Below are 72089 nucleotides of genomic sequence, written 5' to 3' on the forward strand. Positions count from 1 at the left end.
CAGACGTTGGATGAATGCTGCACTCAGACGTTGGATGGATGCAGCACTCAGACCTTGGATGGATGCAGCACTCAGATGTTGGATGGATGCTGCACTCCGATGATGGATGGATGCAGCACTCAGTTGTTGGATGGATGCTGCATTCAGACGTTGGATGGATGCAGCATTCAGATGTTGGATGGATGCTGCACTCAGACGTTGGATGGATGCTGCATTCAGATGTTGGATGGATGCAGCACTCAGATGTTGGATGGATGCTGCACTCAGACGTTGGATGATGCAGCACTCAGACGTTGGATGGATGCAGCACTCAGACGTTGGATGGATGCAGCACTCAGATGGTGGATGGATGCAGCACTCAGATGTTGGATGGATGCAGCACTCAGATGTTGGATGGATACAGCACTCACATGTTGGATGGATGCTGCACTCAAACGTTGGATGGATGCTGCACTCAGATGTTGAATGGATGCTGCTCTCAGATGTTGGATGGATGCCGCACTCAGATGTTGGATGGATGCTGCACTCAGATGCTGGATGGATGCAGCACTCAGACGTTGGATGGATGCTGCACTCAGATGTTGAATGGATGCTGCACTCAGATGTTGGATGGATGCCGCACTCAGATGTTGGATGGATGCTGCACTCAGATGCTGGATGGATGCAGCACTCAGACGTTGGATGGATGCTGCATTCAGACGTTGGATGGATGCAGCACTCAGATGTTGGATGGATGCAGCACTCAGATGTTGGATGGATGCTGCACTCAGATGTTGGATGGATGCAGCACTCAGACGTTGGATGGATGCTGCATTCAGACGTTGGATGGATGCAGCACTCAGACGTTGGATGGATGCAGCACTCAGATTTTGGATGGATGCCGCACTCAGATGTTGGATGGATGCTGCACTCAGATGCTGGATGGATGCAGCACTCAGACGTTGGATGGATGCTGCATTCAGACGTTGGATGGATGCAGCACTCAGATGTTGGATGGATGCATCACTCAGATGTTGGATGGATGCTGCACTCAGATGTTGGATGGATGCAGCACTCAGACGTTGGATGGATGCAGCACTCAGATGTTGGATGGATGCAGCACTCAGATGTTGGATGGATGCAGCACTCAGACGTTGGATGGATGCAGCACTCAGACTTTGGATGGATGCCACATTCAGACGTTGGATGGATGCAGCACTCAGACGTTGGATGGATGCAGCACCCAGATGTTGGATGGATGCAGCACTCAGACGTTGGATGGATGGAGTACTCAGACGTTGGATGGATGCAGCACTCAGACGTTGGATTGATGCTGCACTCAGATGTTGGATGGATGCTGCACTCAGATGGTGGATGGATGCAGCACTCAGACGTTGGATGGATGCAGCACTCAGACATTGGACGGATGCAGCACTCAGACGTTGGATGGATGCTGCACTCAGACGTTGGATGGATACAGCACTCAGACGTTGGATGGATGCAGCACTCAGACGTTGGATGGATGCTGCACTCAGACGTTGGATGGATGCTGCACTCAGACTTTGGATGGATGCAGCACTCAGACGTTGGATGGATGCAGCACTCAGACGTTGGATGAATGCTGCACTCAGACGTTGGATGGATGCAGCACTCAGACCTTGGATGGATGCAGCACTCAGATGTTGGATGGATGCTGCACTCAGATGTTGGATGGATGCAGCATTCAGATGTTGGATGGATGCAGCACTCAGATGTTGGATGGATGCTGCACTCAGATGCTGGTTGGATGCAGCACTCAGACGTTGGATGGATGCTGCACTCAGAAGTTGGATGGATGCAGCATTCAGACGTTGGATGGATGCAGTACTCAGACGTTGGATGGATGCAGCACTCAAATGTAGGATGGATGCTGCACTCAGATGTTGAATGGATGCTGCACTCAGATGTTGGATGGATGCCGCACTCAGATGTTTGATGGATGCTGCACTGAGATGCTGGATGGATGCAGCACTCAGACGTTGGATGGATGCAGCACTCAGATGTTGGATGGATGCTGCACTCCGATGATGGATGGATGCAGCACTCAGTTGTTGGATGGATGCTGCATTCAGACGTTGGATGGATGCAGCATTCAGATGTTGGATGGATGCTGCACTCAGACGTTGGATGGATGCTGCACTCAGATGTTGGATGGATGCAGCACTCAGATGTTGGATGGATGCTGCACTCAGACGTTGGATGATGCAGCACTCGGACGTTGGATGGATGCAGCACTCAGACGTTGGATGGATGCAGCACTCAGATGGTGGATGGATGCAGCACTCAGATGTTGGATGGATGCTGCACTCAAACGTTGGATGGATGCTGCACTCAGATGTTGAATGGATGCTGCACTCAGATGTTGGATGGATGCCGCACTCAGATGTTGGATGCATGCTGCACTCAGATGCTGGATGGATGCAGCACTCAGACGTTGGATGGATGCTGCACTCAGATGTTGAATGGATGCTGCACTCAGATGTTGGATGGATGCCGCACTCAGATGTTGGATGGATGCTGCACTCAGATGCTGGATGGATGCAGCACTCAGACGTTCGATGGATGCTGCATTCAGACGTTGGATGGATGCAGCACTCAGATGTTGGATGGATGCAGCACTCAGATGTTGGATGGATGCTGCACTCAGATGTTGGATGGATGCAGCACTCAGACGTTGGATGGATGCTGCATTCAGACGTTGGATGGATGCAGCACTCAGACCTTGGATGGATGCAGCACTCAGATTTTGGATGGAAGCTGCACTCAGATGTTGGATGGAAGCTGCACTCAGATGTTGGATGGATGCAGCACTCAGATGTTGGATGGATGCTGCACTCAGACGTTGGATGGATGCAGCACTCAGATGTTGGATGGATGCAGCACTCAGATGGTGGATGGATGCAGCATTCAGACATTGGATGGATGCAGCACTCAGACGTTGGATGGATGCTGCACTCAGATGTTGGATGGATGCAGCACTCAGATGGTGGATGGATGCTGCACTCAGATGTTGGATGGATGCTGCACTCAGACGTTGGATGGATGCAGCATTCAGACGTTGGATGGATGCAGCACTCAGATGTTGGATGGATGCTGCACTGAGATGGTGGATGGATGCAGCACTCCGATGTTGGATGGATGCTGCACTCAGACGTTGGATGGATGCAGCACTCAGATGGTGGATGGATGCAGCACTCCGATGTTGGATGGATGCTGCACTCAGACGTTGGATGGAGGCAGCACTCAGATGTTGGATGGAGGCAGCACTCAGATGTTGGATGGATGCAGCACTCAGACGTTGGATGGATGCTGCACTCAGATGTTGGATGGATGCTGCACTCAGATGTTGGATGGATGCTGCTCTCAGAAGTTGCATGGATGCAGCATTCAGACGTTGGATGGATGCAGCACTCAGATGTTGGATGGATGCAGCACTCAAATGTAGGATGGATGCTGCACTCAGATGTTGAATGGATGCTGCACTCAGATGTTGGATGGATGCCGCACTCAGATGTTGGATGGATGCTGCACTCAGATGCTGGATGGATGCAGCACTCAGACGTTGGATGGATGCTGCATTCAGACGTTGGATGGATGCAGCACTCAGATGTTGGATGGATGCAGCACTCAGATGTTGGATGGATGCTGCACTCAGATGTTGGATGGATGCAGCACTCAGACGTTGGATGGATGCAGCACTCAGATGTTGGATGGATGCAGCACTCAGATGTTGGATGGATGCAGCACTCAGACGTTGGATGGATGCAGCACTCAGACTTTGGATGGATGCCACACTCAGACGTTGGATGGATGCAGCACTCAGACGTTGGATGGATGCAGCACCCAGATGTTGGATGGATGCAGCACTCAGACGTTGGATGGATGCTGCACTCAGATGGTGGATGGATGCTGCACTCAGATGCTGGTTGGATGCAGCACTCAGACGTTGGATGGATGCTGCACTCAGACTTTGGATTGATGCAGCACTCAGATGTTGGATGGATGCAGCACTCAGACGTTGGATGGATGCTGCACTCAGATGTTGGATGGATGCAGCACTCAGATGTTGGATGGATGCAGCACTCAGATGTTGGATGGATGCAGCACTCAGATGTTGGATGCATGCTGCACTCAGATGTTGGATGGATGCTGCTCTCAGACTTTGGATGGATGCAGCACTCAGATGTTGGACAGATGCAGCATTCAGATGTTGGATGGTTGCTGCACTCAGACGTTGGATGGATGCAGCACTCAGATGTTGGATGGATGCTGCACTCAGACGTTGGATGGATGCTGCACTCAGACGTTGGATGATGCAGCACTCAGACGTTGGATGGATGCAGCACTCAGACGTTGGATGGATGCAGCACTCAGATGGTGGATGGATGCAGCACTCAGATGTTGGATGGATGCAGCACTCAGATGCTGGATGGATACAGCACTCAGATGTTGGATGGATGCTGCACTCAAACGTTGGATGGATGCTGCACTCAGATGTTGAATGGATGCTGCACTCAGATGTTGGATGGATGCCGCACTCAGATGTTGGATGGATGCTGCACTCAGATGCTGGATGGATGCAGCACTCAGACGTTGGATGGATGCTGCACTCAGATGTTGAATGGATGCTGCACTCAGATGTTGGATGGATGCCGCACTCAGATGTTGGATGGATGCTGCACTCAGATGCTGGATGGATGCAGCACTCAGACGTTGGATGAATGCTGCACTCAGACGTTGGATGTATGCAGCACTCAGACCTAGGATGGATGCAGCACTCAGATGTTGGATGGATGCTGCACTCCGATGATGGATGGATGCAGCACTCAGTTGTTGGATGGATGCTGCATTCAGACGTTGGATGGATGCAGCATTCAGATGTTGGATGGATGCTGCACGCAGACGTTGGATGGATGCTGCACTCAGATGTTGGATGGATGCAGCACTCAGATGTTGGATGGATGCTGCACTCAGACGTTGGATGATGCAGCACTCAGACGTTGGATGGATGCAGCACTCAGACGTTGGATGGATGCAGCACTCAGATGGTGGATGGATGCAGCACTCAGATGTTGGATGGATGCAGCACTCAGATGTTGGATGGATACAGCACTCACATGTTGGATGGATGCTGCACTCAAACGTTGGATGGATGCTGCACTCAGATTTTGAATGGATGCTGCTCTCAGATGTTGGATGGATGCCGCACTCAGATGTTGGATGGATGCTGCACTCAGATGCTGGATGGATGCAGCACTCAGACGTTGGATGGATGCTGCACTCAGATGTTGAATGGATGCTGCACTCAGATGTTGGATGGATGCCGCACTCAGATGTTGGATGGATGCTGCACTCAGATGCTGGATGGATGCAGCACTCAGACCTTGGATGGATGCTGCATTCAGACGTTGGATGGATGCAGCACTCAGATGTTGGATGGATGCAGCACTCAGATGTTGGATGGATGCTGCACTCAGATGTTGGATGGATGCAGCACTCAGACGTTGGATGGATGCTGCATTCAGACGTTGGATGGATGCAGCACTCAGACGTTGGATGGATGCTGCACTCAGATGTTGGATGGATGCTGCACTCAGATGTTGGATGGATGCTGCTCTCAGAAGTTGGATGGATGCAGCATTCAGACGTTGGATGGATGCAGCACTCAGATGTTGGATGGATGCAGCACTCAAATGTAGGATGGATGCTGCACTCAGATGTTGAATGGATGCTGCACTCAGATGTTGGATGGATGCCGCACTCAGATGTTGGATGGATGCTGCACTCAGATGCTGGATGGATGCAGCACTCAGACGTTGGATGGATGCTGCATTCAGACGTTGGATGGATGCAGCACTCAGATGTTGGATGGATGCAGCACTCAGATGTTGGATGGATGCTGCACTCAGATGTTGGATGGATGCAGCACTCAGATGTTGGATGGATGCTGCACTCAGATGTTGGATGGATGCAGCACTCAGACTTTGGATGGATGCCACACTCAGACGTTGGATGGATGCAGCACTCAGACGTTGGATGGATGCAGCACCCAGATGTTGGATGGATGCAGCACTCAGACGTTGGATGGATGCTGCACTCAGATGGTGGATGGATGCTGCACTCAGATGCTGGTTGGATGCAGCACTCAGACGTTGGATGGATGCTGCACTCAGACTTTGGATTGATGCAGCACTCAGATGTTGGATGGATGCAGCACTCAGACGTTGGATGGATGCTGCACTCAGATGTTGGATGGATGCAGCACTCAGATGTTGGATGGATGCAGCACTCAGATGTTGGATGGATGCAGCACTCAGATGGTGGATGGATGCAGCACTCAGATGTTGGATGCATGCTGCACTCAGATGTTGGATGGATGCTGCTCTCAGACTTTGGATGGATGCAGCACTCAGATGTTGGATAGATGCAGCATTCAGATGTTGGATGGTTGCTGCACTCAGACGTTGGATGGATGCAGCACTCAGATGTTGGATGGATGCTGCACTCAGACGTTGGATGGATGCTGCACTCAGACGTTGGATGATGCAGCACTCAGACGTTGGATGGATGCAGCACTCAGACGTTGGATGGATGCAGCACTCAGATGGTGGATGGATGCAGCACTCAGATGTTGGATGGATGCAGCACTCAGATGCTGGATGGATACAGCACTCAGATGTTGGATGGATGCTGCACTCAAACGTTGGATGGATGCTGCACTCAGATGTTGAATGGATGCTGCACTCAGATGTTGGATGGATGCCGCACTCAGATGTTGGATGGATGCTGCACTCAGATGCTGGATGGATGCAGCACTCAGACGTTGGATGGATGCTGCACTCAGATGTTGAATGGATGCTGCACTCAGATGTTGGATGGATGCCGCACTCAGATGTTGGATGGATGCTGCACTCAGATGCTGGATGGATGCAGCACTCAGACGTTGGATGAATGCTGCACTCAGACGTTGGATGGATGCAGCACTCAGACCTTGGATGGATGCAGCACTCAGATGTTGGATGGATGCTGCACTCCGATGATGGATGGATGCAGCACTCAGTTGTTGGATGGATGCTGCATTCAGACGTTGGATGGATGCAGCATTCAGATGTTGGATGGATGCTGCACGCAGACGTTGGATGGATGCTGCACTCAGATGTTGGATGGATGCAGCACTCAGATGTTGGATGGATGCTGCACTCAGACGTTGGATGATGCAGCACTCAGACGTTGGATGGATGCAACACTCAGACGTTGGATGGATGCAGCACTCAGATGGTGGATGGATGCAGCACTCAGATGTTGGATGGATGCAGCACTCAGATGTTGGATGGATACAGCACTCACATGTTGGATGGATGCTGCACTCAAACGTTGGATGGATGCTGCACTCAGATGTTGAATGGATGCTGCTCTCAGATGTTGGATGGATGCCGCACTCAGATGTTGGATGGATGCTGCACTCAGATGCTGGATGGATGCAGCACTCAGACGTTGGATGGATGCTGCACTCAGATGTTGAATGGATGCTGCACTCAGATGTTGGATGGATGCCGCACTCAGATGTTGGATGGATGCTGCACTCAGATGCTGGATGGATGCAGCACTCAGACGTTGGATGGATGCTGCATTCAGACGTTGGATGGATGCAGCACTCAGATGTTGGATGGATGCAGCACTCAGATGTTGGATGGATGCTGCACTCAGATGTTGGATGGATGCAGCACTCAGACGTTGGATGGATGCTGCATTCAGACGTTGGATGGATGCAGCACTCAGACGTTGGATGGATGCAGCACTCAGATTTTGGATGGATGCCGCACTCAGATGTTGGATGGATGCTGCACTCAGATGCTGGATGGATGCAGCACTCAGACGTTGGATGGATGCTGCATTCAGACGTTGGATGGATGCAGCACTCAGATGTTGGATGGATGCAGCACTCAGATGTTGGATGGATGCTGCACTCAGATGTTGGATGGATGCAGCACTCAGACGTTGGGTGGATGCAGCACTCAGATGTTGGATGGATGCAGCACTCAGATGTTGGATGGATGCAGCACTCAGACGTTGGATGGATGCAGCACTCAGACTTTGGATGGATGCCACATTCAGACGTTGGATGGATGCAGCACTCAGACGTTGGATGGATGCAGCACCCAGATGTTGGATGGATGCAGCACTCAGACGTTGGATGGATGGAGTACTCAGACGTTGGATGGATGCTGCACTCAGACGTTGGATTGATGCTGCACTCAGATGTTGGATGGATGCTGCACTCAGATGGTGGATGGATGCAGCACTCAGACGTTGGATGGATGCAGCACTCAGACATTGGACGGATGCAGCACTCAGATGTTGGATGGATGCAGCACTCAGACGTTGGATGGATGCAGCACTCAGACTTTGGATGGATGCCACATTCAGACGTTGGATGGATGCAGCACTCAGACGTTGGATGGATGCAGCACCCAGATGTTGGATGGATGCAGCACTCAGACGTTGGATGGATGGAGTACTCAGACGTTGGATGGATGCTGCACTCAGACGTTGGATTGATGCTGCACTCAGATGTTGGATGGATGCTGCACTCAGATGGTGGATGGATGCAGCACTCAGACGTTGGATGGATGCAGCACTCAGACATTGGACGGATGCAGCACTCAGACGTTGGATGGATGCTGCACTCAGACGTTGGATGGATACAGCACTCAGACGTTGGATGGATGCAGCACTCAGACGTTGGATGGATGCTGCACTCAGACGTTGGATGGATGCTGCACTCAGACTTTGGATGGATGCAGCACTCAGACGTTGGATGGATGCAGCACTCAGACGTTGGATGAATGCTGCACTCAGACGTTGGATGGATGCAGCACTCAGACCTTGGATGGATGCAGCACTCAGATGTTCGATGGATGCTGCCCTCAGATGTTGGATGGATGCAGCATTCAGATGTTGGATGGATGCAGCACTCATATGTTGGATGGATGCTGCACTCAGATGCTGGTTGGATGCAGCACTCAGACGTTGGATGGATGCTGCACTCAGAAGTTGGATGGATGCAGCATTCAGACGTTGGATGGATGCAGTACTCAGACGTTGGATGGATGCAGCACTCAAATGTAGGATGGATGCTGCACTCAGATGTTGAATGGATGCTGCACTCAGATGTTGGATGGATGCCGCACTCAGATGTTGGATGGATGCTGCACTGAGATGCTGGATGGATGCAGCACTCAGACGTTGGATGGATGCAGCACTCAGATGTTGGATGGATGCTGCACTCCGATGATGGATGGATGCAGCACTCAGTTGTTGGATGGATGCTGCATTCAGACGTTGGATGGATGCCGCATTCAGATGTTGGATGGATGCTGCACTCGGACGTTGGATGGATGCAGCACTCAGACGTTGGATGGATGCAGCACTCAGATGGTGGATGGATGCAGCACTCAGATGTTGGATGGATGCAGCACTCAGATGTTGGATGGATACAGCACTCAGATGTTGGATGGATGCTGCACTCAAACGTTGGATGGATGCTGCACTCAGATGTTGAATGGATGCTGCACTCAGATGTTGGATGGATGCCGCACTCAGATGTTGGATGCATGCTGCACTCAGATGCTGGATGGATGCAGCACTCAGACGTTGGATGGATGCTGCACTCAGATGTTGAATGGATGCTGCACTCAGATGTTGGATGGATGCCGCACTCAGATGTTGGATGGATGCCGCACTCAGATGTTGGATGGATGCTGCACTCAGATGCTGGATGGATGCAGCACTCAGACGTTGGATGGATGCTGCATTCAGACGTTGGATGGATGCAGCACTCAGATGTTGGATGGATGCAGCACTCAGATGTTGGATGGATGCTGCACTCAGATGTTGGATGGATGCAGCACTCAGACGTTGGATGGATGCTGCATTCAGACGTTGGATGGATGCAGCACTCAGACGTTGGATGGATGCAGCACTCAGATTTTGGATGGAAGCTGCACTCAGATGTTGGATGGAAGCTGCACTCAGATGTTGGATGGATGCAGCACTCAGATGTTGGATGGATGCTGCACTCAGACGTTGGATGGATGCAGCACTCAGATGTTGGATGGATGCAGCACTCAGATGGTGGATGGATGCTGCATTCAGACATTGGATGGATGCAGCACTCAGACGTTGGATGGATGCTGCACTCAGATGTTGGATGGATGCAGCACTCAGATGGTGGATGGATGCTGCACTCAGATGTTGGATGGATGCTGCACTCAGACGTTGGATGGATGCAGCATTCAGACGTTGGATGGATGCAGCACTCAGATGTTGGATGGATGCTGCACTGAGATGGTGGATGGATGCAGCACTCCGATGTTGGATGGATGCTGCACTCAGACGTTGGATGGATGCAGCACTCAGATGGTGGATGGATGCAGCACTCCGATGTTGGATGGATGCTGCACTCAGACGTTGGATGGAGGCAGCACTCAGATGTTGGATGGAGGCAGCACTCAGATGTTGGATGGATGCAGCACTCAGACGTTGGATGGATGCTGCACTCAGATGTTGGATGGATGCTGCACTCAGATGTTGGATGGATGCTGCTCTCAGAAGTTGGATGGATGCAGCATTCAGACGTTGGATGGATGCAGCACTCAGATGTTGGATGGATGCAGCACTCAAATGTAGGATGGATGCTGCACTCAGATGTTGAATGGATGCTGCACTCAGATGTTGGATGGATGCCGCACTCAGATGTTGGATGGATGCTGCACTCAGATGCTGGATGGATGCAGCACTCAGACGTTGGATGGATGCTGCATTCAGACGTTGGATGGAAGCAGCACTCAGATGTTGGATGGATGCAGCACTCAGATGTTGGATGGATGCTGCACTCAGATGTTGGATGGATGCAGCACTCAGACGTTGGATGGATGCAGCACTCAGATGTTGGATGGATGCAGCACTCAGATGTTGGATGGATGCAGCACTCAGACGTTGGATGGATGCAGCACTCAGACTTTGGATGGATGCCACACTCAGACGTTGGATGGATGCAGCACTCAGACGTTGGATGGATGCAGCACCCAGATGTTGGATGGATGCAGCACTCAGACGTTGGATGGATGCTGCACTCAGATGGTGGATGGATGCTGCACTCAGATGCTGGTTGGATGCAGCACTCAGACGTTGGATGGATGCTGCACTCAGACTTTGGATGGATGCAGCACTCAGATGTTGGATGGATGCAGCACTCAGACGTTGGATGGATGCTGCACTCAGATGTTGGATGGATGCAGCACTCAGATGTAGGATGGATGCAGCACTCAGATGTTGGATGGATGCAGCACTCAGATGGTGGATGGATGCAGCACTCAGATGTTGGATGCATGCTGCATTCAGATGTTGGATGGATGCTGCTCTCAGACTTTGGATGGATGCAGCACTCAGATGTTGGATAGATGCAGCATTCAGATGTTGGATGGTTGCTGCACTCAGACGTTGGATGGATGCAGCACTCAGATGTTGGATGGATGCTGCACTCAGACGTTGGATGGATGCTGCACTCAGACGTTGGATGGATGCAGCACTCAGATGTTGGATGGATGCAGCATTCAGATGTTGGATGGATGCAGCACTCAGATGTTGGATGGATGCTGCACTCAGATGTTGGATGGATGCTGCACTCAAATGGTGGATGGATGCAGCACTCAGATTGTGGATGGATGCTGCACTCTGACGTTGGATGGATGCTGCACTCAGACGTTGGATGGATGCAGCACTCAGATGTTGGATGGATGCAGCACTCAGATGTTGGATGGATGCTGCACTCAGATGTTGGATGGATGCAGCACTCAGACGTTGGATGGATGCTGCATTCAGAAGTTGGATGGATGCAGCACTCAGACGTTGGATGGATGCAGCACTCAGATTTTGGATGGAAGCTGCACTCAGATGTTGGATGGATGCAGCACTCAGATGTTGGATGGATGCTGCACTCAGACGTTGGATGGATGCAGCACTCAGATGTTGGATGGATGCAGCACTCAGATGGTGGATGGATGCAGCATTCAGACATTGGATGGATGCAGCACTCAGACGTTGGATGGATGCTGCAATCAGATGTTGGATGGAAGCAGCACTCAGATGGTGGATGGATGCTGCACTCAGATGTTGGATGGATGCTGCACTCAGACATTGGATGGATGCAGCATTCAGACGTTGGATGGATGCAGCACTCAGATGTTGGATGGATGCTGCACTGAGATGGTGGATGGATGCAGCACTCCGATGTTGGATGGATGCTGCACTCAGACGTTGGATGGATGCAGCACTCAGATGGTGGATGGATGCAGCACTCCGATGTTGGCTGGATGCTGCACTCAGACGTTGGATGGAGGCAGCACTCAGATGTTGGATGGAGGCAGCACTCAGATGTTGGATGGATGCAGCACTCAGACGTTGGATGGATGCTGCACTCAGATGATGGATGGATGCTGCACTCAGATGTTGGATGGATACTGCTCTCAGAAGTTGGATGGATGCAGCATTCAGACGTTGGATGGATGCAGCACTCAGATGTTGGATGGATGCAGCACTCAAATGTAGGATGGATGCTGCACTCAGATGTTGAATGGATGCTGCACTCAGATGTTGGATGGATGCCGCACTCAGATGTTGGATGGATGCTGCACTCTGATGCTGGATGGATGCAGCACTCAGACGTTGGATGGATGCTGCATTCAGACGTTGGATGGATGCAGCACTCAGATGTTGGATGGATGCAGCACTCAGATGTTGGATGGATGCTGCACTCAGACGTTGGATTGATGCTGCACTCAGATGTTGGATGGATGCTGCACTCAGATGGTGGATGGATGCAGCACTCAGACGTTGGATGGATGCAGCACTCAGACATTGGACGGATGCAGCACTCAGACGTTGGATGGATGCTGCACTCAGACGTTGGATGGATACAGCACTCAGACGTTGGATGGATGCAGCACTCAGACGTTGGATGGATGCTGCACTCAGACGTTGGATGGATGCTGCACTCAGACTTTGGATGGATGCAGCACTCAGACGTTGGATGGATGCAGCACTCAGACGTTGGATGAATGCTGCACTCAGACGTTGGATGGATGCAGCACTCAGACCTTGGATGGATGCAGCACTCAGATGTTGGATGGATGCTGCACTCCGATGATGGATGGATGCAGCACTCAGTTGTTGGATGGATGCTGCATTCAGACGTTGGATGGATGCAGCATTCAGATGTTGGATGGATGCTGCACTCAGACGTTGGATGGATGCTGCACTCAGATGTTGGATGGATGCAGCACTCAGATGTTGGATGGATGCTGCACTCAGACGTTGGATGATGCAGCACTCAGACGTTGGATGGATGCAGCACTCAGACGTTGGATGGATGCAGCACTCAGATGGTGGATGGATGCAGCACTCAGATGTTGGATGGATGCAGCACTCAGATGTTGGATGGATACAGCACTCAGATGTTGGATGGATGCTGCACTCAAACGTTGGATGGATGCTGCACTCAGACGTTGGATGGATTCAGCACTCAGATGTTGGATGGATGCAGCATTCAGATGTTGGATGGATGCAGCACTCAGATGTTGAATGGATGCTGCACTCAGATGTTGGATGGATGCTGCACTCAGACGTTGGATGGATGCAGCACTCAGATGTTGGATGGATGCAGCATTCAGATGTTGGATGGATGCAGCACTCAGATGTTGGATGGATGCTGCACTCAGATGTTGGATGGATGCTGCACTCAGATGCTGGATGGATGCAGCATTCAGACGTTGGATGGATGCAGCACTCAGACGTTGGATGGATGCAGCACTCAGATTTTGGATGGATGCTGCACTCAGATGTTGGATGGATGCAGCACTCAGATGTTGGATGGATGCAGCACTCAGACGTTGGATGGATGCTGCACTCAGATGTTGAATGGATGCTGCACTCAGATGTTGGATGGATGCCGCACTCAGATGTTGGATGGATGCTGCACTCAGATGCTGGATGGATGCAGCACTCAGACGTTGGATGGATGCTGCATTCAGACGTTTGATGGATGCAGCACTCAGATGTTGGATGGATGCAGCACTCAGATGTTGGATGGATGCTGCACTCAGATGTTGGATGGATGCAGCACTCAGACGTTGGATGGATGCTGCATTCAGACGTTGGATGGATGCAGCAGTCAGACGTTGGATGGATGCAGCACTCAGATTTTGGATGGAAGCTGCACTCAGATGTTGGATGGATGCAGCACTCAGATGGTGGATGGATGCTGCACTCAGATGTTGGATGGATGCTGCACTCAGACGTTGGATGGATGCAGCACTCAGATGTTGGATGGATGCAGCACTCAGATGTTGGATGGATGCTGCACTCAGATGTTGGATGGATGCAGCACTCAGACGTTGGATGGATGCTGCATTCAGACGTTGGATGGATGCAGCACTCAGACGTTGGATGGATGCAGCACTCAGATTTTGGATGGAAGCTGCACTCAGATGTTGGATGGATGCAGCACTCAGATGTTGGATGGATGCTGCACTCAGACGTTGGATGGATGCAGCACTCAGATGTTGGATGGATGCAGCACTCAGATGGTGGATGGATGCAGCATTCAGACATTGGATGGATGCAGCACTCAGACGTTGGATGGATGCTGCAATCAGATGTTGGATGGATGCAGCACTCAGATGGTGGATGGATGCTGCACTCAGATGTTGGATGGATGCTGCACTGAGATGGTGGATGGATGCAGCACTCCGATGTTGGATGGATGCTGCACTCAGACGTTGGATGGATGCAGCACTCAGATGGTGGATGGATGCAGCACTCCGATGTTGGATGGATGCTGCACTCAGACGTTGGATGGAGGCAGCACTCAGATGTTGGATGGAGGCAGCACTCAGATGTTGGATGGATGCAGCACTCAGACGTTGGATGGATGCTGCACTCAGATGTTGGATGGATGCTGCACTCAGATGTTGGATGGATGCAGCACTCAGACGTTGGATGGATGCTGCACTCAGATGTTGGATGGATGCAGCACTCAGAGGTTGGATGGAAGCAGCACTCAGATGTTGGGTGGATGCCGCACTCAGATGTTGGATGGATGCTGCACTTAAATGTTGGATGGAGGCAGCACTCAGGCGTTGGATGGATGCTGCACTCAGACTTTGGATGGATGCAGCACTCAGATGTTGGATGGATGCAGCACTCAGATATTGGATGGATGCTGCACTCAGATGTTGGATGGATGCAGCACTCAGACGTTGGATGGATGCAGCACTCAGACATTGGATGGATGCAGCACTCAGATGTTGGATGGATCCTGAACTCAGACGTTGGATGGATGCAGCATTCAGACGTTGGATGGATGCAGCACTCAGATGTTGGATGGATGCAGCATTCAGATGTTGGATGGATGCAACACTCAGATGTTGGATGGATGCTGCACTCAGATGCTGGTTGGATGCAGCACTCAGACGTTGGATGGATGCTGCACTCAGAAGTTGGATGGATGCAGCATTCAGACGTTGGATGGATGCAGCACTCAGACGTTGGATGGATGCAGCACTCAAATGTAGGATGGATGCTGCACTCAGATGTTGAATGGATGCTGCACTCAGATGTTGGATGGATGCCGCACTCAGATGTTGGATGGATGCTGCACTCAGATGCTGGATGGATGCAGCACTCAGACGTTGGATGGATGCTGCATTCAGACGTTGGATGGATGCAGCACTCAGATGTTGGATGGATGCAGCACTCAGATGTTGGATGGATGCTGCACTCAGATGTTGGATGGATGCAGCACTCAGACGTTGGATGGATGCAGCACTCAGATGTTGGATGGATGCAGCACTCAGATGTTGGATGGATGCAGCACTCAGACGTTGGATGGATGCAGCACTCAGACTTTGGATGGATGCCACACTCAGACGTTGCATGGATGCAGCACTCAGACGTTGGATGGATGCAGCACCCAGATGTTGGATGGATGCAGCACTCAGACGTTGGATGGATGGAGTACTAAGACGTTGGATGGATGCTGCACTCAGACGTTGGATTGATGCTGCACTCAGATGTTGGATGGATGCTGCACTCAGATGGTGGATGGATGCAGCACTCAGACGTTGGATGGATGCAGCACTCAGACATTGGACGGTTGCAGCACTCAGACGTTGGATGGATGCTGCACTCAGACGTTGGATGGATACAGCACTCAGACGTTGGATGGATGCAGCACTCAGACGTTGGATGGATGCTGCACTCAGACGTTGGATGGATGCTGCACTCAGACTTTGGATGGATGCAGCACTCAGACGTTGGATGGATGCAGCACTCAGACGTTGGATGAATGCTGCACTCAGACGTTGGATGGATGCAGCACTCAGACCTTGGATGGATGCAGCACTCAGATGTTGGATGGATGCTGCACTCCGATGATGGATGGATGCAGCAGTCAGTTGTTGGATGGATGCTGCATTCAGACGTTGGATGGATGCAGCAATCAGATGTTGGATGGATGCTGCACTCAGACGTTGGATGGATGCTGCACTCAGATGTTGGATGGATGCTGCTCTCAGAAGTTGGATGGATGCAGCACTCAGACGTTGGATGGATGCTGCATTCAGACGTTGGATGGATGCAGCACTCAGATGTTGGATGGATGCTGCACTCAGATGTTGGATGGATGCAGCACTCAGACGTTGGATGGATGCAGCACTCAGATGTTGGATGGATGCAGCACTCAGATGTTGGATGGATGCAGCACTCAGACGTTGGATGGATGCAGCACTCAGACTTTGGATGGATGCCACACTCAGACTTTGGATGGATGCAGCACTCAGACGTTGGATGGATGCAGCACCCAGATGTTGGATGGATGCAGCACTCAGACGTTGGATGGATGGAGTACTCAGACGTTGGATGGATGCTGCACTCAGACTTTGGATTGATGCTGCACTCAGATGTTGGATGGATGCTGCACTCAGATGGTGGATGGATGCAGCACTCAGACGTTGGATGGATGCAGCACTCAGACATTGGACGGATGCAGGACTCAGACGTTGGATGGATACAGCACTCAGACGTTGGATGGATGCAGCACTCAGACGTTGGATGGATGCTGCACTCAGACGTTGGATGGATGCTGCACTCAGACTTTGGATGGATGCAGCACTCAGACGTTGGATGGATGCAGCACTCAGATGTTGGATGGATGCAGCACTCAGACGTTGGATGGATGCTGCACTCAGATTTTGGATGGATGCCACACTCAGACGCTGGATGGATGCAGCACTCAGACGTTGGATGGATGCTGCACTCAGACGTTGGATTGATGCTGCACTCAGATGTTGGATGGATTATGCACTCAGATGGTGGATGGATGCAGCACTCAGACGTAGAATGGATGCAGCACTCAGATGTTGGATGGATGCTGCACTCAGATGATGGATGGATGCAGCACTCAGACGTTGGATGGATGCCACAATCAGACGTTGGATGGATGCAGCACTCAGATGTTGGATGGATCCTGCACTCAGACGTTGGATGGATGCAGCATTCAGACGTTGGATGGATGCAGCATTCAGATGTTGGATGGATGCAGCGCTCAGATGTTGGATGGATGCAGCACTCAGACGTTGGACGGATGCAGCACTCAGACGTTGGATGGATGCTGCACTCAGACGTTGGATGGATGCAGCACTCAGACGTTGGATGGATGCTGCACTCAGACGTTGGATGGATGCTGCACTCAGATGGTGGATGGATGCAGCACTCAGATTGTGGATGGATGCTGCACTCTGACGTTGGATGGATGCTGCACTCAGACGTTGGATGGATGCAGCACTCAGATGTTGGATGGATGCTGCACTCAGATGTCGGATGGGTGCTGCACTCAGATGTTGGATGGATGCAGCATTCAGACGTTGGATGGATGCAGCACTCAGGCATTGGATGGATGCAGCACTCAGACGTTGGATGGTTGCTGCACTCAGATGTTGGATGGATGCAGCACTCAGATGGTGGATGGATGCTGCGCTCAGATGTTGGATGGATGCTGCACTCAGACGTTGGATGGATGCAGCATTCAGACGTTGGATGGATGCAGCACTCAGATGTTGGATGGATGCTGCACTCAGATGGTGGATGGATGCAGCACTCCGATGTTGGATGGATGCTGCACTCAGACGTTGGATGGATGCAGCACTCAGATGGTGGATGGATGCAGCACTCCGATGTTGGATGGATGCTGCACTCAGACGTTGGATGGAGGCAGCACTCAGATGTTGGATGGATGCAGCACTCAGACGTTGGATGGATGCAGCACTCAGCTGTTGGATGGATGCTGCACTCAAATGTTGGATGGATGCTGTTCTCAGAAGTTGGATGGATGCAGCATTCAAACGTTGGATGGATGCAGCACTCAGATGTTGGATGGATGCAGCACTCAAATGTAGGATGGATGCTGCACTCAGATGTTGAATGGATGCTGCACTCAGATGTTGGATGGATGCCGCACTCAGATGTTGGATGGATGCTGCACTCAGATGTTGGATGGATGCAGCACTCAGACGTTGGATGGATGCTGCAATCAGACGTTGGATGGATGCAGCACTCAGATGTTGGATTTGTGCAGCACTCAGATGTTGGATGGATGCTGCACTTAGATGTTGGATGGATGCAGCACTCAGACGTTGGATGGATGCAGCACTCAGATGTTGGATGGATGCAGCACTCAGATGTTGGATGGATGCAGCACTCAGACGTTGGATGGAAGCAGCACTCAGATGTTGGGTGGATGCCGCACTCAGATGTTGGATGGATGCTGCACTCAGACATTGGATGGATGCAGCACTCAGACGTTGGATGGATGCTGCACTCAGACGTTGGATGGATACAGCACTCAGACGTTGGATGGATGCAGCACTCAGACGTTGGATGGATGCTGCACTCAGACGTTGGATGGATGCTGCAGTCAGACGTTGGATGGATGCAGCACTCAGACGTTGGATGGATGCAGCACTCAGACGTTGGATGGATGCAGCACTCCGATGTTGGATGGATGCAGCACTCATTTTAGGATGGATGCTGCATTCAGACGTTGGATGGATGCAGCATTCAGATGTTGGATGGATGCTGCACTCAGACGTTGGATGGATGCTGCACTCAGTGTTGGATGGATGCAGCACTCAGATGTTGGATGGATGCTGCACTCAGATTGTGGATGGATGCTGCACTCAGACGTTGGATGGATGAAGCACTCAGACTTTGGATGGATGCCACACTCAGACGTTGGATGGATGCAGCACTCAGACGTTGGATGGATGCAGCACCCAGATGTTGGATGGATGCAGCACTCAGACGTTGGATGGATGCTGCACTCAGATGCTGGATGGATGCAGCACTCAGATGTGGATGGATGCAGCACTCAGATGTTGGATGGATGCAGCACTCAGATGGTGGATGGATGCAGCACTCAGATGTTGGATGGATGCCGCACTCAGATGTTGGATGGATGCTACTCTCAGACGTTGGATGGATGCAGCACTCAAATGTTGGATAGATGCAGCACTCAGATGTTGGATGGATGCTGCACTCAGATGTTGGATGGATACAGCTCTCAGACGTTGGATGGATGCTGGACTCAGATGTTGGATGGATGCAGCACTCAGATGTTGGATGGATGCTGCACTCAGATGTTCGATGGATGCCGCACTCAGATGTTGGATGGATGCTGCACTCAGATATTGGATGGATGCTGCAGTCAGATGTTGGATGGATGCAGCACTCAGACGTTGGATGGATGCAGCACTCAGATGTTGGATGGATGCTGCACTCAGATGGTGGATGGATGCAGACTCCGATGTTGGATGGATGCTGACACAAACGTTCGATGGATGCAGCACTCAGATGGTGGATGGATGCTGCACTCAGATGTTGGATGGATGCCGCACTCAGATGGTGAATGGATGCTGCACTCAGATGGTGGATGGATGCAGCACTCCGATTTTGGATGGATGCAGCATTCAGACGTTGGATGGATGCAGCACTCAGACGGTGGATGGAAGCAGCACTCAGATGTTGGATGGATGCTGCACTCAGATGTTGGATGGATGCCGCACTCAGATGGTGGATGGATGCCGCACTCAGCTGTTGGATGGATGCTGCACTCAGATGTTGGATGGATGCTGCACTCAGATGTTGGATGGATGCTGCACTCAGATGTTGGATGGATGCTGCACTCAGATGTTGAATGGAACCAGCACTCCGATGTTGGATGGATGCTGCACTCAGACGTTGGATGGATGCTGCACTCAGTGTTGGATGGATGCAGCACTCAGATGTTGGATGGATGCTGCACTCAGATTGTGGATGGATGCTGCACTCAGACGTTGGATGGATGCAGCACTCAGACTTTGGATGGATGCCACACTCAGACGTTGGATGGATGCAGCACTCAGACGTTGGATGGATGCAGCACCCAGACGTTGGATGGATGCAGCACTCAGACGTTGGATGGATGCTGCACTCAGATGCTGGATGGATGCAGCACTCAGATGTGGATGGATGCAGCACTCAGATGTTGGATGGATGCAGCACTCAGATGGTGGATGGATGCAGCACTCAGATGTTGGATGGATGCTGCACTCAGATGTTGGATGGATGCTACTCTCAGACGTTGGATGGATGCAGCACTCAGATGTTGGATAGATGCAGCACTCAGACGTTGGATGGATGCTGCACTCAGATGTTGGATGGATGCAGCACTCAGATGTTGGATGGATGCTGCACTCAGATGTTCGATGGATGCCGCACTCAGATGTTGGATGGATGCTGCACTCAGATATTGGATGGATGCTGCAGTCAGATGTTGGATGGATGCAGCACTCAGACGTTGGATGGATGCAGCACTCAGATGTTGGATGGATGCTGCACTCAGATGGTGGATGGATGTAGACTCCGATGTTGGATGGATGCTGACACAAACGTTCGATGGATGCAGCACTCAGATGGTGGATGGATGCTGCACTCAGATGTTGGATGGATGCTGCACTCAGATGTTGGATGGATGCCGCACTCAGACGGTGAATGGATGCTGCACTCAGATGGTGGATGGATGCAGCACTCCGATTTTGGATGGATGCAGCATTCAGACGTTGGATGGATGCAGCACTCAGATGGTGGATGGAAGCGGCACTCAGATGTTGGATGGATGCTGCACTCAGATGTTGGATGGATGCTGCACTCAGCTGTTGGATGGATGCTGCACTCAGATGTTGGATGGATGCTGCACTCAGATGTTGGATGGATGCTGCACTCAGATGTTGGATGGATGCTGCACTCAGATGTTGAATGGAACCAGCACTCCGATGGTGGATGGATGCAGCACTCAGACGTTGGATGGATGCAGCACTCAGACGTTGGATGGATGCAGCACTCAGACATTGGATGGATGCCGCATTCAGATGTTGGATGGATGCTGCACTCAGAAGTTGGATGGATGCTGCACTCAGATGGTGGATGGATGCAGCACTCAGATGTTGGATGGATGCTGCACTCAGACGTTGGACGGATGCAGCACTCAGACGTTGGATGGATGCAGCACTCAGATGGTGGATGGATGCAGCACTCAGATGGTGGATGGATGCTGCACTCAGATGGTGGATGGATGCTGCACTCAGACGTTGGATGGATGCAGCATTCAGATGTTGGATGGATGCTGCACTCAGACGTTGGATGGATGTTGCACTCAGACGTTGGATGGATGCTGCACTCAGAGGATGGATGGATGCTGCACTCAGACATTGGTTGGATGCAGCACTCAGATGTTGGATGGATGCAGCACTCAGTCTTTGGATGGATGCAGCACTCAGATGTTGGATGGATGCTGCACTCAGATGTTGGATGGATGCAGCACTCCGATGTTAGATGGATGCTGCACTCAGACGTTGGATGGATGCAGCACTCAGATGGTGGATGGATGCTGCACTCAGATGTTGGATGGATGCTGCACTCAGACGTTGGATGGATGCAGCACTCAGATGTTGGATGGATGCCGCACTCAGATGTTGGATGGATGCTGCACTCAGACGTTGGATGGATGCCGCTCTCAGATGGTGGATGGATGCAGCACTCAGATGTTGGATGGATGCTGCACTCAGATGTTGGATGGATGCAGCACTCAGACGTTGGATGGATGCAGCACTCAGATGTTGGATGGATGCAGCACTCAGATGTTGGATGGATGCAGCACTCAGATGGTGGATGGATGCAGCACTCAGATGTTGGATGGATGCAGCACTCAGATGTTGGATGGATGCAGCACTCAGATGTTGGATGGATGCAGCACTCAGATGGTGGATGGATGCAGCACTCAGACGTTGGATGGATGACAGACTCAGATGTTGGATGCATGCAGCACTCAGACGTTGGATGGATGCAGCACTCAAACGTTGGATGGATGCAGCACTCAGATGTTGGATGTATGCTGCACTCAGACGTTGGATGGATGCAGCACTCAGACGTTGGATGGATGCAGCACTCAGATGTTGGATGGATGCAGCACTCAGACGTTGGATGGATGCAGCACTCAGACGTTGGATGGATGCAGCACTCAGACGTTGGATGGATGCAGCACTCAGATGGTGGATGGATGCTGCACTCAGATGTTGGATGGATGCAGCACTCAGATGTTGGATGGATGCAGCACTCAGACGCTGGATGGATGCAGCACTCAGATGTTGGATGGATGCAGCACTCAGATGTTGGATGGATGCAGCACTCAGACGCTGGATGGATGCAGCACTCAGATGTTGGATGGATTCAGCACTCCGATGTTGGATGGATGCTGCACTCAGACGTTGGACGGATGCAGCACTCAGACGTTGGATGGATGCAGCACTCAGATGGTGGATGGATGCTGCACTCAGATGGTGGATGGATGCTGCACTCAGACGTTGGATGGATGCAGCATTCAGATGTTGGATGGTTGCTGCACTCAGACGTTGGATGGATGTTGCACTCAGACGTTGGATGGATGCTGCACTCAGAGGATGGATGGATGCTGCACTCAGACATTGGTTGGATGCAGCACTCAGATGTTGGATGGATGCAGCACTCAGTCTTTGGATGGATGCAGCACTCAGATGTTGGATGGATGCTGCACTCAGATGTTGGATGGATGCAGCACTCCGATGTTAGATGGATGCTGCACTCAGACGTTGGATGGATGCAGCACTCAGATGGTGGATGGATGCTGCACTCAGATGTTGGATGGATGCTGCACTCAGACGTTGGATGGATGCAGCACTCAGATGTTGGATGGATGCCGCACTCAGATGTTGGATGGATGCTGCACTCAGACGTTGGATGGATGCCGCTCTCAGATGGTGGATGGATGCAGCACTCAGATGTTGGATAGATGCTGCACTCAGATGTTGGAAGGATGCAGCACTCAGACGTTGGATGGATGCAGCACTCAGATGTTGGATGGATGCAGCACTCAGATGTTGGATGGATGCAGCACTCAGATGGTGGATGGATGCAGCACTCAGATGTTGGATGGATGCAGCACTCAGATGTTGGATGGATGCAGCACTCAGATGTTGGATGGATGCAGCACTCAGATGGTGGATGGATGCAGCACTCAGACGTTGGATGGATGCAGCACTCAGATGTTGGATGGATGCAGCACTCAGATGTTGGATGGATGCAGCACTCAGATGGTGGATGGATGCAGCACTCAAACGTTGGATGGATGCTGCACTCAGATGTTGGATGGATGCTGCACTCAGCTGTTGGATGGATGCAGCACTCAGATGTTGGATGTATGCAGCACTCAGACGTTGGATGGATGCAGCACTCCGATGTTGGATGGATGCAGCACTCAGATGTTGGATGGATGCAGCACTCAGACGTTGGATGGATGCAGCACTCAGACGTTGGATGGATGCAGCACTCAGACGTTGGATGGATGCAGCACTCAGACGTTGGATGGATGCTGCACTCAGATGTTGGATGGATGCTGAACTCAGATGTTGGATGGATGCTGCAATCAGACGTTGGATGGATGCAGCACTCAGATGTTGGATTTGTGCAGCACTCAGATGTTGGATGGATGCTGCACTTAGATGTTGGATGGATGCAGCACTCAGACGTTGGATGGATGCAGCACTCAGATGTTGGATGGATGCAGCACTCAGATGTTGGATGGATGCAGCACTCAGACGTTGGATGGATGCAGCACTCAGATGTTGGATTTGTGCAGCACTCAGATGTTGGATGGATGCTGCACTTAGATGTTGGATGGATGCAGCACTCAGACGTTGGATGGATGCAGCACTCAGATGTTGGATGGATGCAGCACTCAGATGTTGGATGGATGCAGCACTCAGACGTTGGATGGAAGCAGCACTCAGATGTTGGGTGGATGCCGCACTCAGATGTTGGATGGATGCTGCACTCAGACATTGGATGGATGCAGCACTCAGACGTTGGATGGATGCTGCACTCAGACGTTGGATGGATACAGCACTCAGACGTTGGATGGATGCAGCACTCAGACGTTGGATGGATGCTGCACTCAGACGTTGGATGGATGCTGCAGTCAGACGTTGGATGGATGCAGCACTCAGACGTTGGATGGATGCAGCACTCAGACGTTGGATGGATGCAGCACTCCGATGTTGGATGGATGCAGCACTCATTTTAGGATGGATGCTGCATTCAGACGTTGGATGGATGCAGCATTCAGATGTTGGATGGATGCTGCACTCAGACGTTGGATGGATGCTGCACTCAGTGTTGGATGGATGCAGCACTCAGATGTTGGATGGATGCTGCACTCAGATTGTGGATGGATGCTGCACTCAGACGTTGGATGGATGAAGCACTCAGACTTTGGATGGATGCCACACTCAGACGTTGGATGGATGCAGCACTCAGACGTTGGATGGATGCAGCACCCAGATGTTGGATGGATGCAGCACTCAGACGTTGGATGGATGCTGCACTCAGATGCTGGATGGATGCAGCACTCAGATGTGGATGGATGCAGCACTCAGATGTTGGATGGATGCAGCACTCAGATGGTGGATGGATGCAGCACTCAGATGTTGGATGGATGCCGCACTCAGATGTTGGATGGATGCTACTCTCAGACGTTGGATGGATGCAGCACTCAAATGTTGGATAGATGCAGCACTCAGATGTTGGATGGATGCTGCACTCAGATGTTGGATGGATACAGCTCTCAGACGTTGGATGGATGCTGGACTCAGATGTTGGATGGATGCAGCACTCAGATGTTGGATGGATGCTGCACTCAGATGTTCGATGGATGCCGCACTCAGATGTTGGATGGATGCTGCACTCAGATATTGGATGGATGCTGCAGTCAGATGTTGGATGGATGCAGCACTCAGACGTTGGATGGATGCAGCACTCAGATGTTGGATGGATGCTGCACTCAGATGGTGGATGGATGCAGACTCCGATGTTGGATGGATGCTGACACAAACGTTCGATGGATGCAGCACTCAGATGGTGGATGGATGCTGCACTCAGATGTTGGATGGATGCCGCACTCAGATGGTGAATGGATGCTGCACTCAGATGGTGGATGGATGCAGCACTCCGATTTTGGATGGATGCAGCATTCAGACGTTGGATGGATGCAGCACTCAGACGGTGGATGGAAGCAGCACTCAGATGTTGGATGGATGCTGCACTCAGATGTTGGATGGATGCCGCACTCAGATGGTGGATGGATGCCGCACTCAGCTGTTGGATGGATGCTGCACTCAGATGTTGGATGGATGCTGCACTCAGATGTTGGATGGATGCTGCACTCAGATGTTGGATGGATGCTGCACTCAGATGTTGAATGGAACCAGCACTCCGATGTTGGATGGATGCTGCACTCAGACGTTGGATGGATGCTGCACTCAGTGTTGGATGGATGCAGCACTCAGATGTTGGATGGATGCTGCACTCAGATTGTGGATGGATGCTGCACTCAGACGTTGGATGGATGCAGCACTCAGACTTTGGATGGATGCCACACTCAGACGTTGGATGGATGCAGCACTCAGACGTTGGATGGATGCAGCACCCAGACGTTGGATGGATGCAGCACTCAGACGTTGGATGGATGCTGCACTCAGATGCTGGATGGATGCAGCACTCAGATGTGGATGGATGCAGCACTCAGATGTTGGATGGATGCAGCACTCAGATGGTGGATGGATGCAGCACTCAGATGTTGGATGGATGCTGCACTCAGATGTTGGATGGATGCTACTCTCAGACGTTGGATGGATGCAGCACTCAGATGTTGGATAGATGCAGCACTCAGACGTTGGATGGATGCTGCACTCAGATGTTGGATGGATGCAGCACTCAGATGTTGGATGGATGCTGCACTCAGATGTTCGATGGATGCCGCACTCAGATGTTGGATGGATGCTGCACTCAGATATTGGATGGATGCTGCAGTCAGATGTTGGATGGATGCAGCACTCAGACGTTGGATGGATGCAGCACTCAGATGTTGGATGGATGCTGCACTCAGATGGTGGATGGATGTAGACTCCGATGTTGGATGGATGCTGACACAAACGTTCGATGGATGCAGCACTCAGATGGTGGATGGATGCTGCACTCAGATGTTGGATGGATGCTGCACTCAGATGTTGGATGGATGCCGCACTCAGACGGTGAATGGATGCTGCACTCAGATGGTGGATGGATGCAGCACTCCGATTTTGGATGGATGCAGCATTCAGACGTTGGATGGATGCAGCACTCAGATGGTGGATGGAAGCGGCACTCAGATGTTGGATGGATGCTGCACTCAGATGTTGGATGGATGCTGCACTCAGCTGTTGGATGGATGCTGCACTCAGATGTTGGATGGATGCTGCACTCAGATGTTGGATGGATGCTGCACTCAGATGTTGGATGGATGCTGCATTCAGATGTAGGAAGGATTCCGCACTCAGACGTTGGATGGATGCAGCCCTCCGATGTTGGATGGATGCTGCACTCAGATGTTGGATGGATGCAGCACTCCGATGGTGGATGGATGCTGCACTCAGATGTTGGATGGATGCAGCACTCAGATGTTGGATGGATGCAGCACTCAGACGCTGGATGGATGCAGCACTCAGATGTTGGATGGATGCAGCACTCAGATGTTGGATGGATGCAGCACTCAGACGCTGGATGGATGCAGCACTCAGATGTTGGATGGATTCAGCACTCCGATGTTGGATGGATGCTGCACTCAGACGTTGGACGGATGCAGCACTCAGACGTTGGATGGATGCAGCACTCAGATGGTGGATGGATGCTGCACTCAGATGGTGGATGGATGCTGCACTCAGACGTTGGATGGATGCAGCATTCAGATGTTGGATGGATGCTGCACTCAGACGTTGGATGGATGTTGCACTCAGACGTTGGATGGATGCTGCACTCAGAGGATGGATGGATGCTGCACTCAGACATTGGTTGGATGCAGCACTCAGATGTTGGATGGATGCAGCACTCAGTCTTTGGATGGATGCAGCACTCAGATGTTGGATGGATGCTGCACTCAGATGTTGGATGGATGCAGCACTCCGATGTTAGATGGATGCTGCACTCAGACGTTGGATGGATGCAGCACTCAGATGGTGGATGGATGCTGCACTCAGATGTTGGATGGATGCTGCACTCAGACGTTGGATGGATGCAGCACTCAGATGTTGGATGGATGCCGCACTCAGATGTTGGATGGATGCTGCACTCAGACGTTGGATGGATGCCGCTCTCAGATGGTGGATGGATGCAGCACTCAGATGTTGGATAGATGCTGCACTCAGATGTTGGAAGGATGCAGCACTCAGACGTTGGATGGATGCAGCACTCAGATGTTGGATGGATGCAGCACTCAGATGTTGGATGGATGCAGCACTCAGATGGTGGATGGATGCAGCACTCAGATGTTGGATGGATGCAGCACTCAGATGTTGGATGGATGCAGCACTCAGATGTTGGATGGATGCAGCACTCAGATGGTGGATGGATGCAGCACTCAGACGTTGGATGGATGCAGCACTCAGATGTTGGATGGATGCAGCACTCAGATGTTGGATGGATGCAGCACTCAGATGGTGGATGGATGCAGCACTCAAACGTTGGATGGATGCTGCACTCAGATGTTGGATGGATGCTGCACTCAGCTGTTGGATGGATGCAGCACTCAGATGTTGGATGTATGCAGCACTCAGACGTTGGATGGATGCAGCACTCCGATGTTGGATGGATGCAGCACTCAGATGTTGGATGGATGCAGCACTCAGACGTTGGATGGATGCAGCACTCAGACGTTGGATGGATGCAGCACTCAGACGTTGGATGGATGCAGCACTCAGACGTTGGATGGATGCTGCACTCAGATGTTGGATGGATGCTGAACTCAGATGTTGGATGGATGCAGCACTCAGAAGTTGGATGGATGCAGCACTCAGACGTTGGATGGATGCAGCACTCAGACGTTGGATGGATGCAGCACTCAGACGTTGGATGGATGCTGCACTCAGACGTTGGATGGATGCTGCACTCAGACGTTGGATGGATGCAGCACTCAGACGTTGGATGGATGCAGCACTCAGACGTTGGATGGATGCAGCACTCAGACGTTGGATGGATGCAGCACTCAGATGTTGGATGGATGCAGCACTCAGATGTAGGAAGGATTCCGCACTCAGACGTTGGATGGATGCTGCACTCCGATGTTGGATGGATGCAGCACTCAGATGTTGGATGGATGCAGCCCTCCGATGTTGGATGGATGCTGCACTCAGATGTTGGATGGATGCTGCACTCAGATGTTGGATGGATGCAGCACTCCGATGGTGGATGGATGCTGCACTCAGATGTTGGATGGATGCAGCACTCAGATGTTGGATGGATGCAGCACTCAGACGCTGGATGGATGCTGCACTCAGATGTTGGATGGATGCTGCACTCAGATGTTGGATGGATGCTGAACTCAGATGTTGGATGGATGCAGCACTCCGATGGTGGATGGATGCTGCACTCAGATGTTGGATGGATGCAGCACTCAGATGTTGGATGGATGCAGCACTCCGATGGTGGATGGATGCTGAACTCAGATGTTGGATGGATGCAGCACTCCGATGGTGGATGGATGCTGCACTCAGATGTTGGATGGATGCTGCACTCAGATGTTGGATGGATGCTGCACTCCGATGTTGGATGGATGCTGCACGCAGATGTTGGATGGATGCAGCACTCCGATTTTGGATGGATACAGCACTCCGATGGTGGATGGATGCTGCACTCAGATGTTGGATGGATGCTGCACTCAGATGTTGGATGGATGCTGCACTCAGATGTTGGATGGATGCTGCACTCAGATGTTGGATGGATGCTGCACTCCGATGTTGGATGGATGCTGCACTCAGATGTTGGATGGATGCAGCACTCAGATGTTGGATGGATGCAGCACTCCGATGGTGGATGGATGCAGCACTCAGATGTTGGATGGATGCAGCACTCAGATGTTGGATGGATGCAGCACTCAGACGCTGGATGGATGCAGCACTCAGATGTTGGATGGATGCAGCACTCAGATGTTGGATGGATGCAGCACTCAGACGCTGGATGGATGCAGCACTCAGATGTTGGATGGATGCAGCACTCCGATGTTGGATGGATGCTGCACTCAGATGTTGGATGGATGCTGCACTCAGATGTTGGATGGATACAGCACTAAGACGTTGGATGGATGCTGCACTCAGATGTTGGATGGATGCAGCACACAGATGTTGGATGGATGCTGCAGTCCGATGTTGGATGGATGCTTCACTCAGATGTTGGATGGATGCAGCACTCAGATGTTGGATGGATGCAGCACTCAGATGTTGGATGGTTGCAGCACTCAGACGTTGGATGGATGCAGCACTCAGATGTTGGATGGATGCTGCAATCAGCTGGTGGATGGATGCTGCACTCAGACGTTGGATGGATGCAGCACTCAGATGTTGGATGGATGCTGCAATCAGCTGGTGGATGGATGCCGCACTCAGACGTTGGATGGATGCTGCACTCAGACGTTGGATGGATGCAGCACTCAGATTGTGGATGGATGCTGCACTCAGATGTTGGATGGATGCTGCACTCAGATGTTGGATGGATGCCGCACTCAGATGGTGGATGGATGCTGCACTCAGATGTTGGATGGATGCTGCACTCAGATGTTGGATGGATGCTGCACTCAGATGTTGGATGGATGCTGCACTCAGATGTTGGATGGATGCTGAACTCAGATGTTGGATGGATGCAGCACTCCGATGGTGGATGGATGCCGCACTCAGATGTTGGATGGATGCTGCACTCAGATGTTGGATGGATGCTGCACTCAGATGTAGGCTGGATGCAGCACTCCGATGTTGGATGGATGCTGCACGCAGATGTTGGATGGATGCAGCACTCCGATTTTGGATGGATGCTGCACTCAGATGTTGGATGGATGCTGCACTCAGACGTTGGATGGATGCAGCACTCAGACGTTGGATGGATGCAGCACTCAGACGTTGGATGGATGCAGCACTCAGACATTGGATGGATGTCGCACTTTGATGTTGGATGGATGCTGCACTCAGATGTTGGATGGATGCTGCACTCAGGTGGTGGATGGATGCAGCACTCAGATGTTGGATGGATGCAGCACTCAGACGTTGGATGCATGCAGCACTCAGATGGTGGATGGATGCAGCACTCCGATGTTGGATGGATGCTGCACTCAGACGTTGGATGGATGCAGCACTCAGATGGTGGATGGATGCAGCACTCAGATGGTGGATGGATGGTGCACTCAGATGGTGAATGGATGCTGCACTCAGACGTTGGATGGGTGCAGCATTCAGATGTTGGATGGATGCTGCAGTCAGACGTTGGATGGATGCCGCACTCAGATGTTGGATGGATGCAGCATTCAGGCGTTGGATGGATGCCGCACTCAGATGTTGGATGGATGCTGCACTCAGACGTTGGATGGATGCAGCACTCAGACGTTGGATCCATCCACCATCTGAGTTCCGCATCCATCCAACATCTGAGTGCTGCATCCATCCAACGTCTGAGTGCAGCATCCATCCAACATCTGAGTGCAGCATCCATCCAAAATCGGAGTGCTGCATCTATCCAACATCTGCGTGCAGCATCCATCCAACATCGGAGTGCTGCATCCAGCCTACATCTGAGTGCAGCATCCATCCAACATCTGAGTGCAGCATCCATCCAACATCTGAGTGCGGCATCCATCCAACATCTGAGTGCGGCATCCATCCAACGTCTGACTGCAGCATCCATCCAACATCTGAATGCTGCACCCATCCAACGTCTGAGTGCAGCATCCATTCACCATCTGAGTGCACCATCCATCCACCATCTGAGTGCTGCATCCATCCACCATCTGAGTGCTGCATCCATCCATCCATCCAAAGGAATAAGAGGAGTACAGTATACATTGGTCTAAGTAAGCTTCGGGAAAACAAAAGTCGATAAATAAACTAAAACTAGAAAATTAAAAAGTAATATAAGGGTTAAGTCATGGCAGTAGAGCTCGGACCTGTGTCATGCTCCTCCTGTAACATGTGGGAAATCAGGGACGCTTCCTGTGTCCCTGACGATTATGTGTGCGGGAAGTGTGTCCAGCTGCAGCTCATGTGGGACCGCATGACGGCCCTTGAGCTGCAGATGGACTCACTTTGGAGCATCCACGATTCTGAGAGGGGTGTGGATAGCACATTTAGTGAGTTGGTCACACCGCAGGTTAAGGCCAGCGTAGACAGTACATGGGTGACCAAAAGGCAGAGCAAGGGCAGGAAGGTAGTGCAGAAATCCCCTGGGGTTGTCTCCCTTAGCAACAGGTTCACCGTCTTAGGTACTGTTGTCGGGGGGGGTGACGCATCGGGGGAAGGCACCAGCAGCCAGGCTCATGGCACCATGACTGGCTCTGTTGCAAAGAAGGGAGGGAAAAAGAGTGGCAGGGCTATAGTAATAGGGGATTCGATTGTAAGGGGAATAGATAGGGGTTTCTGTGGTCGCGACCGAGACTCCAGGATGGTATGTTGCCTCCCTGGTGCAAGGGTCAAGGATGTCTCGGCGCGGGTGCAGAACATTCTGGAGGGGGAGGGGGAACAGCCAGTTGTCGTGATACATGTTTGTACCAACGACGTAGCTAAAAAAAGGGAAGAGGTCCTACAAGTAGAATTTAGGGAGTTAGGAGCCAAGCTAAAAAGTAGGACCTCGAAGGTAGTAATCTCTGGATTACTACCAGTGCCACGTGCTAGTAAGAGTACAGAGAACAGGATAGTTAGGCTAAATACGTGGCTTGAGCAGTGGTGTAAGAGGGAGGGTTTTAAATTTTTGAGGCATTGGAACCAGTTTTGTGGTAGGTGTGACCTATACAAAAGGGACGGTCTACACCTGTGCAGAGATGGAACTGATGTTCTCGGGGTAATTTTTGATAAAGCAGTTCGGGAGCATTTAAACTAGTATGGCAGGGGGCTAGAAACCTATGTAGTGAAATAGAGGAAAGTGAAAGGCAGACAGAAATAAATGGTAAAAGGGTGAGGAACAAAAAACGAAGGGCCAAACTAATTCATAAAAATTGTGAGCATAAAAAAAGCCTGAGGGTTTTATACCTTAATGCGAGAAGCATCAGGAACAAGGTAGATGAATTAGCTGTGGAAATAGAGGTTAATAATTATGATCTAATTGGGATTACGGAAACATGGTTGCAGGGTGAGCAGGGCTGGGAGCTTAACATACAGGGGTATTCAGTATTTAGGAAGGATCGACAAAAAAGAAAGGGAGGAGGGGTAGCATTGCTAGTAAAAGAGGGGATAAATGCAATTGAAAGGAAGGATATTAACTCAGTTAATACAGAATCTATATGGGTGGAGCTAAGAAATAGCGAGGGGCGAAAAATATTAATAGGAGTGGTATATAGGCCTCCAAATAGTAAAATAGAGGTTAGGGAGGGCATCACGAGGGAAATTAGAGAAGCGTGCAATAAGAGCACAGCTGTCATCATAGGTGACTTTAACTTACATATAGATTGGACTAGCCTAATCAGTAAAAATAATGAGGAGGAGGAATTCCTTGAGTGTTTGAGGGATGGTTATCTGGATCAATATGTCGAGGAACCAACTCGGGAACAGGCTATATTGGACTGGGTACTGTGCAATGAGAAGGGACTAATCAGTAATCTTGTTGTACGGGGACCCTTGGGTCAGAGCGATCATAACATGATCGATTTCTCACTCGAAATGGAGAGCGAAGAAATTGACTCAGAGACTAAGGTCCTGAATTTAAACAAGGGGAATTATGATGCCATGAGACGGGAACTGAGTAGGTCTGATTGGACAACGTTCCTGGGAGGACTGGAGGTAGATAAACAATTGCAAACATTTAAAGATAGAATGACAAAATTGCAAAAATTGTTTATACCAATCTGGCATAAAAGGAAATCTAAAAAGGTGACTCAACCGTGGATAACAGGGGAAATTAGAGACAGCATAAAATCCAAAGATAGGGCGTATAAAATAGCCAAAAAAAGCGCCAGAGCGGAAGATTGGGAACAGTTTAAGATAGAGCAAAGGAGGGCAAAGGGCATAATCAAGAGGGGCAAAATAGCTTACGAAAACAAGCTGGCGGAAAATATAAAAACTAACTCCAAAAGCTTTTATAAGTATATCAAAAGGAAAAGACTGGTGAAAACCAAAGTTGGTCCATTGCAGTCAGATACGGGGGAATATATAATGGGAAATAAGGAAATGGCAGATCAACTAAATGCATACTTTGGGTCAGTCTTTACGAAGGAAGACACAAAAAACCTCCCTGGGATATCGGGAAAAATAGGGACATTGGCAAAGGAGGAACTGACGCAAATCAATATCTCTAAGGATATGGTGTTAAGGAAGCTAAAGGGATTGAAGGTGGACAAATCCCCAGGGCCTGATAACATGCATCCTAGGGTACTGAAGGAGGTGGCCCTAGAGATAGCGGATGCACTAAGGATGATTTTTCAGAATTCATTAGACTCGGGAACAGTGCCGATGGATTGGAGGGTAGCTAACGTTACCCCACTATTCAAAAAGGGGGGTAGGGAAAAAGCAGGTAATTACAGACCTGTAAGCCTTACATCAGTTGTGGGCAAAATGCTGGAGTCCATCATTAAGGATGAAATAGCGGAGCACTTAGCAAATGGGGACAGGATAGGACAGAGTCAACATGGATTTACAAAGGGTAAATCGTGCTTGACTAATCTATTGGAATTTTTTGAGGGAGTAACTGGTAGAATAGATGGGGGAGAGCCAGTAGATGTGGTGTACCTGGACTTCCAAAAGGCCTTCGATAAGGTCCCACATAAAAGATTAGCATGGAAAATTGAGGCTCATGGGATAAAGGGGAAAGTTTTGGCGTGGATAGGGAACTGGCTGTCAGATAGAAAACAGAGAGTTGGAATAAACGGCTCATTTTCTGAATGGCAGGCAGTAACAAGTGGGGTACCACAGGGATCTGTCCTGGGCCCCCAGCTGTTCACAATTTACATTAATGACCTGGATCAGGGAGTAGGATGCAGCATTTCCAAATTTGCAGATGACACTAAACTAGGAGGGGGGGTGGGCTCAGAGGAAGAGACCAGGAAGCTCCAGAGCGATTTGGACAGACTGGGCGATTGGGCGGATAAATGGCAGATGCACTATAATGTGGACAAGTGCGAAGTTATCCACCTTGGGTGCAGGAACGGGAGGGCAAATTATTATTTAAATGGCAATAGATTGGGAGAGGGGGAAGTACAGAGAGACCTGGGTGTTCTTGTACACCAGTCACTGAAGGCGAGCATGCAGGTGCAACAGGCGGTCAAGAAGGCAAACGGTATGCTGGCCTTCATAGCAAAAGGGTTAGAATACAGGAACAGGGATACCTTGCTGCAGCTGTACAGGGCACTGGTGAGACCACACCTCGAGTACTGTGTACAGTTTTGGTCGCCTCATCTGAGGAAGGATGTTCTTGCCATGGAGGGGGTGCAGCGGCGATTCACCAGGCTGATACCAGGAATGGCGGGAATGACCTATGAGGAGAGACTATGTAGTTTAGGGATGTACACACTGGAGTTTAGAAGATTGAGAGGGGACCTCATAGAAGTGTATAAAATTCTGACAGGTCTAGACAGACTGGATGCAGAAGGAATGTTTCCCTTGGCGGGTGAGAACAGAACTAGAGGACATAATTTAAGGATAAGGGCTAAACCATTTAGGACAGAGATGAGGGGGAATTTCTTCACTCAGAGAGTGGTGAACCTGTGGAACTCATTGCCACAGAGGGCAGTGTATGCCAGCTCATTAAATATATTTAAGAGGGAATTAGATATATTTCTACGGGCAAAAGGGGTTAAGGGTTACGGAGAGAAGGCGGGGACGGGATACTGAATTAAAGGATCAGCCATGATCTCATTAAATGGCGGAGCAGGCACGAAGGGCCGAATGGCCTACTCCTGCTCCTATCTTCTATGTATCTATGTATCTATGCTGCACTCAGATGTTGGATGGATGCTGCACTCAGATGTTGGATGGATGCCGCACTCAGATGGTGGATGGATGCTGCACTCAGATGTTGGATGGATGCTGCACTCAGATGTTGGATGGATGCTGCACTCAGATGTTGGATGGATGCTGCACTCAGATGTTGGATGGATGCTGAACTCAGATGTTGGATGGATGCAGCACTCCGATGTTGGATGGATGCCGCACTCAGATGTTGGATGGATGCTGCACTCAGATGTTGGATGGATGCTGCACTCAGATGTTGGATGGATGTAGCACTACGATGTTGGATGGATGCTGCACTCAGATGTTGGATGGATGCAGCACTCCGATGTTGGATGGATGCTGCACTCAGATGTTGGATGGATGCTGCACTCAGGCGTTGGATGGATGCAGCACTCAGACGTTGGATGGATGCAGCACTCAGACGTTGGATGGATGCAGCACTCAGACATTGGATGGATGTCGCAATTTGATGTTGGATGGATGCTGCACTCAGATGTTGGATGGATGCTGCACTCAGCTGGTGGATGGATGCAGCACTCAGATGTTGGATGGATGCAGCACTCAGACGTTGGATGCATGCAGCACTCAGATGGTGGATGGATGCAGCACTCCGCTGTTGGATGGATGCTGCACTCAGACGTTGGATGGATGCAGCACTCAGATGGTGGATGGATGCAGCAGTCATATGTTGGATGGATGCAGCACTCAGACTTTGGATGGATGCTGCACTCAGATGTTGGATGGATGCAGCACTCAGATGTTGGATGGATGCTGCACTCAGACGTTGGATGGATGCTGCACTCAGATGTTGGATGGATGCAGCACTCAGATGGTGGATGGATGCTGCACTCAGATGTTGGATGGATGCTGCACTCAGATGTTGGATGGATGCCGCACTCAGATGGTGGATGGATGCAGCACTCAGATGTTGGATGGATGCTGCACTCAGATGTTGGATGGATGCTGCACTCAGATGTTGGATGGAAGCTGCACTCAGATGTTGGATGGATGCTGCACTCAGATGTTGGATGGAAGCTGCACTCAGATGTTGGATGGATGCAGCACTCAGATGTTGGATGGATGCTGCACTCAGATGTTGGATGGATGCAGCACTCAGATGTTGGATGGATGCTGCACTCAGATGGTGGATGGATGTAGACTCCGATGTTGGATGGATGCTGACACAAACGTTCGATGGATGCAGCACTCAGATGGTGGATGGATGCTGCACTCAGATGTTGGATGGATGCTGCACTCAGATGTTGGATGGATGCCGCACTCAGACGGTGAATGGATGCTGCACTCAGATGGTGGATGGATGCAGCACTCCGATTTTGGATGGATGCAGCATTCAGACGTTGGATGGATGCAGCGCTCAGATGGTGGATGGAAGCGGCACTCAGATGTTGGATGGATGCTGCACTCAGATGTTGGATGGATGCCGCACTCAGATGGTGGATGGATGCTGCACTCAGCTGTTGGATGGATGCTGCACTCAGATGTTGGATGGATGCTGCACTCAGATGTTGGATGGATGCTGCACTCAGATGTTGGATGGATGCTGCACTCAGATGTTGAATGGAACCAGCACTCCGATGGTGGATGGATGCAGCACTCAGACGTTGGATGGATGCAGCACTCAGACGTTGGATGGATGCAGCACTCAGACATTGGATGGATGCCGCATTCAGATGTTGGATGGATGCTGCACTCAGAAGTTGGATGGATGCTGCACTCAGATGGTGGATGGATGCAGCACTCAGATGTTGGATGGATGCTGCACTCAGACGTTGGACGGATGCAGCACTCAGACGTTGGATGGATGCAGCACTCAGATGGTGGATGGATGCAGCACTCAGATGGTGGATGGATGCTGCACTCAGATGGTGGATGGATGCTGCACTCAGACGTTGGATGGATGCAGCATTCAGATGTTGGATGGATGCTGCACTCAGACGTTGGATGGATGTTGCACTCAGACGTTGGATGGATGCTGCACTCAGAGGATGGATGGATGCTGCACTCAGACATTGGTTGGATGCAGCACTCAGATGTTGGATGGATGCAGCACTCAGTCTTTGGATGGATGCAGCACTCAGATGTTGGATGGATGCTGCACTCAGATGTTGGATGGATGCAGCACTCCGATGTTAGATGGATGCTGCACTCAGACGTTGGATGGATGCAGCACTCAGATGGTGGATGGATGCTGCACTCAGATGTTGGATGGATGCTGCACTCAGACGTTGGATGGATGCAGCACTCAGATGTTGGATGGATGCCGCACTCAGATGTTGGATGGATGCTGCACTCAGACGTTGGATGGATGCCGCTCTCAGATGGTGGATGGATGCAGCACTCAGATGTTGGATGGATGCTGCACTCAGATGTTGGATGGATGCAGCACTCAGACGTTGGATGGATGCAGCACTCAGATGTTGGATGGATGCAGCACTCAGATGTTGGATGGATGCAGCACTCAGATGGTGGATGGATGCAGCACTCAGATGTTGGATGGATGCAGCACTCAGATGTTGGATGGATGCAGCACTCAGATGTTGGATGGATGCAGCACTCAGATGGTGGATGGATGCAGCACTCAGACGTTGGATGGATGACAGACTCAGATGTTGGATGCATGCAGCACTCAGACGTTGGATGGATGCAGCACTCAAACGTTGGATGGATGCAGCACTCAGATGTTGGATGTATGCTGCACTCAGACGTTGGATGGATGCAGCACTCAGACGTTGGATGGATGCAGCACTCAGATGTTGGATGGATGCAGCACTCAGACGTTGGATGGATGCAGCACTCAGACGTTGGATGGATGCAGCACTCAGACGTTGGATGGATGCAGCACTCAGATGTTGGATGGATGCAGCATTCAGATGTAGGAAGGATTCCGCACTCAGACGTTGGATGGATGCTGCACTCCGATGTTGGATGGATGCAGCACTCAGATGTTGGATGGATGCAGCACTCAGACGCTGGATGGATGCAGCACTCAGATGTTGGATGGATGCAGCACTCCGATGTTGGATGGATGCTGCACTCAGACGTTGGACGGATGCAGCACTCAGACGTTGGATGGATGCAGCACTCAGATGGTGGATGGATGCAGCACTCAGATGGTGGATGGATGCTGCACTCAGATGGTGGATGGATGCTGCACTCAGACGTTGGATGGATGCAGCATTCAGATGTTGGATGGATGCTGCACTCAGACGTTGGATGGATGTTGCACTCAGACGTTGGATGGATGCTGCACTCAGAGGATGGATGGATGCTGCACTCAGACATTGGTTGGATGCAGCACTCAGATGTTGGATGGATGCAGCACTCAGTCTTTGGATGGATGCAGCACTCAGATGTTGGATGGATGCTGCACTCAGATGTTGGATGGATGCAGCACTCCGATGTTAGATGGATGCTGCACTCAGACGTTGGATGGATGCAGCACTCAGATGGTGGATGGATGCTGCACTCAGATGTTGGATGGATGCTGCACTCAGACGTTGGATGGATGCAGCACTCAGATGTTGGATGGATGCCGCACTCAGATGTTGGATGGATGCTGCACTCAGACGTTGGATGGATGCCGCTCTCAGATGGTGGATGGATGCAGCACTCAGATGTTGGATAGATGCTGCACTCAGATGTTGGAAGGATGCAGCACTCAGACGTTGGATGGATGCAGCACTCAGATGTTGGATGGATGCAGCACTCAGATGTTGGATGGATGCAGCACTCAGATGGTGGATGGATGCAGCACTCAGATGTTGGATGGATGCAGCACTCAGATGTTGGATGGATGCAGCACTCAGATGTTGGATGGATGCAGCACTCAGATGGTGGATGGATGCAGCACTCAGACGTTGGATGGATGACGGACTCAGATGTTGGATGCATGCAGCACTCAGACGTTGGATGGATGCAGCACTCAAACGTTGGATGGATGCAGCACTCAGATGTTGGATGTATGCTGCACTCAGACGTTGGATGGATGCAGCACTCAGACGTTGGATGGATGCAGCACTCAGATGTTGGATGGATGCAGCACTCAGACGTTGGATGGATGCAGCACTCAGACGTTGGATGGATGCAGCACTCAGACGTTGGATGGATGCAGCACTCAGATGTTGGATGGATGCAGCACTCAGATGTTGGATGGATGCTGCACTCAGATGTTGGATGGATGCTGCACTCAGATGTTGGATGGATGCAGCACTCCGATGGTGGATGGATGCTGCACTCAGATGTTGGATGGATGCAGCACTCAGATGTTGGATGGATGCAGCACTCAGACGCTGGATGGATGCAGCACTCAGATGTTGGATGGATGCAGCACTCAGATGTTGGATGGATGCAGCACTCAGACGCTGGATGGATGCTGCACTCAGATGTTGGATGGATGCAGCACTCCGATGTTGGATGGATGCTGCACTCAGATGTTGGATGGATGCTGCACTCAGATGTTGGATGGATACAGCACTAAGACGTTGGATGGATGCTGCACTCAGATGTTGGATGGATGCAGCACTCAGATGTTGGATGGATGCTGCAGTCCGATGTTGGATGGATGCTTCACTCAGATGTTGGATGGATGCAGCACTCAGATGTTGGATGGATGCAGCACTCAGATGTTGGATGGTTGCAGCACTCAGACGTTGGATGGATGCAGCACTCAGATGTTGGATGGATGCTGCAATCAGCTGGTGGATGGATGCTGCACTCAGACGTTGGATGGATGCAGCACTCAGATGTTGGATGGATGCTGCAATCAGCTGGTGGATGGATGCCGCACTCAGACGTTGGATGGATGCTGCACTCAGACGTTGGATGGATGCAGCACTCAGATTGTGGATGGATGCTGCACTCAGATGTTGGATGGATGCTGCACTCAGATGTTGGATGGATGCCGCACTCAGATGGTGGATGGATGCTGCACTCAGATGTTGGATGGATGCTGCACTCAGATGTTGGATGGATGCTGCACTCAGATGTTGGATGGATGCTGCACTCAGATGTTGGATGGATGCTGAACTCAGATGTTGGATGGATGCAGCACTCCGATGGTGGATGGATGCCGCACTCAGATGTTGGATGGATGCTGCACTCAGATGTTGGATGGATGCTGCACTCAGATGTAGGCTGGATGCAGCACTCCGATGTTGGATGGATGCTGCACGCAGATGTTGGATGGATGCAGCACTCCGATTTTGGATGGATGCTGCACTCAGATGTTGGATGGATGCTGCACTCAGACGTTGGATGGATGCAGCACTCAGACGTTGGATGGATGCAGCACTCAGACGTTGGATGGATGCAGCACTCAGACATTGGATGGATGTCGCACTTTGATGTTGGATGGATGCTGCACTCAGATGTTGGATGGATGCTGCACTCAGGTGGTGGATGGATGCAGCACTCAGATGTTGGATGGATGCAGCACTCAGACGTTGGATGCATGCAGCACTCAGATGGTGGATGGATGCAGCACTCCGATGTTGGATGGATGCTGCACTCAGACGTTGGATGGATGCAGCACTCAGATGGTGGATGGATGCAGCACTCAGATGGTGGATGGATGGTGCACTCAGATGGTGAATGGATGCTGCACTCAGACGTTGGATGGGTGCAGCATTCAGATGTTGGATGGATGCTGCAGTCAGACGTTGGATGGATGCCGCACTCAGATGTTGGATGGATGCAGCACTCAGGCGTTGGATGGATGCCGCACTCAGATGTTGGATGGATGCTGCACTCAGACGTTGGATGGATGCAGCACTCAGACGTTGGATGGATGCTGCAGCCAGATGTTGGATGGATGCAGCACTCAGATGTTAGATGGATGCTGCACTCAGACGTTGGATGGATGCTGCACTCAGTTGTTGGATGGATGCAGCACTCAGATGTTGGATGGATGCTGCACTCGGACGTTGGATGGATGCTGCACTCAGATGTTGGGTGGATGCTGCACTCAGATGTTGGATGGATGCTGCAATCAGATGTTGGATGGATGCTGCACACAGATGTTTAATGGATACAGTACTCAGACGTTGGATGGATGCTGCACTCAGATGTTGGATGGATGCTGCAGTCCGATGTTGGATGGATGCTTCACTCAGATGTTGGATGGATGCAGCACTCAGATGTTGGATGGATGCAGTACTCAGATGATGGATGGATGCAGCACTCCGATATTGGATGGTTGCAGCACTCAGACGTTGGATGGATGCAGCACTCAGATGTTGGATGGATGCGGAACTCAGATGGTGGATGGATGCCGCACTCAGACGTTGGATGGATGCTGCACTCAGACGTTGGATGGATGCAGCACTCAGACGTTGGATGGATGCAGCACTCAGATGGTGGATGGATGCTGCACTCAGATGTTGGATGGATGCTGCACTCAGATGTTGGATGGATGCCGCACTCAGATGGTGGATGGATGCTGCACTCAGATGTTGGATGGATGCTGCACTCAGATGTTGGATGGATGCTGCACTCAGATGTTGGATGGATGCTGCACTCAGATGTTGGATGGATGCTGAACTCAGATGTTGGATGGATGCAGCACTCCGATGTTGGATGGATGCCGCACTCAGATGTTGGATGGATGCTGCACTCAGATGTTGGATGGATGCTGCACTCAGATGTTGGATGGATGTAGCACTCCGATGTTGGATGGATGCTGCACTCAGATGTTGGATGGATGCAGCACTCCGATGTTGGATGGATGCAGCACTCAGACGTTGGATGGATGCAGCACTCAGACATTGGATGGATGTCGCAATTTGATGTTGGATGGATGCTGCACTCAGATGTTGGATGGATGCTGCACTCAGCTGGTGGATGGAAGCAGCACTCAGATGTTGGATGGATGCAGCACTCAGACGTTGGATGCATGCAGCACTCAGATGGTGGATGGATGCAGCACTCCGCTGTTGGATGGATGCTGCACTCAGACGTTGGATGGATGCAGCACTCAGATGTTGGATGGATGCTGCACTCAGCTGGTGGATGGAAGCAGCACTCAGATGTTGGATGGATGCAGCACTCAGACGTTGGATGCATGCAGCACTCAGATGGTGGATGGATGCAGCACTCCGCTGTTGGATGGATGCTGCACTCAGACGTTGGATGGATGCAGCACTCAGATGGTGGATGGATGCAGCAGTCATATGTTGGATGGATGCAGCACTCAGACTTTGGATGGATGCTGCACTCAGATGTTGGATGGATGCAGCACTCAGATGTTGGATGGATGCTGCACTCAGACGTTGGATGGATGCTGCACTCAGATGTTGGATGGATGCAGCACTCAGATGGTGGATGGATGCTGCACTCAGATGTTGGATGGATGCTGCACTCAGATGTTGGATGGATGCCGCACTCAGATGGTGGATGGATGCAGCACTCAGATGTTGGATGGATGCTGCACTCAGATGTTGGATGGATGCTGCACTCAGATGTTGGATGGAAGCTGCACTCAGATGTTGGATGGATGCTGAACTCAGATGTTGGATGGATGCAGCACTCCGATGGTGGATGGATGACGCACTCAGATGTTGGATGGATGCTGCACTCAGATGTTGGATGGATGCAGTACTCAGATGTTGGATGGATGCAGCACTCCGATGTTGGATGGTTGCAGCACTCAGACGTTGGATGGATGCAGCACTCAGACGTTGGATGGATGCTGCACTCAGACGTTGGTTGGATGCAGCACTCAGACGTTGGATGGATGCAGCACTCAGATGGTGGATGGATGCTGCACTCAGATGTTGGATGGATGCCGCACTCAGATGGTGGATGGATGCTGCACTCAGATGTTGGATGGATGCTGCACTCAGATGTTGGATGGATGCTGCACTCAGATGCTGGATAGATGCTGCACTCAGATGTTGGATGGATGCTGAACTCATATGTTGGATGGATGCAGCACTCCGATGGTGGATGGATGCCGCACTCAGATGTTGGATGGATGCTGCACTCAGATGTTGGATGGATGCTGCACTCAGATGTTGGATGGATGCTGCACTCAGATGTTGGATGGATGCTGAACTCAGATGTTGGATGGATGCAGCACTCCGATGGTGGATGGATGCCGCACTCAGATGTTGGATGGATGCAGCACTCAGATGGTGGATGGATGCTGCACCCTGACGTTGGATGGATGCTGCACTCAGACTTTGGATGGATGCAGCACTCAGTTGATGGATGGATGCTGCACTCAGATGTTGGATGGATGCTGCACTCAGACGTTGGATGGATGCAGCACTCAGTTGATGGATGGATGCTGCACTCAGATGTTGGATGGATGCCGCACTCAAACGGTGGATGGATGCTGCACTCAGATGTTGGATGGATGCTGCACTCAGATGTTGGATGGATGCTGTACTCAGATGTTGGGTGGATGCAGCACTCCGATGTTGGATGGATGCTGCACTCAGATGTTGGATGGATGCTGCACTCAGACGTTGGATGGATGCAGCACTCAGACGTTGGATGGATGCAGCACTCAGACATTGGATGGATGTCGCACTTTGATGTTGGATGGATGCTGCACTCAGATGTTGGATGGATGCAGCACTCAGATGGTCGATGGATGCAGCACTCCGATGTTGGATGGATGCTGCACTCAGACTTTGGATGGATGCAGCACTCAGATGGTGGATGGATGCAGCACTCAGATGGTGGATGGATGCTGCACTCAGATGGTGGATGGATGCTGCACTCAGACGTTGGATGGATGCAGCATTCAGATGTTGGATGGATGCTGCACTCAGACGTTGGATGGGTGCCGCACTCAGATGTTGGATGGATGCAGCACTCAGATGTTGGATGGATGCAGCACTCAGACGTTGGATGGATGACGGACTCAGATGTTGGATGCATGCAGCACTCAAACGTTGGATGGAGTAACCACTCAGATGTTGGATGGATGCTGCACTCCGATGTTGGATGGATGCTGCACTCAGATGTTGGAAGGATTACGCACTCAGAGGTTGGATGGAAGCAGCACTCAGGCGTTGGATGGATGCCGCACTCAGATGTTGGATGGATGCTGCACTCAGACGTTGGATGGATGCTGCACTCAGATGTTGGATGGATGCAGCACTCAGATGTTAGATTGATGCTGCATTCAGACGTTGGATGGATGCTGCACTCAGATGTTGGATGGATGCAGCACTGAGATGTTGGATGGATGCAGCACTCAGACGTTGGATGGATGCTGCACTCAGATGTTGGATGGATGCTGCAATCAGGTGTTGGATCGATGCTGCACTCAGATGTTGGATGGATGCTGAACTCAGATGTTGGATGGATGCAGCACTCCGATGGTGGATGGATGCCGCTCCCAGATGTTGGATGGATGCTGCACTCAGATGTTGGATGGATGCTGCACTCAGATGTTGGATGGATGCAGCACTCCGATGTTGGATGGATGCTGCACTCCGATGTTGGATGGATGCAGCACTCAGGTGTTGGATGGATGCAGCACTCAGATGTTGGATGGATGCCGCTCTCAGATGGTGGATGGATGCAGCACTCAGATGTTGGATGGATGCTGCACTCAGATGTTGGATGGATGCAGCACTCAGACGTTGGATGGATGCAGCACTCAGATGTTGGATGGATGCAGCACTCAGATGTTGGATGGATGCAGCACTCAGATGGTGGATGGATGCAGCACTCAGATGTTGGATGGATGCAGCACTCAGATGTTGGATGGATGCAGCACTCAGATGTTGGATGGATGCAGCACTCAGATGGTGGATGGATGCAGCACTCAGACGTTGGATGGATGACGGACTCAGATGTTGGATGCATGCAGCACTCAGACGTTGGATGGATGCAGCACTCAAACGTTGGATGGATGCAGCACTCAGATGTTGGATGTATGCTGCACTCAGACGTTGGATGGATGCAGCACTCAGACGTTGGATGGATGCAGCACTCAGATGTTGGATGGATGCAGCACTCAGACGTTGGATGGATGCAGCACTCAGACGTTGGATGGATGCAGCACTCAGACGTTGGATGGATGCAGCACTCAGATGTTGGATGGATGCAGCACTCAGATGTAGGAAGGATTCCGCACTCAGACGTTGGATGGATGCTGCACTCCGATGTTGGATGGATGCAGCCCTCCGATGTTGGATGGATGCTGCACTCAGATGTTGGATGGATGCTGCACTCAGATGTTGGATGGATGCAGCACTCCGATGTTGGATGGATGCTGCACTCAGATGTTGGATGGATGCAGCACTCAGATGTTGGATGGATGCTGCACTCAGATGTTGGATGGATGCAGCACTCAGATGTTGGATGGATGCAGCTCTCAGACGCTGGATGGATGCAGCACTCAGATGTTGGATGGATGCAGCACTCAGATGTTGGATGGATGCAGCACTCAGAAGCTGGATGGATGCAGCACTCAGATGTTGGATGGATGCAGCACTCCGATGTTGGATGGATGCTGCACTCAGATGTTGGATGGATGCTGCACTCAGATGTTGGATGGATACAGCACTAAGACGTTGGATGGATGCTGCACTCAGATGTTGGATGGATGCAGCACTCAGATGTTGGATGGATGCTGCAGTCCGATGTTGGATGGAAGCAGCACTCAGACGTTGGATGGATGCTTCACTCAGATGTTGGATGGATGCAGCACTCAGATGTTGGATGGATGCAGCACTCAGATGTTGGATGGTTGCAGCACTCAGACGTTGGATGGATGCAGCACTCAGATGTTGGATGGATGCTGCAATCAGCTGGTGGATGGATGCTGCACTCAGACGTTGGATGGATGCAGCACTCAGATGTTGGATGGATGCTGCAATCAGCTGGTGGATGGATGCCGCACTCAGACGTTGGATGGATGCTGCACTCAGACGTTGGATGGATGCAGCACTCAGATTGTGGATGGATGCTGCACTCAGATGTTGGATGGATGCTGCACTCAGATGTTGGATGGATGCCGCACTCAGATGGTGGATGGATGCTGCACTCAGATGTTGGATGGATGCTGCACTCAGATGTTGGATGGATGCTGCACTCAGATGTTGGATGGATGCTGCACTCAGATGTTGGATGGATGCTGAACTCAGATGTTGGATGGATGCAGCACTCCGATGGTGGATGGATGCCGCACTCAGATGTTGGATGGATGCTGCACTCAGATGTTGGATGGATGCTGCACTCAGATGTAGGCTGGATGCAGCACTCCGATGTTGGATGGATGCTGCACGCAGATGTTGGATGGATGCAGCACTCAGACATTGGATGGATGTCGCACTTTGATGTTGGATGGATGCTGCACTCAGATGTTGGATGGATGCTGCACTCAGGTGGTGGATGGATGCAGCACTCAGATGTTGGATGGATGCAGCACTCAGACGTTGGATGCATGCAGCACTCAGATGGTGGATGGATGCAGCACTCCGATGTTGGATGGATGCTGCACTCAGACGTTGGATGGATGCAGCACTCAGATGGTGGATGGATGCAGCACTCAGATGGTGGATGGATGGTGCACTCAGATGGTGGATGGATGCTGCACTCAGACGTTGGATGGGTGCAGCATTCAGATGTTGGATGGATGCTGCAGTCAGACGTTGGATGGATGCCGCACTCAGATGTTGGATGGATGCAGCACTCAGGCGTTGGATGGATGCCGCACTCAGATGTTGGATGGATGCTGCACTCAGACGTTGGATGGATGCAGCACTCAGACGTTGGATGGATGCTGCAGCCAGATGTTGGATGGATGCAGCACTCAGATGTTAGATGGATGCTGCACTCAGACGTTGGATGGATGCTGCACTCAGTTGTTGGATGGATGCAGCACTCAGATGTTGGATGGATGCTGCACTCGGACGTTGGATGGATGCTGCACTCAGATGTTGGGTGGATGCTGCACTCAGATGTTGGATGGATGCTGCAATCAGATGTTGGATGGATGCTGCACACAGATGTTTAATGGATACAGTACTCAGACGTTGGATGGATGCTGCACTCAGATGTTGGATGGATGCTGCAGTCCGATGTTGGATGGATGCTTCACTCAGATGTTGGATGGATGCAGCACTCAGATGTTGGATGGATGCAGTACTCAGATGATGGATGGATGCAGCACTCCGATATTGGATGGTTGCAGCACTCAGACGTTGGATGGATGCAGCACTCAGATGTTGGATGGATGCGGAACTCAGATGGTGGATGGATGCCGCACTCAGACGTTGGATGGATGCTGCACTCAGACGTTGGATGGATGCAGCACTCAGACGTTGGATGGATGCAGCACTCAGATGGTGGATGGATGCTGCACTCAGATGTTGGATGGATGCTTCACTCAGATGTTGGATGGATGCCGCACTCAGATGGTGGATGGATGCTGCACTCAGATGTTGGATGGATGCTGCACTCAGATGTTGGATGGATGCTGCACTCAGATGTTGGATGGATGCTGCACTCAGATGTTGGATGGATGCTGAACTCAGATGTTGGATGGATGCAGCACTCCGATGTTGGATGGATGCCGCACTCAGATGTTGGATGGATGCTGCACTCAGATGTTGGATGGATGCTGCACTCAGATGTTGGATGGATGTAGCACTCCGATGTTGGATGGATGCTGCACTCAGATGTTGGATGGATGCAGCACTCCGATGTTGGATGGATGCTGCACTCAGATGTTGGATGGATGCTGCACTCAGGCGTTGGATGGATGCAGCACTCAGACGTTGGATGGATGCAGCACTCAGACGTTGGATGGATGCAGCACTCAGACATTGGATGGATGTCGCAATTTGATGTTGGATGGATGCTGCACTCAGATGTTGGATGGATGCTGCACTCAGCTGGTGGATGGATGCAGCACTCAGATGTTGGATGGATGCAGCACTCAGACGTTGGATGCATGCAGCACTCAGATGGTGGATGGATGCAGCACTCCGCTGTTGGATGGATGCTGCACTCAGACGTTGGATGGATGCAGCACTCAGATGGTGGATGGATGCAGCAGTCATATGTTGGATGGATGCAGCACTCAGACTTTGGATGGATGCTGCACTCAGATGTTGGATGGATGCAGCACTCAGATGTTGGATGGATGCTGCACTCAGACGTTGGATGGATGCTGCACTCAGATTTTGGATGGATGCAGCACTCAGATGGTGGATGGATGCTGCACTCAGATGTTGGATGGATGCTGCACTCAGATGTTGGATGGATGCCGCACTCAGATGGTGGATGGATGCAGCACTCAGATGTTGGATGGATGCTGCACTCAGATGTTGGATGGATGCTGCACTCAGATGTTGGATGGATGCAGCACTCAGATGTTGGATGGATGCTGAACTCAGATGTTGGATGGATGCAGCACTCCGATGGTGGATGGATGCCGCACTCAGATGTTGGATGGATGCTGCACTCAGATGTTGGATGGATGCAGTACTCAGATGTTGGATGGATGCAGCACTCCGATGTTGGATGGTTGCAGCACTCAGACGTTGGATGGATGCAGCACTCAGACGTTGGATGGATGCTGCACTCAGACGTTGGTTGGATGCAGCACTCAGACGTTGGATGGATGCAGCACTCAGATGGTGGATGGATGCTGCACTCAGATGTTGGATGGATGCCGCACTCAGATGGTGGATGGATGCTGCACTCAGATGTTGGATGGATGCTGCACTCAGATGTTGGATGGATGCTGCACTCAGATGCTGGATAGATGCTGCACTCAGATGTTGGATGGATGCTGAACTCATATGTTGGATGGATGCAGCACTCCGATGGTGGATGGATGCCGCACTCAGATGTTGGATGGATGCTGCACTCAGATTTTGGATGGATGCTGCACTCAGATGTTGGATGGATGCTGCACTCAGATGTTGGATGGATGCTGAACTCAGATGTTGGATGGATGCAGCACTCCGATGGTGGATGGATGCCGCACTCAGATGTTGGATGGATGCAGCACTCAGATGGTGGATGGATGCTGCACCCTGACGTTGGATGGATGCTGCACTCAGACTTTGGATGGATGCAGCACTCAGTTGATGGATGGATGCTGCACTCAGATGTTGCATGGATGCTGCACTCAGACGTTGGATGGATGCAGCACTCAGTTGATGGATGGATGCTGCACTCAGATGTTGGATGGATGCCGCACTCAAACGGTGGATGGATGCTGCACTCAGATGTTGGATGGATGCTGCACTCAGATGTTGGATGGATGCTGTACTCAGATGTTGGGTGGATGCAGCACTCCGATGTTGGATGGATGCTGCACTCAGATGTTGGATGGATGCTGCACTCAGACTTTGGATGGATGCAGCACTCAGACGTTGGATGGATGCAGCACTCAGACATTGGATGGATGTCGCACTTTGATGTTGGATGGATGCTGCACTCAGATGTTGGATGGATGCAGCACTCAGATGGTCGATGGATGCAGCACTCCGATGTTGGATGGATGCTGCACTCAGACGTTGGATGGATGCAGCACTCAGATGGTGGATGGATGCAGCACTCAGATGGTGGATGGATGCTGCACTCAGATGGTGGATGGATGCTGCACTCAGACGTTGGATGGATGCAGCATTCAGATGTTGGATGGATGCTGCACTCAGACGTTGGATGGGTGCCGCACTCAGATGTTGGATGGATGCAGCACTCAGATGTTGGATGGATGCAGCACTCAGACGTTGGATGGATGACGGACTCAGATGTTGGATGCATGCAGCACTCAAACGTTGGATGGAGTAACCACTCAGATGTTGGATGGATGCTGCACTCCGATGTTGGATGGATGCTGCACTCAGATGTTGGAAGGATTACGCACTCAGAGGTTGGTTGGAAGCAGCACTCAGGCGTTGGATGGATGCCGCACTCAGATGTTGGATGGATGCTGCACTCAGACGTTGGATGGATGCTGCACTCAGATGTTGGATGGATGCAGCACTCAGATGTTAGATTGATGCTGCATTCAGACGTTGGATGGATGCTGCACTCAGATGTTGGATGGATGCAGCACTGAGATGTTGGATGGATGCAGCACTCAGACGTTGGATGGATGCTGCACTCAGATGTTGGATGGATGCTGCAATCAGGTGTTGGATCGATGCTGCACTCAGATGTTGGATGGATGCTGAACTCAGATGTTGGATGGATGCAGCACTCCGATGGTGGATGGATGCCGCTCCCAGATGTTGGATGGATGCTGCACTCAGATGTTGGATGGATGCTGCACTCAGATGTTGGATGGATGCAGCACTCCGATGTTGGATGGATGCTGCACTCCGATGTTGGATGGATGCAGCACTCAGATGTTGGATGGATGCAGCACTCAGACGTTGGAAGGATGCTGCACTCAGATGTTGGATGGATGCTGCACTCAGATGTTGGATGGATACAGCACTAAGACGTTGGATGGATGCTGCACTCAGACGTTGGATGGATGCTGCACTCAGCTGTTGGATGGATGCTGCACTCAGATGTTGGATCGATGCAGCACTCAGATGTTGGATGGATGCTGCACTCAGACATTGGTTGGATGCGGCACTCAGATGTTGGATGGTTGCTGCATTCAGACGTTGGATGGATGCTGCACTCAGACGTTGGATGGATGCAGCACTCAGACGTTGGATGGATGCAGCACTCAGATGTTGGATGGATGCAGCACTCAGACGTTGGATGGATGCTGCACTCAGACGTTGGATGGATGCTGCACTCAGATGTTGGATGGATGCTGCACTCAGACGTTGGATGGATGCTGCACTCAGACGTTGGATGGATGCTGCACTCAGATGTTGGATGGATGCTGCACTCAGATGATGGATGGATGCTGCACTCAGATGTTGGATGGATGCTGCACTCAGACGTTGGATGGATGCTGCACTCAGACGTTGGATGGATGCTGCACTCATATGTTGGATGGATGCTGCACTCAGATGTTGGATGGATGCAGCACTCAGACGTTGGATGGATGCTGCACTCAGACGTTGGATGGATGCTGCACTCAGATGTTGGATGGATGCAACACTCAGATGCTGGATGGATGCTGCACTCAGATGGTGGATGGATGCTGCACTCATGTTGGATGGATGCAGCACTCAGATGTTGGATGGATGCCGCACTCAGACTTTGGATGGATGCAGCACTCAGATTTTGGATGGATGCTGCACTCAGATGTTGGATGGATGCAGCACGCAGATGTTGAATGGATGCTGCTCTCAGATGGTGGATGGATGCTGCTCTCATGTTGGATGGATGCAGCACTCAGATGTTGGATGGCTGCCGCACTCAGACGTTGGATGGATGCAGCACTCAGATTTTGGATGGATGCTGCACTCAGATGGTGGATGGATGCTGCACTCATGTTGGATATATGCTGCACTCAGATGGTGGATGGATGCTGCACTCAGATGTTGGATGGATGCAGCACTCAGATGGTGGATGGATGCAGCGCTCAGACGTTGGATGGATGCTGCACTCAGACGTTGGATGGATGCAGCACTCAGATGTTGGATGGAAGCTGCACTCAGATGTTGGATGGATGCTGCACTCAGATGGTGGATGGATGCAGCACTCAGATGTTGGATGGATGCTGCACTCAGATGTTGGTTGGATGCAGCACTCAGATGTTGGATGGATGCTGCACTCAGACGTTGGATGGATGCAGCACTCAGACGTTGGATGGATGCTGCACTCAGATGTTGGATGGATGCTGCACTCAGATGTTGGATGGATGCTGCACTCAGATGTTGGATGGATGCTGCACTCAGATGCTGGATGGAGGATGCACTCAGATGTTGGATGGATGCTGCACTCAGCTGTTGGATGGATGCTGCACTCAGACGTTGGATGGATGCTACACTCAGACGTTGGATGGATGCTGCACTCAGATGTTGGATGGATGCAGCACTCAGACGTTGGATGGATGCAGCACTCAGATGTTGGCTGGATGCAGCACTCAGACGGTGGATGGATGCTGCACTCAGACGTTGGATGGATGCTGCACTCACATGTTGGATGGATGCAGCACTCAGACGTTGGATGGATGCTGCACTCAGATGTTGGATGGATGCTGCACTCAGATGTTGGATCGATGCAGCACTGAGATGTTGGATGGATGCTGCACTCAGACATTGGTTGGATGCGGCACTGAGATGTTGGATGGTTGCTGCACTCAGTCGTTGGATGGATGCTGCACTCAGACGTTGGATGGATGCAGCACTCAGACGTTGGATGGATGCAGCACTCAGATGTTGGATGGATGCAGCACTCAGACGTTGGATGGATGCTGCACTCAGACGTTGGATGGATGCTGCACTCAGATGTTGGATGGATGCTGCACTCAGACGTTGGATGGAGGCTGCACTCAGACGTTGGATGGATGCTGCACTCAGATGCTGGATGGATGCTGCACTCAGACGTTGGATGGATGCTGCACTCAGATGTTGGATGGATGCTGCACTCAGACGTTGGATGGATGCTGCACTCAGACGTTGGATGGATGCTGCACTCAGATGTTGGATGGATGCTGCACTCAGATGTTGGATGGATGCAGCACTCAGACGTTGGATGGATGCTGCACCCAGACGTTGGATGGATGCTGCACTCAGATGTTGGATGGATGCTGCACTCAGACGTTGGATGGATGCTGCACTCAGATGCTGGATGGATGCAGCACTCAGATGTTGGATGGATGCTGCACTCAGATGGTGGATGGATGCTGCACTCATGTTGGATGGATGCAGCACTCAGATGTTGGATGGATGCCGCACTCAGACTTTGGATGGATGCAGCACTCAGATTTTGGATGGATGCTGCAATCAGATGTTGGATGGATGCAGCACGCAGATGTTGAATGGATGCTGCTCTCAGATGGTGGATGGATGCTGCACTCATGTTGGATGGATGCAGCACTCAGATGTTTAATGGATGCCGCACTCAGACGTTGGATGGATGCAGCTCTCAGCTGGTGGATGGATGCTGCACTCATGTTGGATATATGCTGCACTCAGCTGTTGGATGAATGCTGCACTCAGATGTTGGATGGATGCAGCACTCAGATGGTGGATGGATGCAGCACTCAGACGTTGGATGGATGCTGCACTCAGACGTTGGAATGATGCAGCACTCAGATGTCGGATGGATGCTGCACTCAGATGTTGGATGGATGCTGCACTCAGATGGTGGATGGATGCAGCACTCAGATGTTGGATGGATGCTACACTCAGATGTTGGTTGGATGCAGCACTCAGATGTTGGATGGATGCAGCACTCAGACGTTGGATGGATGCTGCACTCAGATGTTGGATGGATGCTGCACTCAGATGTTGGATGGATGCTGCACTCAGATGTTGGATGGCTGCTGCACTCAGATGGTGGATGGAGGATGCACTCAGATGTTGGATGGATGCTGCACTCAGCTGTTGGATGGATGCTGCACTCAGACGTTGGATGGATGCTGCACTCAGATGTTGGATGGATGCAGCACTCAGATGTTGGATGGATGCTGCACTCAGATGTTGGATGGATGCTGCACTCAGACGTTCAATGGATGCAGCACTCAGATGTTGGATGGATACAGCATGCAGATGTTGGATGGATGCTGCACTCAGATGTTGGATGGATGCTGCTCTCATGTTGGATGGATGCTGCACTCATGTTGGATGGATGCATCACTCAGATGTTGGATGGATGCCGCACTCAGACGTTGGATGGATGCAGCACTCAGATTTCGGATGGATGCTGCACTCAGATGGTGGATGGATGCTGCAACCGTGTTGGATATATGCTGCACTCAGATGGTGGATGGATGCTGCACTCATGTTGGATGGATGCAGCACTCAGATGGTGGATGGATGCAGCACTCAGACGTTGGATGGATGCTGCACTCAACTTTTGGATGGATGCAGCACTCAGATGTTGGATGGATGCTGCACTCAGATGTTGGATGGATGCTGCACTCAGATGGTGGATGGATGCAGCACTCAGATGTTGGATGGATGCTGCACTCAGATGTTGGATGGATGCAGCACTCAGATGTTGGATGGATGAAGCATTCAGATGTTGGATGGATGCAGCACTCAGATGTTGGATGGAAGCAGCACTCAGATGTTGGATGGATGCTGCACTCAGACGTTGGATGGATGCTGCACTCAGATGTTGGATGGATGCAGCACTCAGACGTTGGATGGATACAGCACTCAGATGTTGGACCGATGCTGCTCTCAGACGTTGGATGGATGCAGCACTCAGATGTTGGATGGATGCAGCACTCAGATGTTGGATGGATACTGCACTCAGATGATGGAAGGATGCTGCACTCAGATGTTGGATGGATGCTGCACTCAGATGTTGGATGGATGAAGCATTCAGATGTTGGATGGATGCAGCACTCAGATGTTGGATGGAAGCAGCACTCAGATGTTGGATGGATGCTGCACTCAGACGTTGGATGGATGCTGCACTCAGATGTTGGATAGATGCAGCACTCAGACGTTGGATGGATACAGCCCTCAGATGTTGGACCGATGCTGCTCTCAGACGTTGGATGGATGCAGCACTCAGATGTTGGATGGATGCAGCACTCAGATGTTGGATGGCTGCTGCACTCAGATGTTGGATGGATGCTGCACTCAGACGTTGGATGGATGCTGCACTCAGATGTTGGATGGATGCAGCACTCAGACGTTGGATGGATACAGCACTCAGATGTTGGACCGATGCTGCTCTCATACGTTGGATGGATGCAGCACTCAGATGTTGGATGGATGCAGCATTCAGATGTTGGATGGATGCTGCACTCAGACGTTGGATGGATGCAGCGCTCAGATGTTGGATGGATGCTGCATTCAGATGTTGGATGGATGCAGCACTCAGACGTTGGATGGATGCTGCATTCAGATGTTGGATGGATGCTGCACTCCGATGTTGGATGGATGCAGCACTCAGATGGTGGATGGATGCTGCACTCAGATGTTGGATGGATGCTGCACTGAATTTTTGGATGGATGATGCACTCAGATGTTGGATGGATGCAGCACTCAGATGTTGGATGGATGCTGCACTCAGACGTTGGATGGATGCTGCACTCAGATGTTGGATGGGTGCTGCACTCAGATGTTGGATGGATGCAGCACTCAGATGTTGGATGGATGCAGCACTCAGATGTTGGATGGATGCTGCACTCAGACGTTGGATGGATGCAGCACTCAGACGTTGGATGGATGCTACACTCAGACGTTGAATGGATGCTGCACTCAGATGTTGGATGGATGCAGCATTCAGACGTTGGATGGATGCAGCACTCAGATGTTGGATGGATGCAGCACTCAGACGTTGGATGGATGCTGCACTCAGACGTTGGATGGATGCTGCACTCAGATGTTGGATGGATGCAGCACTCAGATTTTGGATGGATGCTGCACTCAGATGTTGGATGGATGCAGCACGCAGATGTTGGATTGATGCTGCACTCAGATGGTGGATGGATGCTGCACTCAGATGTTGGATGGATGCAGCACTCAGATGTTGGATGGATGCGGCACTCAGACGTTGGATGGATGCAGCACTCAAAATTTGGATGGATGCAGCACTCAGAAGTTTGGATAGATGCTGCACTCAGATGTTGGATGGATGTTGCACTCAGATGGTGGCTGGATGCAGCACTCAGGTGTTGGATGGATGCTGCACTCAGATGTTGGATGAATGCTGCATTCAGATGGTGGATGGATGAAGCACTCCGATGTTGGATGGATGCAGCACCCAGATGTTGGATGGATGCAGCACTCCGATGTTGGATGGATGCTGCACTCAGATGTTGGATGGATGCTGCACTCAGATGTTGGATGGATGCTGCACTCAGATGGTGGATGGATGCAGCACTCAGATGTTGGATGGATGCCGCACTCAGATGTTGGATGGATGCAGCACTCAGATGTTGGATGGATGCTGCACTCAGACGTTGGATGGATGCAGCACTCAGACGTTGGATGGATGCTACACTCAGACGTTGGATGGATGCTGCACTCAGATGTTGGATGGATGCAGCATTCAGACGTTGGATGGATGCAGCACTCTGATGTTGGATGGATGCAGCACTCAGACGTTGGATGGATGCTGCACTGAGACTTTGGATGGATGCTGCACTCAGATATTGGATGGAGGCTGCACTCAGATGTTGGATGGATGCAGCACTCAGATGTTGGATGGATACTGCACTCAGACATTGGATGGATGCTGCACTCAGATGTTGGATGGATGCAGCACTCAATTTTGGATGGATGCTGCATTCAGATGTTGGATGTATGCAGCATGCAGATGTTGGATGGATGCTGCACTCAGATGATGAATGGATGCTGCACTCATGTTGGATGGATGCTGCACTCAGATGTTGGATGGATGCAGCACTCAGACGTTGGATGGATGCTGCACCCAGACGTTGGATGGATGCTGCACTCAGATGTTGGATGGATGCTGCACTCAGACGTTGGATGGATGCTGCACTCAGATGCTGGATGGATGCAGCACTCAGATGTTGGATGGATGCTGCACTCAGATGGTGGATGGATGCTGCACTCATGTTGGATGGATGCAGCACTCAGATGTTGGATGGATGCCGCACTCAGACTTTGGATGGATGCAGCACTCAGATTTTGGATGGATGCTGCAATCAGATGTTGGATGGATGCAGCACGCAGATGTTGAATGGATGCTGCTCTCAGATGGTGGATGGATGCTGCACTCATGTTGGATGGATGCAGCACTCAGATGTTTAATGGATGCCGCACTCAGACGTTGGATGGATGCTGCACTCAGATGTTGGATGGATGCTGCACTCAGATGTTGGATGGATGCTGCACTCAGATGTTGGATGGCTGCTGCACTCAGATGGTGGATGGAGGATGCACTCAGATGTTGGATGGATGCTGCACTCAGCTGTTGGATGGATGCTGCACTCAGACGTTGGATGGATGCTGCACTCAGATGTTGGATGGATGCAGCACTCAGATGTTGGATGGATGCTGCACTCAGATGTTGGATGGATGCTGCACTCAGACGTTCAATGGATGCAGCACTCAGATGTTGGATGGATGCAGCATGCAGATGTTGGATGGATGCTGCACTCAGATGTTGGATGGATGCTGCTCTCATGTTGGATGGATGCTGCACTCATGTTGGATGGATGCATCACTCAGATGTTGGATGGATGCCGCACTCAGACGTTGGATGGATGCAGCACTCAGATTTTGGATGGATGCTGCACTCAGATGGTGGATGGATGCTGCAACCGTGTTGGATATATGCTGCACTCAGATGGTGGATGGATGCTGCACTCATGTTGGATGGATGCAGCACTCAGATGGTGGATGGATGCAGCACTCAGACGTTGGATGGATGCTGCACTCAACTTTTGGATGGATGCAGCACTCAGATGTTGGATGGATGCTGCACTCAGATGTTGGATGGATGCTGCACTCAGATGGTGGATGGATGCAGCACTCAGATGTTGGATGGATGCTGCACTCAGATGTTGGATGGATGCAGCACTCAGATGTTGGATGGATGAAGCATTCAGATGTTGGATGGATGCAGCACTCAGATGTTGGATGGAAGCAGCACTCAGATGTTGGATGGATGCTGCACTCAGACGTTGGATGGATGCTGCACTCAGATGTTGGATGGATGCAGCACTCAGACGTTGGATGGATACAGCACTCAGATGTTGGACCGATGCTGCTCTCAGACGTTGGATGGATGCAGCACTCAGATGTTGGATGGATGCAGCACTCAGATGTTGGATGGATGCTGCACTCAGATGATGGAAGGATGCTGCACTCAGATGTTGGATGGATGCTGCACTCAGATGTTGGATGGATGAAGCATTCAGATGTTGGATGGATGCAGCACTCAGATGTTGGATGGAAGCAGCACTCAGATGTTGGATGGCTGCTGCACTCAGACGTTGGATGGATGCTGCACTCAGATGTTGGATGGATGCAGCACTCAGACGTTGGATGGATACAGCACTCAGATGTTGGACCGATGCTGCTCTCAGACGTTGGATGGATGCAGCACTCAGATGTTGGATGGATGCAGCACTCAGATGTTGGATGGATGCTGCACTCAGACGTTGGATGGATGCTGCACTCAGATGTTGGATGGATGCAGCACTCAGACGTTGGATGGATACAGCACTCAGATGTTGGACCGATGCTGCTCTCAGACGTTGGATGGATGCAGCACTCAGATGTTGGATGGATGCAGCACTCAGATGTTGGATGGATGCTGCACTCAGATGATGGAAGGATGCTGCACTCAGATGTTGGATGGATGCTGCACTCAGACGTTGGATGGATGAAGCGCTCAGCTGTTGGATGGATGCTGCATTCAGATGTTGGATGGATGCAGCACTCAGACGTTGGAAGGATGCTGCATTCAGATGTTGGATGCATGCTGCACTCAGACGTTGGATGGATGCAGCGCTCAGATGTTGGATGGATGCTGCATTCAGATGTCGGATGGATGCAGCACTCAGACGTTGGATGGATGCTGCATTCAGATGTTGGATGGATGCTGCACTCCGATGTTGGATGGATGCAGCACTCAGATGGTGGATGGATGCTGCACTCAGATGTTGGATGGATGCTGCACTGAATTTTTGGATGGATGATGCACTCAGATGTTGGATGGATGCAGCACTCAGATGTTGGATGGATGCTGCACTCAGACGTTGGATGGATGCTGCACTCAGATGTTGGATGGGTGCTGCACTCAGATGTTGGATGGATGCAGCACTCAGATGTTGGATGGATGCAGCACTCAGATGTTGGATGGATGCTGCACTCAGACGTTGGATGGATGCAGCACTCAGACGTTGGATGGATGCTACACTCAGACGTTGGATGGATGCTGCACTCAGATGTTGGATGGATGCAGCATTCAGACGTTGGATGGATGCAGCACTCAGATGTTGGATGGATGCAGCACTCAGACGTTGGATGGATGCTGCACTCAGACGTTGGATGGATGCCACACTCAGATGTTGGATGGATGCTGCACTCAGACGTTGGATGGATGCTGCACTCAGATGTTGGATGGATGCTGCACTAAGATGTTGGATGGATGCAGCACTCAGATGTTGGATGGATGCTGCACTCAGACATTGGATGGATGCTGTACTCAGATGTTGGATGGATGCAGCACTCAGATTTTGGATGGCTGCTGCACTCAGATGTTGGATGGATGCAGCACGCAGATGTTGGATTGATGCTGCACTCAGATGGTGGATGGATGCTGCACTCAGATGTTGGATGGATGCAGCACTCAGATGTTGGATGGATGCGGCACTCAGACGTTGGATGGATGCAGCACTCAAAATTTGGATGGATGCAGCACTCAGAAGTTTGGATAGATGCTGCACTCAGATGTTGGATGGATGTTGCACTCAGATGGTGGATGGATGCAGCACTCAGGTGTTGGATGGATGCTGCACTCAGATGTTGGATGAATGCTGCACTCAGATGGTGGATGGATGAAGCACTCCGATGTTGGATGGATGCAGCACCCAGATGTTGGATGGATGCAGCACTCCGATGTTGGATGGATGCTGCACTCAGATGTTGGATGGATGCTGCACTCAGATGTTGGATGGATGCTGCACTCAGATGTTGGATGGATGCAGCACTCAGATGTTGGATGGATGCCGCACTCAGATGTTGGATGGATGCAGCACTCAGATGTTGGATGGATGCTGCACTCAGACGTTGGATGGATGCAGCACTCAGACGTTGGATGGATGCTACACTCAGACGTTGGATGGATGCTGCACTCAGATGTTGGATGGATGCAGCATTCAGACGTTGGATGGATGCAGCACTCTGATGTTGGATGGATGCAGCACTCAGACGTTGGATGGATGCTGCACTGAGACTTTGGATGGATGCTGCACTCAGATATTGGATGGAGGCTGCACTCAGATGTTGGATGGATGCAGCACTCAGATGTTGGATGGATACTGCACTCAGACATTGGATGGATGCTGCACTCAGATGTTGGATGGATGCAGCACTCAGATTTTGGATGGATGCTGCATTCAGATGTTGGATGTATGCAGCATGCAGATGTTGGATGGATGCTGCACTCAGATGATGGATGGATGCTGCACTCATGTTGGATGGATGCAGCACTCAGATGTTGGATGAATGCTGCACTCAGACGTTGGATGGATGCAGCACTCAGATTTTGGATGGATGCTGCACTCAGATGGGTGATGGATGCTGCACTCATGTTGGATATATGCTGCACTCAGATGGTGGATGGATGCTGCACTCGTGTTGGATGGATGCAGCACTCAGATGGTGGATGGATGCAGCACTCAGACGTTGGATGGATGCTGCACTCAGACGTTGGATGGATGCAGCACTCAGATGTTGGATGGATGCTGCACTCAGATGTTGGATGGATGCTGCACTCAGATGGTGGATGGATGCAGCACTCAAATGTTGGATGGATGCTGCACTCAGATGTTGGATGGATGCTGCACTCAGATGGTGGATGGATGCAGCACTCCGATGTTGGATGGATGCAGCACCCAGATGTTGGATGGATGCAGCACTCCGATGTTGGATGGATGCAGCACTCAGATGTTGGATGGATGCTGCACTCAGATGTTGGATGGATGCTGCACTCAGATGGTGGATGGATGCAGCACTCAGATGTTGGATGGATGCCGCACTCAGATGTTGGATGGATGCTGCACTCAGATGTTGGATGGATGCTGCACTCAGACGTTGGATGGATGCTGCACTCAGACGTTGGATGGATGCAGCACTCAGATGTTGGATGGATGCAGCACTCAGATGTTGGATGGATGCTGCACTCAGACGTTGGATGGATGCAGCACTCCGATGATGGATGGATGCTGCACTCAGATGTTGGATGGATGCTGCACTCAGACGTTGGATGGATGCTGCACTCAGATGTTGGATGGATGCAGCACTCAGACGTTGGATGGATGCAGCACTCAGATGTTGGATGGATGCTGCACTCAGATGTTGGATGGATGCTGCACTCAGATGTTGGATTGATGCAGCACTCAGACGTTGGATGGATGCTGCACTCAGATGTTGGATGGATGCTGCACTCAGATGTTGGATGGATGCAGCACTCAGATGTTGGATGGATGCTGCACTCAGACGTTGGATGAATGCAGCACTCAGAAGTTGGATGGATGCTGCACTCAGATGTTGGATGGATGCTGCACTCAGATGTTGGATGGATGCTGCTAGCGCTGCAATGGAAGCGGAGACCTCGGCCATCAAATGCAGCATCATGGTGTGTTCCACAGGTGTGTTGATGGAGGTGGCTCCCAGTTCCATGTTGGAAATGATGGGCTCCAAGCTCTGCGCAAAGCCATGTGCTAGGATTCCTCCATGCTCCTTGACATTGTGCGCAGACTTTCTGACAGGCTTTCCAGTGCACCAAGTATTTGGTTATGTACACCCACCAGCCTTCTTCTTTAGCCTGGCCCATCGAAGTCCTCATCTGACTCCTCTGCAGCAGATCTAGTGTGCGACCTCTCCCTCTGGCGAGCAGACACGTACGCTATCCTTTTGCCCCGCTCTGGCTCCTGCGCACTTGTGCCTGGTGTCTCACCATGTGAAAATCCTTCCTCTAACCTCGCCTCTAAAATACGAGCAGTGTCAGTCTCAGCTGGTGGCTGCGAGTTTAAGATCGAGTGATGGTGATCTCATCATTACTGTCTTCTTCCTCTTCCTCCACTGTCTGGCCAGGTTCCAGTTCTTGGATATCTGAAATGAAAAGGGACAAGGGTTGGGTTGTGGTGAAGGGAGCGGAGAAAGTAATAACTGCGTGCTTACACCATCTGCAGCTTATGAGTCAGAAGAGATTGTAGGATGAGGGAGAAGTGGGATGAGAGAAGGAGGATTAGATGTGCAGACATACTCATCATCGATCCCTCCAGCCCCACCAGTGGCCACGACCTCAGCGGTGCCACTTCCCATGATGGGCAGCACCGTCTCCTCCATGGGGATTAGAACATGCAGGCGTGCTTGCCCTCCTCCAGTTCTTTGCTGCTGTCTGGAGGGCCTCCTGCCCTCTGCGGATACAGGACCTCTCTCCTCCTCCATCTCTTCCACCAAGGCCTCTAGTACATTGTCAGAAATCCTCAGCGCTCCCACCACCTATTCCAGCCACAATGCACCTCCACTTTAAAAGGTGCAGGCTGCCTTTGAGTAGTGCTGGCCACTCATGATATCGGGCCTCCTGCTGAATCGTGCAGCCAATGAACAGTGGGGGTAGTGCTGGCTGCATGCAGCAATCCTGTAAAAGTGCTGGCAGCATGAACGGGCACGGGTTAATCGCGCACCACAATCCCCATGCCTGTTTTCAGATCATATCCAACCTAATCCCTGCTAACTCCTCTATGGGCAGGCACCACCAGTCACAGAACAAAATACCAGTGGAAACTTGCCCGGGGCTCTAAGTGGATGGAAAGCTGGAGTCATGGCTCTCCACCCTGACTTTCAGTCGATCTTGCCAAGTTTAGTCCTGTTTTTGGACAAAACCGATCAGAAAATCTCAGCTGGCAGGTCTGCGCAATAGGCAGCCCTGGGCTTTGAACTCATGAGGACCTTCACATTGATTGCATCAATCCTACTCTGTAACAAATGCCACAGATATAACTCACTTTCTCATCCCACATTTTTTCACAATATGTACAGGAATTTGACTGCCTCTGCTTCATGAGTCAGTGGAGTTAGTCTCAAAGGCTCTGACCTCTCTGTAATGCAGAGTACAGCTGGTTACTCCTCTCAGCACGTTATAAATCAGTAATTTGGGAATTTCTTCCTAAATGTTTAAACATGGTTCAACTATTCCCACATAAACATTGCTGGTGTCCCTGCCTAGTAACCACTCCAATTACTAACATCCCTTGTTGCTCTCTCCTACACACGTCCCTCAGCTGGCTTCTTGGCTGAGCCTTCAGGCCTCTCCCAGGTCACAGCACTAGAGCACAAGCACACACTTCACATCGGGTCAGGGAGGACATTCTGAAGATGCATTGGCTGTCATTTTGTGGTTTTAACGTGCAATTCCAGTCACTTAATGACAATGTCTTCTGAGCCGAGCAAGTTACTGAGGAGGGGAAACCAACGGCCATTCATCGGGGCAGGAAGAGCAGACATGAGGCAGAGCAGAGCAGGCTTCTCCTCCGAGTGTCGACTGGACCCTGGCAGCAACTCTGAGGAGGTCAACAATGAGCAACAGCAGGGCAAGGAGGCGCAAGGTGCTGCCAAAGGTGCTGAGGGAGTGAAGAGCAGAGACGCAGTCGGAATAGTAGTGTCAGGGTGTAAATGATTTAGGGGGCAACGAGATCATGGTTCACATTGGAACCAATGAGATCGGAAGGAATAGAACTGAAGTCTAAAAAAGAGTTTCAGGAATTGGCACATAGATTAATAATCAAGACTTTGAGGGCAGGAATTTCAGGATTACTCCCAGTGTCACGTGCAAGTCAGTATAGTGAAGAGTACAATGAGGGATTTAAATGCATGGCTGGAGATATGGTGCAGCAGGGAAGAGTTCAGATTCCTGTCACATTGGGACCAGTTCTGGGCAGGAGTGCCCTGTACAGGATAGACTTAAGGTATATTGAGGAAGGGTGCCAAACATTCCTATATTAAAATACTCCAGAGGAAATTCCAGGCCCATGTTTTATGAATGGGGCAGAGTACAAAAGAAGAGGTAATGCGAAACCTGCACACATTATTGGTTAGACCACAGTTAGAATACTGGGGGGACATTTCAGTGACAGAGATGCAAAACTCTGCAATTTTCTAGGGTTTCCGCTTCTCATCCACCGAACTTACAGCGAACAAGGGGGAGACTCTGCCTGCTGCCCCAGCCCCCAACAAATCCACGGGCAATTCACCCCAACGTGTCCAGTTTTGAGGACCCTACACTAGGAAGAATGAAAAGACCTCAGAGGGTGCAGAAGAGGTTGACTCAGATGGTAACAGGGATGAGAGGCTTTGATACGTGGAGAAATTCGCTCACTAATCATTCATTCAAACAAGGAAGATCAAGCGGAGATCTGATAGAAATCTTCAAAATAAAAAGGTTTTGATCTCTCCCCCGTGATCTTTCCCCGTGATCTCTCCCCATGATCTCTCCCCTGTGATCTCTCCCTGTGATCTCTCCCCGTGATCTCTCCCCGTGATCTCTCCACGTGATCTCTCACCCCGTGATCTCTCCCCCGTGATCACTCCCCAGTGATCTCTCCCCCGTGATCTCTCCCCGTGATCTCTCCCCGGGATCTGCCCCCGTGATCTCTCCCCCGTGATCTATCCCCCGTGATCTCTCCCCGTGATCTCTCCCCAGATCTCTCCCCCCGTGATCTCTCCCCCCGTGATCTCTCCCCGTGATCTCTCCACCGTGATCTCTCCCCATGACCTCTCCCTGTGATCTCTCCCCCGTGATCTCTCCCCGTGATCTCTCCCCTGTGATATCTCCCCCGTGATCTCTCCCCCGTGATCTCTCCCCGTGATCTCTCCCTGTGATCTCTCCCCCCGTGATCTCTCCTCCCGTGACCTCTCCCCGTGATCTCTCCCCGTGATCTCTCCCCTGTGATCTTTCCCCTTAATCTCTCCCCATGATCTCTCCCAGTGATCTCTCCCTGTGATCTCTGCCCGTGATCTCTCCCCCGTGATCTCTCCCCGTGATCTCTCCCCCGTGATCTCTCCCCTGTGATCTTTCCCCGTAATCTCTCCCTGTGATCTCTCCCCCGTGATCTCTCCCCGTGATCTCTCCCCGTGATCTCTCCCCGTGATCTCTCCCCGTGATCTCTCCCCTGTGATCTCTCCCCGTGATCTCTCCCCGTGATCTCTCCGCGTGATCTCTCACCCCGTGATCTCTCCCCCGTGATCTCTCCCCTGTGATCTCTCCCTGTGATCTCTCCCCGTGATCTCTCCCCGTGATCTCTCCGCGTGATCTCTCACCCCGTGATCTCTCCCCCGTGATCTCTCCCCAGTGATCTCTCCCTGTGATCTCTCCCCGTGATCTCTCCCCGTGATCTCTCCGCGTGATCTCTCCCCTGTGATCTCTCCCCGTGATCTCTCCCCCGTGATCTCTCCCCCTGATCTCTCCCCGTGATCTCTCCCCCATGATCTCTCCCCCGTGATATCTCCCCATGATCTCTCCATGTGATCTCTCCCCGTGAACTCTCCCCCGTGATCTCTCCCCGTGATCTCTCCTTGTGATCTCTCCCTGTGACCTCTCCCCCGTGATCTCTCCCCCGTGATATCTCCCCATGATCTCTCCATGTGATCTCTCCCCGTGACCTCTCCCCCGTGATATCTCCCCGTGATCTCTCCCCATGATCTCTCCCCCTGTGATCTCTGACCGTGATCTCTCCCTGTGGTCTCTCCCCCCGTGACCTCTCCCCATGATCTCTCCCCGTGATCTCTCCCCCTGTGATCACTCCCCATTGATCTCTCCCCATGATCTCTCCCCCCGTGATCTCTCCCCATGATCTCGCCCCATGATCTCTCCCCTGTGATCTCTCCCCCGTGATCTCTCCCCATGATCTCTCCCCGTGATTGCTCCCCCGTGATCTCTCCCCCCGTGATCTCTCCCCCGTGATCTCTCCCCCCATGATCTCCCCCCCGTGATCTCTCCCCGTGATCTCGACCCGTGATCTCTCCTCATGATCTCTCCCCATGATCTCTCCCCATGATCACTCCCCGTGATCTCTCCACCTGTGATCACTCCCCATTGATCTCTCCCCATGATCTCTCCACCCGTGATCTCTCCCCCGTGATCTCGCCCTATGATCTCTCCCCTGTGATCTCTCCCCCGTAATCTCTCCATGTGATCTCTCCCCTGTGATCTCTCCCCGTGATCTCTCCCCCATGATCTCTCCACCGTGATCTCTCCCCGTGACCTCTCCCTGTGATCTCTCCCCCGTGATCTCTCCCCGTGATCTCTCCCCCGTGATATCTCCCCCGTGATCTCTCCCCCGTGATCTCTCCCCGTGATCTCTCCCTGTGATCTCTCCCCCCGTGATCTCTCCTCCCGTGATCTCTCCCCGTGATCTCTCCCCGTGATCTCTCCCCTGTGATCTTTCCCCTTAATCTCTCCCCATGATCTCTCCCCCATGATCTCTCCCCGTGATCTCTCCCCGTGATCTCTCCCCGTGATCTCTCCCCCGTGATCTCTTCCCGTGATCTCTCCCCCGTGATCTCTCCCCTGTGATCTTTCCCCGTAATCTCTCCCCGTGATCTCTCCCCCGTGATCTCTCCCCGTGATCTCTCCCCGTGATCTCTCCCCCGTGATCTCTCCCCGTGATCTCTCCCCCGTGATCTCTCCCTGTGATCTCTCCCCTGTGATCTCTCCCTGTGATCTCTCCCCCGTGATCTCTCCCCATGATCTCTCCCCGTGATCTCTCCCCCATGATCTCTCCCCCGTGATCTCTCCCCGTGATCTCTCCCCGTGATCTCTCACCCGTGATCTCTCCCCCGTGATCTCTCCCCGTGATCTCTCTCCCGTGATCTCTCCAACGTGATCTCTCCCCCGTGATCTCTCCCCGTGACCTCTCCCCCGTGATCTCTCCCCCGTGATATCTCCCCGTGATCTCTCCCCGTGATCTCTCCCCCTGTGATCTCTCCCTGTGATCTCTCCCCATGATCTCTCCCCTTGATCTCTCCCCCCGTGATCACTCCCCCTTGATCTCTCCCCGTGATCTCTCCCCCCGTGATCTCTCCCCCGTGATCTCTCCCCAATGTCTCTCCCCTGTGATCTCTCCCCCGTGATCTCTCCCCGTGATCTCTCCCCGTGATCTCTCCCCCGTGATCTCTCCCCCCGTGATCTCTCCCCTTGATCTCTCCCCCCGTGATCTCTCCCCCCGTGATCTCTCCCCGTGATCTCTCCCCGTGATCTCTCCCCCGTGATCTCTCCCCGTGATCTCTCCCCCGTGATTTCACCCCGTGATCTCTCCCCATGATCTCTCCCCCGTGATCTCTCCCCGTGATCTCTCCACGTGATCTCTTCCCGTGATCTCTCCCAGTGATCACTCCCCCGTGATCTCTCCCCGTGATCTCTCCCCGTGATCTCTCCCCCGTGATATCTCCCCGTGATCTCTCCCCCGTGATCTCTCCCCGTGATCTCTCCCGGTGATCTCTCCCCCCGTGAACTCTCCCCCGTGATATCTCCCCGTGATCTCTCCCCCGTGATCTCTCCCCGTGATCTCTCCCCGTGATCTCTTCCCGGGAACTCTCCCCCGTGATCTCTCCCCGTGATCTCTCCCCGTGATCTCTCCCCGTGATCTCTCCCCATGATCTCTCCCCGTGATCTCTCCCCCGTGATCTCTCCCCGTGATCTCTCCCCGTGATCTCTCACCCGTGATCTCTCCCCGTGATCTCTCCCCGTGTTCTCTCCCCCGTGATCTCTCCCCCGTGATCTCTCTCCCGTGAACTCTCCCCGTGATCTCTCCACCATGATCTCTTCCCCGTGATCTCTCCCCGTGATCTCTCCCCGTGATCTCTCCCCCGTGATCTCTCCCCGTGATCTCTCCCCCGTGATCTCTCCCCGTGATCTCTCCCCCGTGATCTCTCCCCGTGATCTCTCCCCGTGATCTCTCCCCCGTGATCTCTCCCCGTGATCTCTCCCCGTGATCTCTTCCCATGATCTCTCCCCCTGATCTCTCCCCGTGATCTCTCCCCCGTGATCTCTCCCCCGTGATCTCTCCCCGTGATCTCTCCCTGTGATCTCTCCCCCTGACCTCTCCCCCGTGATCTCTCCCCCGTGATATCTCCCCATGATCTCTCCATGTGATCTCTCCCCGTGACCTCTCCCCCGTGATCTCTCCCCCATGATATCTCCCCGTGATCTCTCCCCGTGATCACTCCCCCTGTGATCTCTGCCCGTGATCTCTCCCTGTGGTATCTCCCCCCATGATCTCACCCCATGACCTCTCCCCGTGATCTCTCCCCCTGTGAGCACTCCCCATTGATCTCTCCCCATGATCTCTCCCCCCGTGATCTCTCCCCCATGATCTCGCCCCATGATCTCTCCCCAGTGATCTCTCCCCCGTGATCTCTCCCCGTGATTTCTCCCCGTGATTGCTCCCCCGTGATCTCTCCCCCCGTGATCTCTCCCCCGTGATCTCTCCCCCCGTGATCTCCCCCTCTTGATCTCTCCCCGTGATCTCTCTCCGTGATCTCTCCCCATGATCTCTCCCCATGATCTCTCCCCGTGATCTCTCCCCCTGTGATCACTCCCCATTGATCTCTCCCCATGATCTCTCCCCCGTGATCTCTCCCCCGTGATCTCGCCCCATGATCTCTCCCCTGTGATCTCTCCCCCGTGATCTCTCCCTGTGATCTCTCCCCTGTGATCGCTCCCCGTGATCTCTCCCCGTGATCTCTCCCCATGATCTCTCCCCATGATCTCTCCCCCATGATCTCTCCCCCGTGATCTGTCCCCGTGATCTCTCCCCGTGATCTCTCACCCGTGATCTCTCCCCCGTGATCTCTCCCCGTGATCTCTCCCCGTGATCTCTCCACCGTGATCTCTCCCCCGTGATCTCTCCCCGTGATCTCTCACCCGTGATCTCTCCCCGTGATCTCTCCCCACGATCTCTCCCTGTGATCTCTCCCCATGATCTCTCCCCCGTGATCTCTCCCCGTGATCTCTCCCCCGTGATCTCTCCCCGTGATCTCTACCCGTGATCTATCCCAGTGATCTCTCCCCCGTGATCTCTTCCCGTGATCTCTCCCCATGATCTCTCCCCCGTGATCACTCCCCCTTGATCTCTCCCCATGATCTCTCCCCCGTGATCTCTCCCCCGTGATCTCTCCCCATGATCTCTCCCCTGTGATCTCTCCCCCGTGATCTCTCCCCGTGATCTCTCCCCGTGATCTCTCCCCCGTGACCTCTCCCCCCGTGATCTCTCCCCGTGATCTCTCCCCCCGTGATCTGTCCCCCTGTGATCTCTCCCCGTGATCTCTCCCCGTGATCTCTCCCCCATGATCTCTCCCCATGATCTCTCCCCCGTGATTTCACCCCGTGATCTCTCCCCGTGATCTCTCCCCCGTGATCTCTCCCCGTGATCTCTCCCCGTGATCTCTTCCCGTGATCTCTCCCAGTGATCTCTCCCCCGTGATCTCTCCCCGTGATCTCTCCCTGTGAACTCTCCCCCCATGATCTCTACCCCCGTGATCACTCCCCGTGATCTCTACCCGTGATCTCTCCCCTGTGATCTCTCCCCTGTGATCTCTCCCCGTAATCTCTCCCCGTGCTCTCTCCCCCGTGATCTCTCCCCGTGATCTCTCCCCGTGATCTCTCCCCGTGATCTCTCCCCCGTGATCTCTCCCCATGATCTCTCCCCTGTGATCTCTCCCCGTGATCTCTCCCCTGTGATATCTCCCTGTGATCTCTCCCCCGTGATCTCTCCCCCAGATCTCTCCCCGTGATCTCTCCCCCGTTATCTCTCCCCGTGATCTCTCCCCGTGATCTCTCACCCATGATCTCTCCCCTGTGATCTCTCCCCGTGATCTCTCCCCCGTGATCTCTCCCCATGATCTCTCCCTGTGATCTCTCCCCCGTGATGTCTCCCCCGTGATCTCTCCCAGTGATCTCTCCCCGTGATCTCTTCCCGTGATCTCTCCCCATGATCTCTCCCCGTGATCTCTCCCCGTGATCTCTCCCCCCTGATCTCTCCCCGTGATATCTCCCTGTGATCTCTCCCCGTGACCTCTCCCCCGTGATCTCTCCCCCGTGATATCTCCCCGTGATCTCTCCCCGTGATCTCTCCCCCTGTGATCTCTCCCTGTGATCTCTCCCCATGATCTCTCCCCTTGATCTCTCCCCCCGTGGTAACTCCCCCTTGATCTCTCCCCGTGATCTCTCCCCCCGTGATCTCTCCCCTGTGATCTCTCCCCCGTGATCTCTCCCCCGTGATCTCTCCCCGTGATCTCTCTCCCGTGATCTCTCCAACGTGATCTCTCCCCCGTGATCTCTCCCCGTGACCTCTCCCCCGTGATCTCTCCCCCGTGATATCTCCCCGTGATCTCTCCCCGTGATCTCTCCCCCTGTGATCTCTCCCTGTGATCTCTCCCCATGATCTCTCCCCTTGATCTCTCCCCCCGTGATCACTCCCCCTTGATCTCTCCCCGTGATCTCTCCCCCCGTGATCTCTCCCCCGTGATCTCTCCCCAATGTCTCTCCCCTGTGATCTCTCCCCCGTGATCTCTCCCCGTGATCTCTCCCAGTGATCTCTCCCCGTGATCTCTTCCCGTGATCTCTCCCCATGATCTCTCCCCGTGATCTCTCCCCGTGATCTCTCCCCCCTGATCTCTCCCCGTGATATCTCCCTGTGATCTCTCCCCGTGACCTCTCCCCCGTGATCTCTCCCCCGTGATATCTCCCCGTGATCTCTCCCCGTGATCTCTCCCCCTGTGATCTCTCCCTGTGATCTCTCCCCATGATCTCTCCCCTTGATCTCTCCCCCCGTGGTAACTCCCCCTTGATCTCTCCCCGTGATCTCTCCCCCCGTGATCTCTCCCCTGTGATCTCTCCCCCGTGATCTCTCCCCCGTGATCTCTCCCCGTGATCTCTCTCCCGTGATCTCTCCAACGTGATCTCTCCCCCGTGATCTCTCCCCGTGACCTCTCCCCCGTGATCTCTCCCCCGTGATATCTCCCCGTGATCTCTCCCCGTGATCTCTCCCCCTGTGATCTCTCCCTGTGATCTCTCCCCATGATCTCTCCCCTTGATCTCTCCCCCCGTGATCACTCCCCCTTGATCTCTCCCCGTGATCTCTCCCCCCGTGATCTCTCCCCCGTGATCTCTCCCCAATGTCTCTCCCCTGTGATCTCTCCCCCGTGATCTCTCCCCGTGATCTCTCCCCGTGATCTCTCCCCCGTGATCTCTCCCCCCGTGATCTCTCCCCTTGATCTCTCCCCCCGTGATCTCTCCCCCCGTGATCTCTCCCCGTGATCTCTCCCCGTGATCTCTCCCCCGTGATCTCTCCCCGTGATCTCTCCCCCGTGATTTCACCCCGTGATCTCTCCCCATGATCTCTCCCCCGTGATCTCTCCCCGTGATCTCTCCACGTGATCTCTTCCCGTGATCTCTCCCAGTGATCACTCCCCCGTGATCTCTCCCCGTGATCTCTCCCCGTGATCTCTCCCCCGTGATATCTCCCCGTGATCTCTCCCCCGTGATCTCTCCCCGTGATCTCTCCCGGTGATCTCTCCCCCCGTGAACTCTCCCCCGTGATATCTCCCCGTGATCTCTCCCCCGTGATCTCTCCCCGTGATCTCTCCCCGT

This window comes from Somniosus microcephalus, chromosome 33 (genome assembly GCF_052327205.1).
Source record: "Somniosus microcephalus isolate GS21.2 chromosome 33, FLI_Smic_1.0, whole genome shotgun sequence".
NCBI lineage: Eukaryota > Metazoa > Chordata > Chondrichthyes > Squaliformes > Somniosidae > Somniosus > Somniosus microcephalus.